The sequence below is a fragment of the Coturnix japonica genome, chromosome 8, assembly GCF_001577835.2.
Source record: "Coturnix japonica isolate 7356 chromosome 8, Coturnix japonica 2.1, whole genome shotgun sequence".
Lineage (NCBI taxonomy): Eukaryota > Metazoa > Chordata > Aves > Galliformes > Phasianidae > Coturnix > Coturnix japonica.
The window spans coordinates 8,773,439-8,845,527 of NC_029523.1; the positions used below are offsets into that span (position 1 = coordinate 8,773,439).

Sequence of the window (72,089 nt, forward strand, 5' to 3'; positions counted from 1 at the left end):
GATTACAAGGAAAGATTTCAAAACCTTATTTTGTAAAAATAAGCTTTTCTTTCTTTGATTATTGCTTTTATTCTGAATTTTTACAGACTACGGCAGAAATTGTTTTGCAGCCTGACAGATCAATACAGACCTTACCCCAAGTTCCAGACTTGTCTCAGGACTCTTTCCTCTGCTTCGTCCTGCAGAACTGGAGCTAATGAAGCATGCCCAAACAGGGCTGCAGATAGCAGAAAACAAAGTGGTTTTCTGCCAGATTATGAGATCCCACATACACATTTGTGAATTACCTTTCAGTCATTAAAGCAGTATTCACACATGTAGAGCACTTTAACATTAGAATTATTTAAAATATCACCTTAATCGCAAACATGCTTAAATCCTGTCTTTTTAAAAGCTGGTGTCTCAGATTTATTTTCCCTTCTTGATTATGTATTCTGTGTGAGAAGTATATACTGCTCTAAGCTCATCATTGTCAGTAAAAGTCTCATTCATGTAAACAAGAGCTGAACTTGCCTGTTATTTAAGAACAGAGCTCAAGTCTCTTTTTTGATCCAAGCACATGCTACTCTTAAATTCCTGAAGGTTACTACCAGCCTGCTCTTAAAAAATAATAATAAAAAAAAAAATTAAAGAAGTGACACAAAATCAAATTCTGATTGCAGCCTGGTCTCTAAATTGACAATTTAATTTAGCTGTTTTTCATAACTGTCCTGCTTATGCCATGATACACAGTAATGTCCTTGCATACCAACTAGGAGGTCATTTTAAAAGAAAAACATTAAAGTGAAGAAGAAAGTGACAAAAAAAATAGATAAACAACTGTGCTTGTTCTACTGCTGCTACCCCCTCCTTTAATTCAAGCTGAAACTCATCTGTGGTTCAGACAGAGCCTTAAACATTAAGACACAGTCAGTCATAGCAAGATGGTGATTAACAAAGAATGCAGAAAATCACAAATCCAGATGCACTCAAACCAGTCTGGTAGGCTCATTCATGCTACCTCAAACCTGGGGCTGCTCTTTCTAGAAGCAGTTCATGAGCATCTTTCATTTCCCCATTTCTAGAATTAGCCTGAAAGCAATTTCTACTGCTTAAGAGAAACTGAGTGCTCAATCAAATCACAGGTACAAAGAACTGAGGTTCTGCATTTATCTGTAGGCTTGCTATAGGCCAATAATTCACATCTCTATATCATGTCATACGCCTGAGCTGTGCTACAGTGGAGAAGCTACAGTGAGCCATAGCACTTCCACACTGCAATAAGAATTTACATTAGTCAAAGAATGCCTACTCCTTTACAGATAATTTTTTCTCCAGAGTCTTTGTACACTTAAATTTTCAGAACAGTCTTACAGAATAGGATTTTGTAGTTTTGGAGTTTGAAGATTTTGTGAATGTTTGAAAGTAGATGATGTCCACATCCTCTGCTCATCAGCACCACAGTACAAAGAAGGACAAACAGAAGACCAAAAGCAGAGAAAGCTCAGTTGCAGCATGGCCTCCTCCATCCTCATCATCAATGCTATGTGCAGACCAGCATTAAGAATCATAGCCCCAATTGTAAAAAATGGAAATTGAAAAATATTAAGCACCCCTTAGGGTATTTCACATGTAAGAGTGGAAGAAACTAGCCCCAAATTACTTGCACAAAATTACTGTGGTAGATGCAGAACAGCAACTGCACATTTCAGACTCTCAAAATGGCTCTAGCATGCTTTTCATTTAGGAGGATTTTTTTTTCACTGTCTCTTGGAAACTGTATCAAGCTCTGAAGATTCAAATGTGGCAATCTATATTCTCTCCATTCTTTCCAAATTCTATAACTAAGGCCAGTTGTATAGAAAACTTGAATTTCAGCTGTTTGTAAACAGTATTGTGCCAACAAAAGTGAATATACCCAAGTGCATTACTCAGGAATATAAAAAGAAATGTATTTTTAAAGACGCATGTTTCTAAACTGAAATTTTCTAATCTTCTTTAAAGGACAAAAGGTACCTTTGTGATACACAATTTAAATTAAAAATTGGATCCAAGAGAAAGTGATATTATTGTATTAATAAATATTTTACAATCTTCATGGCAGCTCGTCATCTTACTACTGTCTCAAACTTGCAGCACTGCTGAAATGGTTTTCCTACAAATATATTTACAGCGTAGAGATTGAAATAAGAAAGAAAAAGTCACCTACATCTTTTCAACATTAACTTATGACTAAGCTTTTGAGAATATTTTCTGTCATCAAGGTCAAAACATATGCATACAGCTGAACAGTGACTGAAAGCAAACATCCTGGCATAATATTAAGCATAGCAATCATGTAAACAGCCAATAAAAAGTAGATATTCTTTATCTCATTGTTCTTAAACATTTATATGTCATAATTGGAGGTCTGCACTGCTGTTGCTGAAGCAGAGACATTGCTCTGTCCTGAACAGAGCTACTGATAGTTGCCAGAGGGGCACTGAGATATCTTTTTTGTTCTGTCCTTCTTCAGCAACAAGCATAGTGCTCATTTGTGATTTGAGAGGAACTCAAGTGCTCCATTTCTCTAAAACACACAGAAATGTTTTCAGGAAATCCAAGACTGTGCATCTCCTGAACCAGTTTTTTATGATCTCCTCATACAGACAGTATTAAAAACCTAACATTCTAAATTCCAGCCTACTTAAAATGGTAGGTGCTTCAAGTATTTTTGTGATAGTGAAAAATCATTTATGTTGTATAACATCATGTTAGAAAGCTTATTTACAGATGTTGATGGCTATTTTAATAAGGCATGTAATTTAATGAGGCATTTACTCTCCTTCATGAAAGAGTAATTGAAATGTTAATTTAAATTGGATTGGACAGAACCAAAAACTGGCTAATTGAATGTAAACCAATGATAGTAGGGACTAGCATTATGCCAGGCTGACATTTTTTGCAATAACAAGGGAATCGTGATCATTTCTATTCTTCAATATTTTCCTAAATGAGCTGGAAGAATGAGAAATAACATATTAAGAAAGATGGCAAATGTTTCTATATTGGGAGGCAAAAAGAGAAGTGAAGCGAAACAAGGAGGAAAAACAAGGAAAAGAAAAAAAGGGAAGGGACGGGAAAAAGCAAAGCAAGGAAATTACCTTATTTGAACATGACTAAAAGACATAGTGAATAATAAAGTATGTATCCCCCAACTAAAGGAGGAAGTAGGGAAGAAGTAGTAAGGAAAAAAAGCATCTGTTAATAATGGCAACCTAGTTAGAGATGTCTGGAAATACAAAGTTGGACATAGGTATATGCATAGAATAAAAAGTGCACACAAGAATCACAGGCCCGCTTAGTGTAGGAATACCTGTTATCCAAGACACTGTCTAGAGCTGATGTCCATGAGCAGTGTGGAGGAATTACAACTGAAGAAAAACATGGGAGTACACTGACCAGCTGAGATGCTTGCACGTGTAAAGATAACAAGTCATATGCCCAGGTGATGTCTAAAAAGGAGCCTATGGGATCAAAATACATCCATCCAGTTAAGAGAACTAGTCTTCATGAGCCCACATATCATTTTTTTTCAGGTCAGTCAACAGCTGGTCCTTTATGCCAGTGGAAGGTGGGCGCTAATATAAAATACTACAATAATAGACTGAAGTTACTATTAAAAACACATGATCTGGGTCTGTGAAAGGAAAATGAGTCATTCAGCATGGTGAGCTGAACCGTATGATTACTGGAGAAAGAATAAAAAATGAGAAGAGATTAATGGGCTGAATATCTATAAAATCTGCGTGAAAGTCTTCTAAAGGAACACTGGAAACTTAAAGAAGGATTAAAGAGGCCCTAGAAAATGGGCGGTCCTTTCGATCAGAAATGGGCTAGCTTGCATAATAGATACACCTTCCATCTATAAATTATGATTTAATATTAAACAAGTTAAAAAAGAAAATTCAAACATCTTCCTCTATTTTCTGTTGCTGGCATCTCAACAAACAAATGAGTTTTATAAATTATATTCCTCTTTAACTGTAATTTTCAGCAAAAGCATTGCTTTATCCTCCTCGTTTTTGAAGCTGACATGTTATTAACATCATACTTTAAGTTTAATTGTCATTGGAGGAAATTGAATTGATAAAACAGAAATAGAAAGTGTCCAAAAATGAAAAAGTAAAATAATAGCATCAAAGCATATTAGCAATAAATTTTAATCAAGAGTATGTCGCTTCCCATTGAGCAAAAACAGACATGCTATGCTATTTGCAATTACTGACACAATATAGCCCAAGTTACAGAAAAACTGGTTATCATCAGTTGAACTTTCAACTAAAATCATTGGAAAGAAGCAGGATGAAATGAAATTGAAATGGGGGAAGTCAAGGCAAAGGAGTGCAGAGCAGTGTTCAAGTCCAAGAAACAAATTGTTAAAAGAAGGTATGCTGCAAAAGGTGTGTTAAAGGCCTGAAAAAAGTCTGTCTGCATCAAGTAAACTGATTTCTTTCCAGCAGCTTAAGGCACCTGGTCTGCCCTAAGACAGGCATACTAATTTGCCTTTGTGAGGCTTACTTCTAATGAGCACATCCAGTCAACCATGAGAAGTGGAATACCCTGAGACATATAATCCAGTCAGCAATGACCTTCCTACCTGGGGTACCAACCATCTAAATTTGTCCATAGCTTAAAAACCCATCACAAAAGAAGAGAGAGCTGCATAGAGAGCTCAGCTTTGCCACAACAATAGAATCTGTCATAGTATACTGACAACACACCTGAAAGCTGCTACTGACTCCTACTAGATCAGAATCTGTTTCCTTAGTCTGCACTTTATTATTCCAGTAACATGGGAAAGATACTCAAGGATATCTGGAGAATTCCAATTGCAGATTATTAATCAAGAGCCAGGCCTCTTGCCCACACAACACAGATGATTTGTGTCTAATAACTGTAACATGAAGAAACTACCAGAGATACTAGTATTAAATTGCAAACAAGGGTTACAAAAATAATCTCAGAATCTGTAAAATGCTGTTGGAATATATTAACAGTTTGCATGTTGAACTCCAACATTTGGAGAGAAGATGTGGCAAACACTAACGCAGCAAAGCAAAGGATGTTCTGCCCTTACCATCTAACAACCTAATGGTAAGATTTTAGGAATGGTGGAACAAAACACGTATTACCACTAAGGATTCCATGATCTCAGCAGAAATAAATCATATTTCACTGTGGAACTGAGGAATATTATTTTAACACTTCTCAAGTTTTGACACCTATAGCATCACTCTGACAGTCAAAGCTCTCCTGATGCATGAGAATTAAACCAACGAAAAATGTTCACTATCCCTCAAGACATCCTTCCTATAAAATCCTGTGCAGTAAAGCATGTTCTGACACCATCTAAGTTTATGTCTAGATACAGAGATTTTGAACAGCATCTATATAGTCAATCCAGACATCATATAACATCAAATTTTCATGTTCTTAATTATATTCTTTTGAATGACACATTTCTAGTATTTACTCAAAAATAATAACTCACACTTGTACTCAAAATCCTGTCACCTAAACTCACATGTGCTTACACACTGACAAGTACAAAACAATGAACATGGCCTACTATCTTAGTGTCATCTAACTGTTTTGCTCTGCTATCTGCTCTCTATGTGAAAAAGTTTTATCAATTAAAGGAAAGGAGCTGTCTGCACTGGATTACAGTAGAGTCCCAACATCAAACCTAAGAGATCTGATGGAGAACTGCATATTTTTCTTATTCTGAAAATGTTAGAACAATCTCTCCTTTGTCAGACTTCATCAAATACTCTTTGCATTCTTTCCTGTATCTATTCGCTATGCAGTTAAAATATCTAATTAATAAAATAAGTTTTAAAAAAAAGTTAATAATGGCATTCTAAAACTGCTGATTAAAAGCACAAATATCCCTTCTTAGGTTGAATGGCTCACTGTATTTCTCAAGGCAAATAAGAATACTGAGATCCAAAGCAATACATTCTCAGTGACTACCATTCCTTGTCTTGTGATTGCCTTGACACAGCAGATAAATTTAAAGGGCCTTCTGTCCAATTTGAGGCATATGAATGTGAAGAGCACAGTGATAATAAAACCAATTGACTCAAACTGACTCTGCTTCTGGAAGTGACTACAGGTGATATTCTTTCTTCTGCTTAATGCTTCTCTAATGAAGAAAAGCAGATTATGTCATAGTATCAAGGTCAGTAATTAAAAAAGAATTAAAAATAATCTACAGATACCTAGAAATAGAGCTTAAATATATGTGTCATAAACTGATTAGCTGTAAGTTGCTGTGAGGTAATGTAATTCAGCAACAATACATTCCGAGGTACAAGGGTTCATTCAAACACTGTACCAACGCATTAATTAAATAAGTTCATCCTAAACAAAATGATACAATTTATTCTTCTGCTGAAGAATACATCTAAAAATGACACTGAAATTAATGCAAACAAAACTAAGAGCAAATAGCAGATGACAAGACAGTACAGAAATTTGCAGCAAGAAAAAAAATAAAAAGAATAAAGCACAAAACCAATGCAAAACAAAAGCAAGAAAGATAGCTTATTAACAGAAACACCCCAAAATAAAGGCTAATGAACAGTGAAAAGCTTTTATCTTTACCCTACAGTGAAATCAACTTTAAAACACCTCTTGCAGAAGAAAGGACTGCAGCTGTGGCAATCCCACTTCACATTAAATTCTCTCTTTCAAAAATTCTTGACTCCCCAAGGCAACTCATCTCAAATTATGGCTAATGTAAAAGTCAATGAATTTGAAAGGGACGTTCTTTTTTCATCAGGATAAGTCAAAGACAAAGTCTCAAGGGAAAAAAATATTCTGACCCATTGCATATGAGAAGGTCTCATGCATATTCAAGCAAATGCTGTATCACAGCTTACACCTTCAGGAGATGTATTTGGAACAGACAACATTCTTACTGCGTTTCAGTCTTTCCATAATCCTATGACTGAAAGCTAAGTGAAGATCAAAAATTATCCATATAACTTCTCAGCTGAGGATGCTTTAACTTCAGTTAATGCATATCGTATCTGAATAAGACATTTACATCTTGGGGCCCCGTAGGAGTTTGTGGAGATAATGATTAAGAGAGCTCTGGAGATACCACACTGGAGTGTCAAATCTGTAAGAAAAAAAGGAGAAAATACTTCATTCTAGATCTGTAGTAGGGAAATTGCATGGAAATACTGGAGCACAAAAAGTGTTGAGCAAGTACACAAGAACTGCTAAGACGACAACAGCCGAAGCAGCTGAAGCAGAACCATGGAATGGGGATGTGATGAAGCGTCTTGCCGAGTGCCCCATGACAACATGATTTATGCAAGGGAGGACTCTGGGAGTGGGAAGGGTCATGGGGGCGTGGGGTTGCGCTATTGGGTGTACAAGATGACCCTGTGTGGAAGACATTGCTGGTATATAAACTGTGTGACACAGCAGTAAATTGAGAGCAAGCTCCGTGGCATCCGTGTATGTGTCTCTCTCCCCAGACAGGGTCTGGCCTAGGGTCATTTGTCGGAGTCGACACAAAGTCAGTATTACCTCTCTTTAATAAAACTTCAGTACTTTTAAAGGCTGCACTATTGGGATATTAGCTCTAAGTGTCTGGAATTCAGCTTGGATTTCAAAACATTTGTGAGGACTCATGGTTTTGACCTTCATACCCTAATGTAAATATTGTCTCAGATATGCCGGTTCCCATGTTCACATCCCTGAAGTTTTAGCAGAACACAAGGTTTTCATTCACTGTTGGTCACAATCTGCTGCAAGTCACTCTTTCCTGTAACAGTCCTTCTGCCCCTTCCTACTTTCAGAAGGCTGCAAATTGAGTTGAAACTAAAGCTCAATAAAATCCAGTATTGGTGTATAAATCCACAGCCTACTGAATAGAGAGCAGTTTGAAAACAATTAATCATCATTTTTAGAGTCTTCTGGAAGCAGGAAATGAGTTCATTTTACGTGTGGAATGTAAGATTTCCTATTTATTCTTGTTTAATTTTTCATCCCTCTAGCTGAGGTCCCCTGAGTCTAAAACAAAGTTTTTTACACTTTTTGATGCTCCAGTATATCACCATCTGGGGATGAAAATTTCTACCAAGTCTTCTAAATGATTTTGCTCTGTACTGCAACATTTTTACTACATGAGTTGAGTGCTGAAAGGAGTTTGGCCAGCTTGTACAATTATAGCAATGTAGCATAGTGCTCTTTACCATGCGGATATGAGAAAAATCAGATATCACAATAAAACTCTGCAGACCACTCCATCAGGCCAGCTTGAACTGCTGTCTTCATCTCCACAAACCTCTTTTAAAATCTCTTCTTATTTCTGTCATCAGCTGGAGCGAGTATTGAAAGCCAACACCTTCCTAGACACCACAAGCTGTGAGAGCTGTATTGGTCACCAGCTCTGGCAATGCCAGGTCTCCTCACTCAAGCAGAAAGGTGCCCATCTGAGTTAGCCCAGGGACACAAGATATTTCATTTACAAGGCAATTTTTCCATTTTTTTAGCCTGTTGGTTTGTTTGAATACTGCCATTGCTTGCGTAAAAACTGTATGCTTCACAGTCAGTGGGAATTTAATGAGCTCTCTCTAAGGACTGAATTTCCTTAACTTTCATGATGGGACATGTCTGTTCTTCCTTGGCCCATGTCTGTGTTCGCTGAAATCAATAGAAGCTGGCCCAAACTGTTTCAGTAAAACTTCAGAGGAATTATTGCAGGAGAGCTTGATTACTTGTGAAACTTTATTTCAGTCATTCATTAGTTCATATGCATTTTTCTTAAAAATCAGATAACCACATCCAGTATACAGAGATATGGAACAAATCCCAACAGTCTTAATAAAGAAAGAGAAAAAAAGAAAGGAAGAAAGAAGAAAAGAGAGGAAAAAACAAGGAAGAAAAAAAGAAAAAGAAAAATATTTTTAAAAAGGATGGAAAGAAAAGGTAAGAAATGAAAAGGAAAGAGAAAGAAAGGAATGAAAGGAGGATAACTTTAAAAACAAATGAGCTCTGCTTAATTAAGTTACCAGGGAAAAAAAGTACAGAAACCGGGGTGAACATCAGTTTTGTTCAGACACAGTATGAACAAATCACATAACTGCTAGTAATCATATAGATGCTAACTAGAAGGACACCATACACGAGAAAATCAATTTATTCTTTTACTCATCAGTTAGTGTTAGCTACTCTCCCCTTCTATCATTGCTTCTCAAAACTTTGTTGTCCAGTGTCAGCAGAGCACTGCCTATTTCCCTTTCAAACTCTCGCCTTTACCTGTGCACCTTATGCAACAGCTCCAAAAACCACTGTGATCAGTTTAATGATATTTCTGCACCTGCAGTGCAGTTCTTTCACAATTTTTTTCTATCTAACGATCCAAAAGTACTGACCTACAAATTCAGAATGAATCTTTATAGAAGGGACACAAGATGTCACAAACCACGATGGCACTGCATCCAAATCTATCCTTCTGTTTCCATAAGCCAACAAATGACAGCATTTTGACCATGTAGAAGTTAACCTGTCCATCTCTGGAGACCCCTGAAAAATTGCCTTACCCAGCTGACACAAAGAGTAGCATAATTTCAATTTTCTTTTCAAGAAACGAGCAAAAAATATTATGAAAACACATAAAGAGAGTATAACACCAAATTTAATGTATTGTCGCCATCACTTTGGAAATGAAATAGTCCAAGGGCAGAAAATGACAAGTTTAAACATTCCCAGTACGCCTTTACACAGTTTTTTTTCATAGGGGTTGAGGCCTGAAAAGTTGATTCAGATTGTCCAGATACAGTCCTGAAGGGGAAGGAAAAAGATATGTATTTATTCCTTGCAAGTACAAAAGAGTTTGGATTTCTTCCTCTGAACAGTTTTGATTCTTGTCTTCTCTAAAAGCATGAATGCTTTGGCATAGCCTCCGATGCATTTGTGTGCAGAGAGACTACTGCTACTTCCCCCAGTAGACAAGAAGAATTAGCATTTTGATGATACCTTTAGTATATCTTCAAGCTTTCAAAAGGGAGGATTTCAGTGTTTCGCAGTCATGAAGCTAGGATGATGCCACCTCCAGGATCATCAACTTGCCTCATCTCTGCTGAGAGCATAACTGGGTCTTCTTAACCTCATAGTGAGCCATGGGCAGGGATTTCATGAAGGTGACAAAGGTAATTAGGAAGTGTTAGTGCTCTCTGTGTTATCTTTGCAGATGACATGCATATATTAAATCATCTGTTACAGATTTGATTTACTTACAAAGGGAGATACCATCTTTTTGTCAGAAAATTTATACATTTTTGTAGAAGTCTGGTTTTCATTCAATTACAAATTTCCTGTCAACTTCCATGGGATCAGGAGTTTAGCTTTATGTAAAATGAAAGTGATTATTACCAAGCAGAACAGGATGGTATTCTGAATGGATTACAGTGAGCGCCACATTCATTTTTGTAGATGAAAAGTAATTATTGCTTTAGGAGTGAAACACTGATCTGTGCATAGTTTTAATATTAAAAAAACATAGATTTTAAGATAAATTCGATAGGAAAAAAAAATGTGGTAGGAAAAATGAGCTAATCCTAATATTACCACAGGGTTAATGTTCAGACATGTATCTGCATATACTGCAGCAGAACAGGCTGAGACGACTAAATACCTTAGGAGACAGCTCTGCAATATGCTGAAGTCAGATATGAGGCAGAGTCTGGAAATAATAAGAAGAAGTAATAGGTTTTATCTTTCAAATTACTTTAGGACTTGTAGCTTCCATAAAGAGTAAGTACTTATTTTATTTTTTCTAGGTAAGACCATTTAAAGCAATTGACCCTGGTAAGACTGTAGATTTCTGCTACGATCAACTTCCAGGGTCCAGACTCAAAGCAATTGAACTTCAAGATTCAGTTTCACCTATTACAAAGTTAAAGAGAATCTTCAAAGGAGAAATCACTGATCATGAGCAGGAGTGTGAAAACCACATTATTCCATGTCCTCTGATCAAGGTTTTGTGAGGCTCAGAGGTGAGCGTTTTTATTGGATGTATGATATGTCTGTGAAATGAAATCAAAGGAAATCAAGAACAATAAATATGCCTTATAGTAGTACTATAGGTGAAAATTACTCTACTCTTGGGGGTTTTTTAAGTTCACTAATTCAGGTTTATTCTTTAGGAGCACATTGCCTGAAGAAAAGCTATATCTATGCCTGTGCAATTTGCAGCTGAATTATGGTGCTCGAAATGGGCTCCAATATTTGCTTGCAGGAGAGATCACATACTGGCCAGAAGTTTGAAACCACTAAATTTATATTTTGGCAATCCATATCTTGGGCGTAGGAAGGATGCTGAGCCTGGGAGTAGCATTTACCTACTCTTCATACCAGCCAAGTGCCAAACATGGTGGTTTCTTCATGAGCTTACTTGGACCTGAATATACTTCGTTTTCAGTAGCTGAACTGAAGATATCAAGGGAAGAAAGTAAATAAAATATATTTTTAAAAGGAAAAATAATTGAAAATATGACAGTCAAGAAATATGCATTGAAAATTGGGAGCTGCAAATGTAGAAGTGCTGTATTTGTCACATTCTTATCCCTCTGAAACCTTTGTAGTCTTATGCTCAAAGAGTACAATTTTCTGATATAAAATATATATATATATTTTCATTTTTATATGAGTAAAGTACAAAAAATAAATAGAGGATTTGTTGTTTTTAAATTTAGGATTTAATTTAGGATTTTTTATTTTTTTTTTGGTCTTGATTTGTTTTTTCAGACTGGCCCACAAAAGGGAAGGGGAAAAAAAAAAAAAAGAAAAAAAAAACAAGGAGAACTTAGAATTTTATCTAAGACCAAAACAACATAAGTGGTACCATATTTCCTTCCTCATCTGAAGATGAAATTCTGCATTGTTTGTAACTCGCCCATTTTCACAAGAAATTCTTCACAAATTTTTAGTTGATTTTTCTCTTTCTTACTCTTCAAAATACCTTTCTTTATTCACCTTGTAGAATAAATGGAGTGTAGCTTGAAATTCAGGTCATACAATTGAAGCAGAAGGTTTTGTATGAAATCAAACTTTTTGAACCAAATTCCTCAGTATCTAGCTAGCTTCACACACACATATATATACATGAAAATAGAGATGGAAGTTCAGGGGAACCTCTCTAACTATTTTTTCCAACCCCTACAAGCCCCTCTCATACCAAAAGAGCAAAGCTTCAAACAATTTCTGTCCTTTTCCTGTAAGTCTTTCATTTCTTAGTATTTCACACAGTGATTAGAGAAGCTGCAGCAATTGATGCCCTTTGGTGGCCTGTGTCTTCTCTGCACATGTTAGATGGGCTCTCCTTCATGTCAGTGGGTTATGTCCTATTAGGAACTAATAAGACTATGACCACCAGGAATCCAGGCTCCCTGTCAGGAATGATGGCTCTCCATGTGTGTTGCTTTGATATGTGGCTGAAAAAGTGTCTGCCAGGCTCGACCTCATCTCTGTTTTGGCATTTTATTCTCTCTTCATAGCCTCTTGTATCACAAAAAATACATCATCCCCTGCCTTTCCACCCACAGTGGAGGGCCAGATGCTCTATTTCATTTTTTAAAAGGAGGTTATAAATACATTCTTGGAAGATTTTGCACATTTGGCTAGCAGAGTTTCATTTGGCTCTGCATCTTTCACTATCAATTGTTTGCCTTTTTTGGTCTGTTTGAGTCTTTCTTGCAAAATGACAGTGCTGGATGATTCCAGCACCTGGGGCGACCTCCCACTTTATTTGATTCATCTGTTGCTCAGTCCCTCTGTATTCCAATTATCACTTCAAATCTGCCTCCCTGTACTTCTCTCTAGCCACCTACTGCATCCACTTTTGCTTTTCAAATCCTTTTCTGGAACCCGTGATCCTCATCCCATTCCACCTCTTGCACTTCCACACCACAGTAGGGAAGCTTTCTTATTCAGGAAAGCACTGGAGCGTTTGATTTTACCACAAGGGTTTTTTTGAACCAGAGCCTCTATTTAATCCACTTAGTTTTGTTATTGATGAGCTCCACTGCCCAGAGGCTCAAGTCAGCAAAGCTTTTATGCATGTTTAGCTGATTCTGGTGGATTGCTTAGAGTTAAGCACATGCTTAGATGTTTCTCTGAATTGGAGCCAAGATGTTTTTCTTCCACAGCAACACAGCAGTAGAACTGTGAAACAGTTTATCATGCACAGCAAATCTTAAAAGGCCAGTGGCATCACAAACCAGTTTCACAAATAGAAAACCAGTATCACTGCTCAGTTCTGTGTTCTGCGTGTGAGAACAGGATATCATGCTAAAAAATAAGCCATTTGAGCTGGCCACAAAGCACAAATGTAGCACCATATGTGAATAGATCTTGGTCAGTAGACTTCATATTTCTGTTCTTAGTTAGAAGCATTTATGTTAAATATCTTTCTGAAATGGTATTATCTAAGTTAATATATTTAATAAGAATTGAGAATTTTGATTGATTATGAGATAGAACATGAACATATACATTGATTTTCCTTTGGTACTGCTCTAAAGTTAAATCCCCAGATAAGAGAGACGATCAGTGCTGACTCTGAATAATAACCTGACACGAAGGACCACCTTATCTGCAAAGTGGAAAGATTTATTTAATGTAGGAATTCCACATCTACATACAACTGCTTTGAATTAAATTCCGATCACTTTGCCAACATGGGTAAAGCCTGCACACTCTGATTGCAGAAAATAAGGCTCTTCAGGGAAACTCTAAAGCATACAATGAAAGCAAAGCAGAAGTGCCAACTGTGGCACTGTTATAGAAGTCCTCAGTTAACTGAAATATTCTTCAGCCCTTGTTGCACAGCCTGGAAAAATATACCTACGCACTTTGTCAGTGCTAAGCATCTCAGTAACTTCAGCAAAACACAGAGAAATTCATATGTTCTTCAAGATATTTCCATGACCAAAATCTTCATGTCTAAAATAGATTACAGAGATTACAGTAATCAGATCACATTTGAGCTGGTGTCTTAGAAATGTTATGGCTTGCAGTGCTTTGTGAACTGATTCCCTTACTCCACAACTGTTCTCTATTATTCTTCAATTCCTGTTGTATTGACTTACTGCCCAATTTCCTATAAAACTAATTGCATTTCAACACTATTAAAAGAACTTTGGAAATAATACTTTAGACTTTCTAAAATGTCTCCCAAAATGATCTGCAGTCACTGCACAGGTAGCTTGGGAAGGCTTTTCTGTCATTAGGGTCTAACATAACTACCTTAATAGGAGAGACAATGAAAGAAATAACTAACAAATAGAAACAGAAGTAGAAACAAGCAATTACACCTGAAGTAGGTATGCTAGCTTGGACTGCAGTGTGACCCAGCATGCAACATTTCCAACACCCAAGCATAAACGACAGATCAGATTTCTATAGGATGGCACTGATAGGTCTGCAGCAGGGATTATTTATGGTTCCTCATCCACAATGAAAAAGTCAGGAGCTGCCCTTTGTATTTCATCTCTCTCTCACTTTGCTGAAGACAGGTGAGAATGGGATCTGGCATGTGGTGGGGTTGCAGGAACAGCTCAGCCTCAGATGCAGCTGGTAGCTGTGTGGATTTGTCGCCTTTGGGTTCAAGGCTGTCCAAGCCATCAATAGAGAGAGAGGTTTTGTGTCAGCTGAGACCTCTAGTTGCTGGGTTTACCCCTAGCCCTCACATGTGATTTAACAGGGGGACTTCATAAGGACAATTTGACATAGCCAATTACTTTGATTCTCTAGATACCTACATTTAGATGTTTGAAACCTCCCCATAGCTCACACTTTGTTTCTGTCTCTGCTGTTTAAAAGTTGTCTTATCTGACCTCTTGAGTTGATAGAAAATAGTCATTGAGATTATTATTTTTTTCATTAATATCACCTATCACTCATGGGAATGAGTTTGGAAAATGGTGGTTGAAGTCATATCAGCCAGCATTCACTGAGGTGAATGTGATTTGCCATTTTAATTCCACTTCTCTAGATTGAGTGCAAAATTCCACTCTGAAGAAGGAGATTATAAAGATTACATAACGTACGTAACATAGAAAAATAATACTGATGCTAAAGAGAACATGCAGAAATAATTTCTATGAGGCTTTGCTATTCCGAATAAAATGATGTGATAAAATACAAGAAAAGAAACATGGCCAAAAGCAACTGAGCATTACATTTTGTGGAGCCTCAGTCCATCACCACTGCAGGATGCATGACAACGATACACCACTTATTCCTTACCAAAAATTATCTTTACTCAGCAGAACATCTGTTGTGCACAAAACTCACATTAATGCTCATGGAAGAGCCATGTATTTTGGCCTCCTAAGGCTGAGGCCCTTTTGTCACTCTCAACAATTTAGTGACATTATTAGGATATTTCATGCACTTGCTGGTGGCATTATGCCAGCATTACACTGATGTAACTCTTTACACACTGACCATTTTGATGCAGACTGATTTGCTGCAGAAAAAGCAGTGTGTTGTAAAATGAATTTATGGCATAGTGAGAACTCTTCATTTATATCACATACAGACTACCTTTGTGGGCATGTAAGTCCCAGATTCCAGCTATTGATCATTTAGCTGTCTATGTAATTTATTCCACTTTTAAAGAGAGACAACATGGGTTGAGTGGGATAGATTCCCATAATAACCTAATACATATTTTCTCATGTAGACAGGCCTTCAGGCAGACAGACTGGATGTGGAACAACAAATGTGAAACCCTGCGGGTGGATTTCATCTAGAATACAAAGCTACCAGGTCTTCTTTCATAGGAAAACAAACAAAACATAGAAACAAAAAACTTATCTTAGGAACAACTACTTGTCATTCTAACATTCCTAGAAACCGATACCAAGGCCAGTTAGACTTGTAGCAAAGCCTGTACTTGGCTTGAGATTGGGTAATTTGTTTTTCATTCAGTACTCAAGTCATGTATGCTAGAGAGTTTGCTAGAGAGTACATCCACGAAAAGTTGTACTGAGCAATTACAATTTCCCATTCAAGACCCCCAAGAACTATTTTATATTCTTTGCCAAATTATCAAAGCAGAAATAATAGAAAGTAGGTAGTTATTAGAATGTTCACCAGATATCTAATCTGCCCCCATCTCAAAGCAGAATGAGTTCAATTAAACTTTTGATGTCATATACAAAATAGGAACAAGTCATAGGAAGATGAAATCCCATGCAGGTTATCCCCCTGCCACTGTCTTTCTGCACCAAGTAGTTGCGCAACTGCAGAGCACAAAAATTGCTGTTTCAATGACCAATGTTATTAAAAACAGCAAGAATCTGGCTGCTTTGATTATTCTCTTGTTAAACATATATGAAAAGAAATCCAAATCAGAAAGCGGTATAGTGCAAAGGTCAAACTGTCTTTCTTCCACTAGATATTGCATGGAATATTAAACAATGGAAAATTTGATAATTTATGCTCACGACAAAGGTTGTAACAAAAATGAGAAACTGAAGCAACTAATTCTTCATATGGGAAACAGTAAAATTATAATTCATTGTAATTGCTGCCTTTAGATTATAATTTTCTGGTTCCCTTGGGTCCCACAGCAGGATAAATGGATGAAGGATGTAGAAGGACTTTAAAGAAATTTATATCAGTGGGAGAAATTAACTCATAAATAGTTATGGAATATATCATAAGTTCTTCAGCAGAGCTGCTATAACCAAAGCAGAAAGTCTTATCTAGTTAGTCAGATTTTTTTATACTTGGTCTTTTCAATTAAAAATTCAATAAATATATAAAAGGAAACATTTTCAGTAAACAAACTTGCAAGGTGCTGATGGAAAAAAATACGCCAACACTTCTTGCATCCTATCAGTTTTACTCTCCAATTTTACATAGCTTTGATCTCATCTTTATCTGAAACAAGGGAACAGAAATTGTCACCAGCCCACCATTAGGATGCACAGCATGTCATGTGAAGCCTGGCTTCCTGCCAGCACATATCAGGAACACTGCCCTGTCGACGTCCAGCTGAGACAGCACAGAAAGCTTATGTGTTCTGCCCTTTCTCTTCAAAATGTAGCTCGCAGTGATGGCAGGAGAGACCACAGAGCCAGGCAGGTTTTTGAACTTGCTATTAGGGTAGAATTTTGGCACTTGTGCACACATAAATCACACTTGGTCTGCAATCGGTGGCTGTAGACGAAGGAAAGGGAGTGAAAAGAAGTGAGTGGCACAACACCTTTGAATTCCTGACAGTGCAAAGTAACACCATTTTTCAACTTCAGCCTTTCTATCGTCTTCCCCACACTGAAAAATAAAGACTATTTGGCGAAGCTGCTTTGGTTGTTGAAGTCAATTTCCCAAGAACAATCTTCAGTTCTGAAGCCAAATGAATCATCACTCACCTCAGTGAGCATCCTTTTCACTCGTAGGCAAGATTGTTGTCTTTCCAAGCAGAATCCCCAAGAAATTCAGAGTAGACACTATGAAATTCAAAGTCTCGCTATGGGGGCAGAACTCACAAGTGCTCTGCCATGAAATTCTGCTTTGCTGCTTGCAGGGGGTCTGGTTTCATCAGAAGGCAGTGGGAAAGATGCTCTTGTTTTATTCATACACAGAGCAGGACGATTCACTAACATTTTTAGCAAAAAAAAAAAAAAAAGAAGGAGAGAGAGAGAGATTTTAGTGAAAATCAATGCAATTTCTCATTTATTACCAAAGCATGTTAATTAGGTATGTGTTCACTCCTGGAGAACAACATGAAAGTCATTTGGCATGAAAGGGCTGCAATCTCTAGGTAAAGCCATGCAAAGTCAGAACAAAGATGAGAGTGCTCAGAAGCATACTCTCCCAGAAGTCTCCTAATGCTTTGGACGTTTCTGTCTTCTCCACTTTTACCAAAATAGATTCATGAAAAAAAGAGAGAGTAGGTTTGCTTTGGGTACCATCAGTGTCTGAGCAGGATGGCTGCCCTCAGGAAAGAATGGAGCATTAAATACGTATATTGAAATGAGAGAGAGCAGCACCCAGCTTCTTCACTTTCTAATAAATAAAGTCAGATTTTCAGTTAAGAGTCTACATAACACATTTCTGTTCTTCCACCCAAAATGTTCCTAAGGACATCCATTCTGTCCTTAACATCTATGAAATGAAATATTTGAGCTTCTCCTGCAGTATGCTCTAATACCAGTTTACCAGCTACTCAGCCAGCAGAAAGGAGAAAGGCATCCTTATGCACTAGGTGGTCCGAAGCCTTCCTGTTCCATGTCTCCTTTTCATTGCAGCCCACCACAGACTGTCTGACAGACAGACACCTATTACAACAGCCAGTGCAGCTGATGAAAACAAAGCTATCCAGAAGCACTGGAGAGCTTGAGAGAATGTATAAAAGCATTCTTTTTGCTGAGCAAAGAGAATGATGATTGTTCTTGGGAGGGTAGATTTCTGGATTAAAAATGTGTTTTTCTCTCTCATGCTTGAGCTAGCAGGGAAAATGGAAAAAGAATCATTAAGCTCCATCTTTACTGGGTTTTTTTTGGTGTATGGGGGAGCTTCACTGACAATTGTTGATCATGCTTTGCTGAAACTGTGTTTTTTTTAGCATATCTGTCTAATAAGCCTGAGTAGTTTACATCATCTGTTTTTTGTGTGTGCACATTGGATAAAATCACACTTTACACAGTTTCAAACTACTCTACAAAACCAAACGCATCTTTCTGTACTTTTTCTTTATTGTGTAGCAACTCAGTGTAGGGTATAGCCAGCTGCCTTGGTGACTTAAAACCAGGTGGTTCTCCCTGACTCCATCCTGTTACTCCATGGCACAGCTGGGCTGAGCAGACCTCCATCGAATCGCAACATCACAGAATTTCCTGAGCTGGAGGGGGTCTACAAGCTTGGAGTCCAACTCCCATCCCCACACAAGACCACCAAAAACCCAAAGCCCATGTCTGATAGCAGTGACCCAATGCTCCATGATGGCTCAGAGCCATGACCACTGCCCTGGCAGCCTGGCCTGTGCTTTACCACCCCCTGGTGCAGACACTTTTTCTAATGCACACTGCCATGTGGCTCCATGTTATAGTTCAATGTAATTTTCTCTCTGTCTTCAAGAAGCTACAGAGCTTGGTTCCTTCCTGGTATAAATCACTGCAGTGAACCATAATTTACCTCAAGTCCAACTGAACAATATTGTTTATTCCACGATATGATTTCACTTTAAAGACGTACACATTTAATAATGAGTATCATAGCATTAAAAAGGCCATGAAAGTAAATTCATGCTCTTTTCTAAAATGTTGTGGCATGTTTATCACTGTCAAAACATTGCATCATTATGGTTGGTTCTTAACCTGCAGTGTTGTCTCTTCCCCAGCATGAGTGTTACCTGATAAGCTGTAGGCAAAAACCATTTATTTATTTTTATGTGTAGAGAAGATGGTTTGTATTCAGATGTGGTCTTCTAGACACTTCATCTCCCAGGCTAAATATTTGCACCAAGAAAAAAGGATGGAACCAATATACAAGACTATACACCTTCCTAAAAAATCATCCCAATTAGGTCATTATTTACAGCTACTTATAGGCAGATTGGAGTTATTTTCTGTAATACGTTACAGAGAAAAGAAGTTCTTTTTCATGTTTCAATTTGCACTGATATAAAGATACATCTTTGTTTTAAAAAAAAACCCACAACCTTATTTTCCTACTTCAAACAAATCCTTTTATCTAAGGGTGAGCCCAGGTTGTTACTTGAGATTGTTTGCATAAAATCTCATTAGCCTATTGATTCTACTTCTAACACCTAAGGTAATACTTCATTACCATGCAAATAAAGACAGACATTTTACTTGTAGCTTAATACGGGACTGATTGTTCTCTTTTACATAGTCCAACAACAAAGCACTGTTAATGAAAGTCATCAATAATTGTTCAACAGGTGGAAAAGATTAGAGTCAAACAGAACCTTTTTTTTTTTACCAGCAGGAACCTCCCTTTCCTATCTAAAATACAAATTCTGTTGATTACCACCCTTCAGGAACTGCATGACTCAAAGTTTCATCTTTTTTCTCCCCCATGCAGATATTCTGCTCAGCAGAGCAAGATATTCTAAAATTCACAAAGTGAAATCCTGACCCTTCACTGAAGACAGTGAGACAGTCAGCTCCTGCTTGCTCCTCAAAATCCCAGCTCTGTCTTTTGGTCTGGGTATGGCTCTGTATACTGCTTTTGCTTCTGATTTAGACGTTTTTGGTGTGGAAGGTCACTTCTTTAATGCAGCACACAATCTGTGAAAAAAAATTACATTGCCTGAGTACTCACAAAGTCTAATGATTTCGTCTATAAAAATAATAGCCAAATAGGCTGTTACAGAGATTTCAAGCCTTTACAAATAAAATTACCATGTGATTTGGGATGGACAGTATGTCCAGAGAAATGAGAAGAGGCTGAGGTTTTGGACAACCTGCTACAAATCTTATTTTATATAGGAAGTCTTCAGATACTCAGGGATAATGCCTTTAACAATGTTATCTATTTACTCCTTCTATTTATTTACTCTTTTTACACTATCTGGTAAATGCTAAGGAGAGAACAAAGCTATAACAGACCATTGCTTCTCTTCTGAGAGAAGACAGATAGACAGGGAGAGAGCTGCAAAATAGGGATGTTTTAACTGCTTAAAATTACGTGTTTGTGAAGCTAAACTGTTAAATGGTGACTGGTTTAAACAGCACAGACCTTCACAGGGAACTACCACTGATCTCATCCTATAAAAAGGTATTTCTTTTCCAAAGCTATATTAAACTTAAGCATAACTGCCCTCCAGGAGGTAATAAAAATGTCACTGTGGCACCCCTTGGGACACATATTGTGAGTGCACAAGCTGAAAAGGAGAACAGATGAGGGCAAAAGTATCCTTTCAGATCTCATGAGCAAAGGTGTTCCTGCAAGCAGGCTTGCCAAGGGTAAACCAGCTTGTCTTCAGAAAGCCCTCAACACAGATCCTGCAGGTAGTAGGAAAGAAACCAGGCAAGGCAGAAAATAATTCCCTGAAGGACACTGGAATGGCAGTAAAATACAGCTGGGTTCATGGGAGAAAAAATGTCTGGAGAGGAAACCCTGAACAAAGAGTGTAAACTGCTAGATCTGCTCAAAAGCTAATTTTATTGCTTTCTCTTTGAGCTGAATAGACACAGGAAAACAAGATTAATAGGGATGGACACTGTTAATGAGATAAAATGTGAGTAAAGCCTTGCTGAAGTCTAAAATCTCTTCAATTCTCCATCTACGTAAGGAAACAAAGGTAGCTGGCAACAACAACAAAAAATAATAATAATAATAATAAATAAATTGGACCCACAATGCTAAGCTTACATGTGAATTCAGGTCATGTAGAAGCAGAGGTACATGGAAAACCAAAATAGATGGGCCACAAACATCCTAGAAGTACCTTCGGGCAAGTTTTCAGTATCCTGTACAAATGCATAAAATAACAGAATCACTCATGTTGGAAAAAACCTTAAAGATCATCAAGTCCAACCACAAACTGACCATACTACACTAACTAACATGCTCAACCATGTCCCTGAGTACCACATCCAAATTGTTTTTAAACACATCCAGGGATGGTGACACAACCACCTCTCTGCGGAGCCTATTCCATCATTAAACAACCCTTTCTGTAAATAAGTTTTTCCTGATATCCAACCTAAACCTACCATGGTGTAACTTGAGGCCACTTCCCCTTGTCCTGACACCCATCACCAGTGAGAAGAGACCAACCCCACTCTCACTGTAAGCTGTAAATCCAGTCTATCCAAATCCCTCTGTAGCACCTTTCTCCCCTGAGGCAGATCAACATTCCCTCCCAGCTTGGTGTCATCTGTAAACTTACTGAGGGTGCACTCAATCCCCTCATCAAAATTATCAATGAAGATGTTAAACAGAAGCGGCCCCAGCACTGAACCCTGGGGACGCTGCTCGTGACTGGCTGCCAACTGGATTCAACTCCATTGATCACAACTGTTTGGGTCCAGCCATCCAGCCAGTGTTTCACCCAGCAGAGCATATGCCCATCCAAATTGTGGACAACCAGCTTCTCCACGAGGATGCTGTGTGTGACAGTGTCAAAGGCCTTTCTGAAGTCCAGGCAGACCACATCGACAGCCTTCTCCTCATCCACTAAGTGGGTCACCTTGTCATAGAATGAAATCAGGTTTGTCAGACAGGATCTACCATTTGTAAACCTATGCTGACCTAGGGCCTGATCCCCTGGTTGACATTTAATTGGTGCATGATGGCTCCCAACACTATCCGTTCCATAAGCACTCCTGGCACTGAGATGAGACTCATAGGTCTGTAGCTACCAGGATTGTCTTTCAGGCCCTTTTGTAGATGGGCGTCACATCTGCCTGTCTCTAGTCTGTCAGGACATCCCCAGTTTGCCAGGACTGCCAAAGGATGATGGAAAGTGGATTGGCAACCACATCCACTAACTCTCTCAGCACAATGAGGGGCAATCCATCTGGCCCCATGGACTTGTGAGTGTCCAGCTTTCAGAGCAGGTCCAAAACCATCTCATCATGGATTATGCAGGGCCTATTCTGTTCTCCATCCCCATCTTCCAGTGCAAGGGGCTGTGTGCCCAGGGAGCAACTAGTCTTACTATTAAAGACTGAGGCAAAGAAGGCATTAAGTACCTCAGCCTTATCCTGATCCTGGGTCACCATGCTCCCCTCTACGTCCAACAAGGGATGGAGATTCTCTTGCTGTTGATGTATTTATAGAAATATTTATTATTGTCCTTTACCTTAATGTCCAGGCTCACTTCTAGCTGGGCTTTGGCCTTCCATTCTCCCTGTACAGCTTCACTATGTATTTGTAATCCTCATAAGTTACTTGCCCCTTCTTCCAAAGACCATAAACTTTCCTTTTATTCCTGAGGTCCAGCCAAAGTTCCCTGTTCAGCCAGACCTGTCTCCTTCCCCATCAACTTGCCTTCTGTCACCTGGGGATCGGCAGCTCCTGCACCTTTAAAATTACTACCTTAAATTATTCCTGGGCTCCCATCACAGAATCACAGAATCACAGAATTGTAGGGGTTGGAAAGGACCTCTAGAGATCATCGAGTCCAACCCCCCTGCCAAAGCAGGCTCCCTACACCATGTCACACAGGTAGGCGTCCAGGCGGGTCTTAAATATCTCCAGAGAAGGAGACTCCACCACCTCCCTGGGCAGGGATGCCCTCCCATGCCCTTCCAGTACTACCTCCCAAGGGAACTTTTCAACCATGGTCCTAAAGAGGTTAAGGTCTGCCCTCCAGAAGTCCAAGGTGGGAGTTCTGTCTCCTCTCCATGATTCAACAAGTATCAAGAAATCTGGCATTTCATGATCACTATGCCCCAGACAGCCTCCAGCCTTTACATCCCGCCCCCCACAAGACCTCTGTTAACAAACAGCAGGTCCTGGATTTTGCTTCCCCTCCTTGGCTCCCTCACCAGCTGTGTCAGGAAGTTATCTCCCATGCACTCTAGGAACCTCCAGGACTGTTTCACTTCTGCTGTATTATAAATCCAGTGGATGTCTGGGAAGCTGAAGTCCCCCACCAGAACAAGAGGGTGAGAGCAAGAGATCTCATGCAACTCTATATAAGGTATTTCATCCACTTCATCATCCTGGTTGTGTGGCCTGTAGCAGACTCCCATGATAATGTCAGTCTTATTGGCCTTCTCTTTTAGTCTTACCCACGAGCTCTCAACCCACCACCATCATTAATTTCCATACATTCGCATTCTTACTTAACATAGAGGGCTACACCACCAGCTTCCCTTCCTTGTGTATCTCGTTTGAAAAGTCTTTTCATTTTACATGCACAAAGCAGCAGACTGCAGCATTACCAGCATGGCAAATATGGTTGTAAGAGATAGTAAGAGGGACCTTTTTTTTAGCAGAAAGCTAACTGGGAAAAGAAGAATTTAAAAAATGGAAGAAGAAAAACAGAAAAAAGAAAAAAGCACTCTAGCTGGCTTTTTTTTTTTTTGTGAAGTTAATGGCAACCACACCTCCTGTGGAAGCACACAGTATCTGGATATTAATTTCTCTTGTAAAAGCATGTTCAAAATAGAAAACATCAAACAACTGGACAAATCAAAAAGAGAAAACAAATTTGGACTCATACTTAAAAGTATATCCACTGTATTTTTTTTGTTGGTGTGTTTTTTGTTGTTTTGGGTTTTTTTTCTAACAGTTGCAATATGTTGTTCATTATATCTACTTCTTATTAGCCCTGAAAATATAATCTAAGGTAAAGCAAGATGCAGGCACTTATTGTATTTGTTGGTGCTGCCTCTATCCCATCTAGTTCTTCAACAATCTCCTGCAGCTCAGCAGAAATTCTGGTAATTACCTGATGAGCTTCTTCTTTAATTAAGGATACGAGATACATGGTATTTTGGGATTAAGTTTATGAAAAGAAAAAAAGAAAAAAAAAGAAAGAAAAAAAAAAAGAAAAGAAAAAAGGAAATTTCAATTACAAGTACATACAGTATATAATGAGTTGAGCTCAATTTCTGTAGCAATTGCTAGCTGAAAGCCAAGGCTTTATTATAATTCAGGTTGATTACTATTGTTGATTTCTTTTTCATTACGTTTTCCAAAAGAGACAGTTTCTATTTAGAAGCAGTAGCAAAAGCTAAGAACTGATTATCAAGAAGTAAAGCAAAGGGGAAGGATTGAATCCATAAAATAACAAAAAAGTTAGGTCTTTTGAGCAGAATCTCCTGCTTGAAAGTAAAGGATTTTACTGTGCAGGCAAATGGTGCTTAATTGGCTAGAAATAACAAGCAAAAGGGTAAAAAAGAAATATGAAAGAAAGGCTGTTCTGCGCAGTTAAAAGTAAACCCAATCAATTGTGTAAGTATTTATAAAATACTGGTATTATACAGCTCAAGCAAAACCTGCTAATGAATGCCACTGACTACAAATGCCTAGTTCAGCCATTAGCATTCCAGTCACAGCCACCACTACTTCCACTTACACAGTCAGAAAACAGAGAAAGCATTAAAAAAATCCACATTAGTAATGCATGTATCACATTTACTAATCACCAAAATTCATAAGGATTTAAGGATTCATATGCCTTGCAATATCAAATATTGTCTGCAAGGTTTTAATATGCTTGAAGACCCTCACTGTCCTTTGCCTTGCAAATTTTATAGGCAGGATTATGTTCTTCTGTTGGGATTGTTTTGCACAAAAAAACTATACTGACTGCAAGAAAAAATACTGGATGATTAACACCGATCGGAGATGAGCAATAACATCAGTAGTGCAAAATCAGTATGTGATTCCTATGTAAGAAAGGAAATAATTGTTGTGTTCCTTTTATTATTGACTGGCTGCAGCTTATGTATTCAATCTGTCAGACAATACATCTGATTGACAGACATCACAGCACATGTACCAATCTCTTTAGCAGAAGAGATACTAATGCTTTTATCATTAAGAAGTCCTGTCCCCAAAACATTCAAACATAAATCTGCTCTGCTACCAATTCAAGCAGGTGTTGATCTCAGCTAGCCTTCTCCATACTCACCTCTTTGATGCACATTAGCAAACAAAAAAATTAGCAAGCAGATGAAAAATTCAGTTCCAGAGGTTACTGCAAAAGGTGAGGAGGTTTTTGTTGTTTTAATTTGCTTTCTATCTTTTTCAGAGCAGTTACATATGTATTTTTATTTGATTGGTCAAAATCCAACACATATTTTTGAATATTGTTAGCACAGGGTCACAGAATCCCAGAACTGCAGGTGTTGGAAGGGACCTCAAGAGGTCATTTAGTCCAACCTCCTTGCTAATGCAGGTTCTTATTGTAAGTCACATTTACATGCCCAGGTGGGTCTTGAATATTTCCACAGAAGACTCCATCACCTCTCTGGACAGCCTGTTCCAGTGCTCTGTCACTCTGATTGTAATGAAGTTTGCCTGAATGTTTGTATGGAACTTTCTGTGCTCAAGGTTTAGGCCATTACTCCTTGTCCTATCACTACACACCACTGAGAAGAGCTTGGCCTTATCCTTTTGCCTTCCACCTCCCTTTAGATATCAACATTAATCAAATCCTCTCTCAGTCTTCTCTTCTTACGGCTGAATAGACCCAGGTTACTTGGCCTTTCCTCACACAGGAGATGCTCCAGGCCCTTCATCATCTTTGTGGCCCTCCACTGGACTCCTTCTAGGAGATCCATGTCTATTTTGAACAGGGGAGCCAAGAACTGGACACAGCATTCTAAATTTGGCCTCACCAGGACAGAGCAGACTGGGAGGATCACCTCCCTCAACCTACTGGCCGAGCTCTTTTTAATGCACTGCAGGATACCATCGGCCTACCTGGCCAACAGGGCACACTGTTGGCTCATGGGCCAACCTTTTGTCCACCAGAACACCCAGGCCCTTCTCCACAGAGCTCCTCTCCAGCAGGTCAGCCCCCAGGCTGTACTGATCTATGTGGTTATTCTTCCCCAGGTACAGGACTCTACACTTGCTCTTGTTAAACATCATCTGGTTCCTCCCTGCCCAGCACTCCAGTCTGCTCAGTCTTTTTGAATGATAGCTCAGCCTCTTTCTGATGGGAAGAAAGGAAAAAGAAGCCCACAGATTCTGATAGCTGAAGGTAGTTCCTTGTCCTTGTAAGTGTTACAGTTCTCCCTCGATGCAACTACTTGCATGGTAATCTTAGTTGTTTCTTTTACATGTCACCTTTGAAGCTATTAGGCTAAACTGAACCACTACAAATTGTGAGACAATTTGCATTCCTGTTTAAAAAAATCTATAGTCTGAGTAAATCACCCTCTCAGTTAAACTAAAATATAAGACAACAGTAAAGAGCAAAACTTATCTGTTGACAGCAGTGATAGACCATCTTTGCTTAAAACACATTGTTTAATTAAAAACAAATGGAGTTAACATGAATTAAACCTACCAGCGCAAGTACAATCAACAGTCAAGTCAATCTAAGAATGGTCTGACCTTTAAAAGGGAATGTTTTCACTCGTTAAACACATTGCTGACTTTTTGGAAAGAAATAAAGTGGGGGGGAAAAAGGAGAGGAGAGAATGTTAATAGGCTGTTAGAAAAGAATCTAAAGAAATGTAATCTTACATTCTGTGTTTCAGAGTTAAGGCAAAGTCCTATATTTTTAATGAATATTTTGTGTATGCTTTTACTTGTCTTTTCTCTAGGTGAAGAAAAAACAAGAAGAGCTTAACAACAATGCAGGTGAAGTACTATTATCCGCAGGGATGGCATAGCTGCTAAGAAAAAAAGAAAAGTGAGAAACATTAATAAGAAAATTAGATCCAACCAAGCTAGAAAGTCTCACTTTCCTGTGTAAAATGGGATTGTTCCTGCTCTGGACTCTCGGAGGCATTTAGTGATACCAATGATGGAGAAAGTTAGGAAGGTTCAACTAGAAAGTAATTTTCCACACTGCAAGGCAGCGTCAGAAGAATTAGCAAATGAAATTCACTCCTCTGCACCAACACCTACCAACAACTCGGAGCTGAGCTGCAGGGTTGGGGGTACAGTAGGTGAGCATTCCTGGAGCAGAGTGAGCAAAGGTGTCCTACAGACTAGCTCTGACTCCCCACAGACACCATCACCTGATGAAGCAGAGCGACAAGTGTTAGTCCACTCTGGATGTACAGGCATGCTTTATTTCTGCTATTTTATTTTGTTTTGTGGAAGAGAAAGTAGTGTCCCTATAAGGCATTTTTCCTATACTTATTTCACTCCCCAAGCTCTTTTTTTATTTAAATCTCTCTTTCTCCCCATGACCTGCTGAGGAGTGGGGATTGAGAGGGTAGGTCAGTGGGCACCTTGCCACACCACATGCTGTTTACCCTCAATAATTCCAAAATGCCTGGAAGAAGGATATTTCCCTCCTTTCTATGAACTGCTAATAAAAGAGCCAAACAGAGCCACGGTCCTGCCCATTTGGGAACTCTTGATAGGACTGAGACATAAGTCTTTTAGAATCTTCCCATGCAGTGAATACAATTATAATATTGATCTCTGCAGAAAAGTTATCTTTTGTTTTAGAACTGTCTTGACTGCTTTTCCCTCTCACTATTAGAAAGCTATTCCCGAACCTCATTTCCTCTATCTGTTAGCAAGCTTCCAAAGTCCAGCTTGAATTTATGAGTAGACTGTTTGAAACCATTCTTTCTTATGCTAACATTTTCCTATAACTTTCTCCATTTATTACATTTTTCTCTCAAGTACTTATAAAGAGAAAGTATATCACCTGTCAACCTTAATTTCACAAGGTATCATCATATAAAATAGATCTCTATTTCTTTGGTCAATCTAATCACTTTAGAAAAATATGAGGTATTCTGCAAGATAAATGTTGGAGAGTTGGGATTTAATGTGAGTAACAGGGCTTTTAGTTAGAGAGCCTCGAGGCAGGAGGCGTTTTTTGTCCTCTCTCTGCCTTCTTAAAGTGACATCTCCACATGATGCTTTAATGAGCCCAAAATATGCAGCAGCACTGTACATGTCACCTACAAATAAAATAAACCGGGAGATGTCCTCACTAACCCCTGAATTTTCATGAGGCTGATGCGTATAATTCTTTCATCATAGTTTCAATAGCTTCTGCCCCTACTTTTTACTTTTTTTTTCCACTCTTCCTACATTTGAACTTGCTCTCAAATATATTTGAGCATGGGCAAACAGTGTCATCCAGCTCTCTTGAAGAAGCTCTGCTCTCCAGAGTACCCTTGCTACCTTTAACAAGTTCATCTTAGTTGCAGACTGAAAGTAATTTTTCCCAGAAAGTACATGAGCTACCCCAAGTGCAGCAGCCAAAACATGGGTGTATGTGCATCTTTCCTTTCTCCATTAAAGAACAACTCAAGATGGTTTTCCAAGGAATACAAAAGGCTGCAAGAGTCATACAGACTAGTAATTCATTTTCTCTAAAATATTAACATAATTGTCAGCAACATGGACAGTGAGACTGAATGCACTCTCAGCAAGTTTACAGACAACACCAGGCTGTGTGGTGTGGTAGACATGCTGAAGGGAAATGGTTGCCATCCAGAGAAAACTAGACAGGCACAAGATGGGTCTTCTAAATTCTCCCTGATGCCAGGAGCTAGAATTCATCCGCTGTCTTGCCAAGTGTAAACTAAGTAAAAGCAACAGTGTTTGCTGTGATCTGAGATGTGCTACTTTCCCTTCCATCTTTCTTTTTTCAGGCATGTTTTATATGTTTCAGAGAAATAAAACTGAGGAAGAAAGCAGAATAACTTACTCAACCAGAGGGATTCAGATCCCCCTTGATTTTAACACAACAACAGTAGCTTTCACTGCCTGTAAAAAGAAAACCGGGGAGCTCAGCACTCTACAATGGCCAAGTTTAAGCTTCTGTTGATTCTTGCAGATTCTTTGAAGAGAACACATGAAAACAAGCAACTACACTGAGTCAGGACAAGGAGACAGAGATTGAACAGAAACTACCAAAAGGAATAAATAAGCACCAAATACTCCTGTGTGGAGTCAGAGTTGAAATAAGGAGTTTAAAAGAAGCACTTGCTGCTGACAGTTTCAACAAATCTGACAGGACAGCTCTTCTGAACCTGGGGCTCAGGTGGACTTTGGGGAACCAGGAGGAAAGTCCAGGCTCCTAAAACCAGGCTGCCTACCTCCACCTTGCTGCTTTGAAAATGTTTTGAAGTGCTTACTTCACTGAGGTGCTTGGCTCTGAACTGCTACTTCAACAAGCATCTCCCACAGCTTTGGGAGAGCTTCTGCCCTTTGCGAGTATTCCTGTGGTTAGCAGTGGTGCTCGTTAACCTTCTCTCTGCCAGGAGAGGAGGAAAACAAACATCTGGGTGTGTTGGTCAGCACAGTTGTCTTGTTTGGCAGATATCCAGCAAGATGGGAGAGGAGATCTCACACAGTGAGAGCTGAGGAAGATCATCCTTTGAATTGAATACAGGCCTGTTTTGCAAAGTCAGATGTACACTGGGATTCCCTCTACAGACCAGCAGCCTGCTGTCTCCCACAACTGTCTCATAACAATGAAGATGGCATGTGATTTACTGGTATTGCTATTTTTGCCCTAAGCACTGATAAAAAGTTAGCCAGGAAATAGTATCAGTAAAGGAAACAGAAATAAAATACTATGGGTATTTTTATTATCATCACTGCCCTTATTTCAAAGGAAGTCAGAAGAGAGATCTTCCACAAAACACTGGTTTTCTTAAAGACCTACTGATATCACATCAGAACTATATCAAATATCCACCACTATGAGACTACAAAGAAAGTAACGGGTATAAGGAAATTGTGGACGCTTCAGTTTTATCATTATAACCTTCTCATCAGGTAGGAAGGAAATGCTTGGTTTTCTGGTCATTGCTCTCACAGAGCTAATACAGCAAACACTTGCCGGAACACTCAATGTCTATGGTATTACTGGGACAAAAAGTGCTTTCAGGATGGTCTTGTATATAGTGTGGGGTAACATATTTCCCTTTGGCAAGTTTGAAGTCTACTAAATTGGTGGAAGAATATGTGCCTGACATGTTGTCATTACTAATCTTCACTTTAGTGAGCCAGCTTAGTCTATAGGTAATACACAAGGAGTGGAAACAGAGCACAAATGCTCACGCTTTCCTGCTACTCAGTAACAGAATTAATGAAGTCTTTTACAGGGGCAAAGAAGACAATTGAACAGCAAAATCTTAATTTATTACTCCAAGACGTCTTGAAGCCCTAACACAAACCTTTTCCAAAGAATATCTTACACCAGAGAAAAATAAAGTAGAATTTCAAATAAGATGGGGAAAACACTGAGTTTAAAGCCTATTTAATGCATTGGTAACAGGGTTTTGTGATGGAGTAGCCATAGCAACATAATGTACTAGTGCTGCTGTAAGGAAAACAACACAAAATATCACGTAAGACTGGATAACGGCTGGCACTCTTTCACAGGACTGTGATGTCAGGGGGCTCCGAAGCCACTCACTGAGTATATTCCATTTGAAAACACGTGTCTATCTGAATGCACATGTTAACTTTTAGTATCTTAAATAATAAAAAAATAGTTTGATTGCAAGTATGAATATTCCAAATTAATACATGTAAATGAATTAACATTGAACTTGTCTACATGTACATAGAGTGAGCATTATCTATGTTACATATGAGACAACTACTTAGCAAACTGCTTTTTCTCTGTGAGTAGTAATTTTTATTACTGTAGTTCCCAGATCCATGGTAGGAACCTGCAGCCAAATTAGAAGCTCTCCAAATCATAAATTTATGACTCAGGATATAATTAATATTAGTTCATATCAAATCAATATTAGCTTGCCCAGAATGCAGACATAAACATGCTGAAATAGAGTGATCTGTTGTAGGGATGTATTTTGTAACACTGTGAAGATGTAACCAGGCACAAAACATAGGAATGTGAGCAATGTGACCGTGAAAAGTATAAAGAGATGTGTGCAGCTGCAAACTTTGTTGGGAAAAGGACAAGATATGCACAGGGGGTATTCAAACTGCTAAATAAAAAACAAGGATTACTGGCAAGATGGCCGAAAACAAGATAAGGTGCATCAGCAGCACATTCTCCTTTGCAGGAGGAAAAATATAGCATAAACATATCTGTGTAAGCAAGGAAAAGGGGAGAACAAAGACTGGTTTGGCCTTTTCACTTGAATGAGCTCTCTGGACTGTTGGCCTAAATCTCAGCCACCAGCACTAACAGGCACCAAGGCCACCAGCACAAGAGAGCACTGCCTTCCTGCTCCTTTGTAATCACAGCCAGATTAGAGAATAATTGTGAAGACAGTGGCTTTGTGTGCATAGCACTAACAGTTAATGTTGTGCAAAAAAAATGTTTACTATCCAGGAATATGCTTTTACCGTGCTGTTAATGAACAAATTTAGTAAGATCCTGATTTGTCACTGTTTGAAGCAGCCCATGACTGTAACCCTTTATTGCCTAATTTAAACCTGTGCACAACAAAAGCTGTTGATCTCTTACCAAAACACTGTACTTAGGAAATGTTTTGCACTCAGTCCCTCCCTTCCTCTTTCCTCTTCTCCAAAATGAGGAGTAAAGAATCTTCATTTTCCTACCACTCGTACATCTCATCCATTTTTATTTGAACTGTTCCTTACAAAGTGTGTGCTAGCCACAGTTCTTTTGAGTTGAATATGCAAAATCATCATGCTGAAGTAGCAACCCGGTGTAATTTCAATATGCCACTGAAATTAGAGTTAATAGACAGTAGGAGTCCTTCTGAGGCAGCTTAGAAACTCCATCTAAGAAATGACAATGGGATATTATCATATCTTGGTAAAGATAAAAGCTGGGCTCATGCTGTGGCCATCATAAAATCTTTCTCTCTTTTGGTTTCTGATGTTATTCCACACATTTCTAAAGAAATTTTCTAACAGTTCTTCATCTCTCAGTTTCCTCTTGGTTCCCTCTCCAACTTTTATTTGTCTAAATTTTATCACAGAGGGACATGAATGACATTTCTAGCTGAGTAGCAATCTTTCTGGATATGTGCTGCCAGATAAATGAGCACATAAATGTGCTCTCTGAGGCTGCTGAAAATCCAGGTGAATTCCTCATGGGCAATTTGCACATGCATCACAGAGTGACATGTTGGAGGTGCATCTAAAGCAATATTTAAGAGTAAGAAAGGAGCTGGTAGACCACCTGCAGAAACAGCAGCAAGAAATCTAAATGCCAGTGCCTGCAGTTTGTTGAGGAAACTTTAGATTAAAACAGTTGTAATAAAATGATGTTCTTTACTTTAAGACTAAATAAAACATCATACTAAGACTTACAAAATCAGCTGAAGAATGTAGGTGTATATATAGGTTTCTATCAGTGGAAAAGTTATTTCTGTATTTGGTAGTATGGTCTGAAAACCTGTAGTAGAGTGACATCAGCTTGTGCAGGAATGAGCATCTAGATGCACACTCATGGTCTGGAAAATTGCCCATGAAAGGGACACTACTGGCAAACAGTATGTAAACACCATCATAGACAAAAAGGGGTATCATGTTTGAAAGCCACCACGTTTCTCACAGCAACATTCTGACATCCTTTACAATGACATTTATTTGACCATAGTGCCATACTCTCCAGTTCTGTCTGTATAACTTGGTAGGAAACATTTTTCCCATGCAAGCAAGAGAAGGGTCAAATCAACTACTGCATATGAAGTTATATTCATAATTGTAGCATTTTTGAAGGAGCTGGATATCTGGGAACTTGTCAAAGAGAAACCTGCCTGACAAAAGCAGGTGATTTGTATAGTGAAAATTGTCACCTGTTTAATTGTAATTATGGTTCACTAAAGAGAGTCTGCAAAGTCAAACCACTGTCCAGTGGGGTAAACTGGAGTTATTAAAACACATTTATTGCCTATTTATACTGACAAAGAATCTGACTCCAGCACTAGCTGTCAAAAAAATAAAATAAAAGCAGAGGTAGTGGAATGATGTAATTTCACAAAAAGCAGTTCATTAATAGTGATGTGCTGAGAGTGAAATATCTAATTATCCAGTGCTGTAGTTATCTCCTCACTCACAGAGGTCAAAGTGTGAAAGGGGAGAGGCACATCCAGCACAGTGAGATGTTCCCTGAGCCCTCATCAATGTGGAATGTTATCAGCTGCCTCCAGCAGACAACATTTTAGTTTGCTGTGAAGGTTCTGCTCTGTAAAAAACCCTGAAATGTTAACTGGAGGTTTCTGCAACAAAAATATGTAAAGGCAGAAATATTTTAGAGCAAGGGAAAAACAGAAAGAGCTTCAGCTGCTTGAGAACAAGTTAGGATAACATGAAACCCAAGGTACCCCAGACCTCTGAGGTGAGGAAACTCTAACTCAGATCACCTCTCCTGTGTCCAGACTCTGATACACTGAATCTTAAGTGCTCTTTCTCTTCCTATATTTCCCGGGGGGAAAGAATTATGATTGAGTGCTAAAACATTCACAAGAACCCAGGATTACTTTAACTGGTAAAGACCTTGTCAATTTTTTAACTATAGCAACATTTCTAAAATTCTGATATTTTATTGAGATTTGAGGGACAGAACTTGTTGTTTTGATTTTATTTTTTTTTTGGGTGGGGGGGGGGAGGGTGTTGTTGTTTTTTAATTAAACAAGCAGACAATGTGCCCTTATTCTGTAATTTCTGCCTATGGCTTTGTATTACAATTGCTTCTTACAGTTCTCTCCAATTTGCCTGTGAACTCAAAGCTGACTTTCCTTCATTACTAACAAAGTGAACTTGAGCAGTGGGAAGCCAGTAAATCTCTTACAGCAGTGACGCTTTATGTACCTTAAGTACTGCAAGATTAAAAATGTAGTTTTATCACAGTATGATACCAATGTTAATAACTAGTCCAGAGAAAAAATTCAAGAATTCAAAGCTTTCAATAGTCTGTAATTGAAAGTAACCTGGTTGCAGATGGATTCTAGCATTGAAACTGCTCGGATCTTAGCCAGTATTTCATGTAATCACCAAACCTGTGTAGGGCAGTGAAGCCTCCCATCCCTCAGCTGTGCGTTATCAGCACCGACACGCTAAACTTGGCTTTCGCGTTTGCCAGTGAAGCTACATGCAAGTAACAGCCTGACACCGTCTAATTACAAAGAAGGTCAGGCATGCAGAAAGAATCACTCACGGCACTTAGTGAAAGCAGAGCGAGCACTAAAATTCTAGAGTTCCAGCCCTCTAACCTTAGATTTTACCTAGAGGTACATCATCAATTGTCATATTAGTAAGCAATTCTTTTTCTTTTCAGCTCCTTTATTGTTTCTCCTTTCCAATACCTTTTTGTTAAAGACAATAATTTCATAAATGTTAATTGTTTTTTCATTTTAAATCTTGACTGAAATCAAGAGCTAATAACTACACCATGTTATGGATTGCCTGTCCCTCACAAGCACAGAAATGGATGCTGCGTATTGCACAACAGAGCTGGCCTGCAGCTGAAATACTTGCATGCCTAATGCAATGTGATAAGAGGAACAGGAGCAAGGGAGACCTTGAAGAACCATACAGGAGGGCAAAGGGCCACCTGGCCCATGTGTACCCACAGCCAGGGAAGCATGAGGAGGAAATACAGCCCTGTGTGTAAGCATGAAACTGCAGCACCAGCAGAACAGGGGCAGGCTGGAATACTGTGAGAAGTCGAGCAACTCATCAGTGAAAGGGTGATGAGTAAGGAAAGGAGTTCTGTCTCCACCACACTGTACAACATCCATCAATGGTATTGTTGCATCTCTTTTTAAGAAGCTGCTGTTACTAAATTCAGTACAAAAGACAACATCTGAAATGATTTCCACAAAAACAATACTTTGGTTTCTGTCCTCTAATTCCATTAAATTGTAGCCACTTTCAGTGATGGGGACTTCAAGTTAATTTTTTTGTTTTCTTTTGCTTAATTCCCTAACAGGTTACATCTGGAAAACAAGCTGTGCTCCGCATGCCTTGTGCACTGTGCTCAGCGGCGTGCAATGCAGCATGCAATGCAGTCCTCTGCTCACACTATTGTTCCAAAAACACTCTCAGCCTGGCACATGTTTCTTCCTCAGACTTTTCTGGAACTCATACTGCTATTACATCTTTTGTTTCTTCCTCACTCTCTAGTCCTTGTGCTATAGGAGAAGTGCATCTACTTCTGCGTTGAAAGATTAACTAAAACAACTGGGAGCCTAAACACTGTTATTTCACAGCTGCAACAATCTGGAAGCTGTTGACTCTTTAAAAAGTCTCCTGTTGCAAACTATCACCATTTTTACTTTGTAAATCATAGATGCATGTAAGCCCATGTAAATGTCTCTCTGCACTCTTCACTCCCCATGTTTTGTCTGGTATTCCATTGCATTTGGGCAGAGAAGATAAGTTTCATAGTTTCGTGTGGGTTGGAAGGGACCTTAGAGATCATCGAGTCCAGCTCCCGGGATTCGAGCCTCTGTGTAGCAGAGTGGCACTTCTACCATTTGCGCCATAGGGGGGATTCGAACTACGGGCCCCAGTGTTGCAAGGCGGCGTCTTTAACCACTGCGCCACCGGGGCACTGTGTCTGTGTTCTTGTTGCACATCAGTTTACAGTGGAACAGGGTGCAGACAAGAGGGCTTCAGCACAGAGGGGAAAAGCATTTCAATCCACCCTCATACACTGTGATGAAATGGGATTGTTATAATGCAAAATAAACTAAGACAAATTCCAGTATTTCTGGTGAAAAAAGCCTAAGGGCATCATTCAAAAATTTTTCAGAGATCCACAGTAATAAGAAATAAAAATAAAAGTCAACTTATGCACACAATTATACGTTTTTTTAAATTCTGTAAAATTGCTTAAATGAAGTGGGCAAAAAAAGTCCTAAAGTGGAATTACAGGAATATTACCATTCAGCTATAATTTGAATAAAAAGTCTCTCTGTTTTCATTTTACAACTTCTAAACACACCTTCAAACCAAACTACTACACTACATGCCATTTCTAGCTGTATGTGTTTATGTTTTATAGTTACCTTATCCCAAGGCATTACCAGAGATATAAAAAAAGCACTACTTTCAATTTCAAAACTGTCTAAGAATTTATGCTCATTTTCTGTTAGAAGCGTTTGACTTGGTCTATGAAAAGCCAGATGGAAAAATTTCAATCCTTTATGAGCAGGAAAATATCTTTCTGAGTAGTTTTAGACCATGAGATAGATAAGATTCAAATACCTCTTCCATACAGAAGGAACTGACTTGCAGGTGCACGTGCAGTTCTAATGAACTGTTTTACATGCAGCCTGCAGCAGCCTCACCCTTAGGGCAGCTTGGGTTAGGAGAAATGAGCTGTCCTGGCCAGGAGAATCCTTTCCTGCATGAACATCTCTTAGGAAGCTCTCTAAGTTCTCAGCTTTTGTCAGCTTCCACAGGAGTGCTCTGCCCTCAGCCTCTGGCAGACTCCTCCCCAAAGTCACATTTTCTTTTCCAATGGTTAAGATCTCTTCTATTGTCCATTTGCAACAAGAATTCCCATCAGGGATCATGAGAAAAGGTAAACGTGTTCCAGACAAAATATTTCCTCTTTAGTAACGCTGATGATTGTATAAATACTGAATGCAGTTTCTGTACATTCAACAACAACAACAACAAAGAAAAACTGATGTGAAACCTTAGAAACATTTTCATGTATATTTACTACTGTACCTTACATTTATGGATCAACATCTTTTCAAAGTAGGTAAAGAAATAACAGCCATGGTCACTCCTGCCAAAAGAAAGTGAGAAGGATGGTGAAAAGCTCTTGCCTGCTGGTCTAAAAGGGAAAGAATTTAGTCAGCATGGCAGAAACACACAGATTTGTATAAAAGTGTGGGTACAGGATATGAACTTGAATTTAGGTCAAGTTTAGCAGTTAGCTCTTTTGCTAAATCCATAGCACGCCTGCTGTTAGTGAAGGTCAGGAGTCTGGAAAAGTTGCAAGGTATTGTCACAAAACAGTTCATTCCATGTTATTTGCCCATTTTACAGCCTTAAAAGTTAAAAGAATTCAAAGCTATTTTACTTCCCTTTGCTCTTTCCTTTCACAAGTGAAACAATTAATTAAAGCTTTGAGCGAGTGGAAGTAAGAAAGAACAAAATCTCTTCTGACCATCAATAAAACAGAGTCATACTGCCAAAATGTTCAAAAATGGATCCTAATTCCTTATTCTAGTTTGTCTGTGACCAAGTTCAGGGGTTAGCTACCTGCTGAGAGTGACAGGCCAGGAGTGCCTGGAACTGTCCATATAAAGCCTATTCTCCCTCTTTTTAGATGAAAGTACAGTGACCAAATCAAAGAAGCTGCTATTTAGCAAGCACTGTGATATTATATACATACATATATATATATATATATATATATATATATATATATATATATATATACACACACACATATATATAATAAAATTAAACAACAACAACGACAACAACAAAAAAAAACAGCTGGATTTTCTATATTTTCCCTACAAAAGAAATAGACTATCAAAATTAAACATCAGTCTTATAAAAAAAAATATTTAAAAATCCATCCCAGCTGCAAGGAGTTTTCTCTCTCAACTCAGCCTTGCATGGAAAAAAATAAAACAACACATCCCAATCTCAACACATCCTTAAAAACTTAGCCCCTGCCAGACTCAGCTGTGCCAGTGAGGTTACCACCTTTTGCTCTCCCCATCACAACATCATGCAGGTGGAGAACAATATCTTCAACACAGAGACTTCTCACGATGGAGAGCTGCACTACAGATGCCACATTGAGAACAAGGTCAAAAAGTCACCTCCTCCTGTTTAAGCCATTAACTTGAAAATCAACATCAAAATCAAATGACGTATGGCACAATTTGTGATAGTCTACAGGTATGGAAGGTACTGCCCATGCAGTCAGGAAGAAGGACTGCCCCCAAAAATGCTGGTAGGTGAAAGAATCTGGAAAAGTATTTGTAGATGATCTGCCTTTTTGTTTGCTTGTTTTTGTAAGCACTTAGATTCTACCCTACATTCTGATCATCTAAAAGACTGGGGAGAGAAATAAGGAACTTCACTGCAAAGGGGGAGAGTATTTTTCTAAGATTATTCTTTAAATTGCTTTACTTTTAATGCACTGGGCTGAAATTAAAAAGCCAAATGTATGGTTCGAGAAGTATTTCATGAGCTTGAGTGATCTGCTCTTTCACAGGTATAGCTCAGCTATTTGGAGAGGGGAGATGAAAAACCGCTGAAGTGAAAAAGTTATTCCGACACTTTCTTCACTTGTTTTTGACAGTAGAATTCTTAGAGGACACAGGAAAAACTCAAATCCACACCTAAAGCCAAGGGCAAAGTGAGATACCCATGGGCTATAGCATTTTCACAAGGAATCCTCCTTTGTTAGAAAGTGCAGCCCTTCCTCTCCCTTTCCTTGGGCACAACACTCAACACACATATTCCCACCTCACTGATTTTGCACACTCAAATATTATGGCATAAATATGCTGACAAAGGAAACAAGGAAATAACCCCACCACTGAATGGCCTGGAGAAATATAGTTACTTTACCCGCAGAAATAATTCATTTGGATTTCTTTATTAATAAACTAGAAACCCTCATGTTTTCATTACCTGTTTTCTGTTGCTGTCATTGCCTGGCCAAACTTTCATGGCTATCACCAACAAAACACATCTGCCAACTTTTAATCATAGACAGTTAACTGACAAAATTCAAGACTTTTGAGACTAAATCTAATATAAAATAAATTGAAGTAAATTTCCAAATATGTTTGGGCAAAGTTACTGTTTGTCTCTTTATCCTACTTACATGTTTCTGGCATTTTCTGTGCTGTTTCAATTACTGTTTTATGAGACGAGAAGGCAGCCATCGTTTAAAGGTTACCATGCAAGTGTATTTTCATTTATCCAGTTGAACTTTGAAGGATACCACAAAGCTGCTAATAATCCATTTATAGAAGCTGAATGTTGTCTGTAAAAATTAAATTGTTTGCAGTCACTATGTCATAAAGTAAATATAAATATTCATTATTTAAAATGTACGTCTCTTCACAGCGTATTTACATCACTGCAAATTTTATGTTTTCCCTACTCAGCTTTGCCTAACCAGTGCTGTAGATACATCAGCACCATCTTTTGGTCAAACTGTATCCAGGCCTACATTTATATCTTTTTATTATAAAATGTCTTACAATTAGGGTTTTTCTATGGGGAAGGAGTAGGAGTCTGCATACAAATTCATGTTGCTGCCACAAGCATTTAGCAAGAGTTAGGGAAAACTTTGGTAGCAAAGTTCCGTATTATCTCCCCAAATGGAAAATTTAACCTGGGCCACGAAACAAGGACTGACATATGAGCAGCTATTCACCATACCTCCATCTCTGATATTTCCACAGAGATCATCTTTTGAACAGGGAAAAGAGACAAAATGAATGGTGAAGCTGCTCTCTGTGGCACTGACCATCACAGAACACTCCACCAAACTTCACTGGGGAGCAATCTAGAATTGTGTAAAGGAGAACTTTTGTATAAATGGAAATCAAGTCTGCTTAATCAGATACAGATCCTTCCTTGTATGTATCACATAATTTTCATAAACCACATAATTTTCATAAACCACATAACTCTTGTGATTTGCTGTTAATTTGCCATTCATTTGTACTTTGCATTTTTTATTAACTAGTAGGAATATCTCTAAATTCACACCAAAGCTGACTCAGAAAAACTAGTTTTCCTTCCCTATTTTTTTTCTGCTGTTAAGAAAAAGTGTTTATTGAAATCAGTTAGAAAGGGAAATGAAAACATTTCAATGGAAAACTCCATTCTTATATCAATATCATCCTTTTCTCAACTGATATCACATTATGAAAATGACCTGTAGTGTGTCATAACTCACTGATGGATCTTTCAACTGCATCACACAGCAGAATGGATGCCTACTTGATAATGCATGATTTCAGGACTCTGAGACACTGTACATGTGGAACTGATTGAATTTGCTAGATTTTTTGAGAATATTCTGAAAGAGATAAAATAAATTACTGTTTTAAAAACAGTTTTTCCTCTTCCATACCTGGGGTGATTCTGAACAACTTGTATTTTCCCAGCTCTAAAAATTAGTACTTATGTAAGAAGGCTGAAAAGCACAAAAAAACCATCATAAAATGCAAAATCTCCTTGCTGTCATGAAGGCAGAGAGCCATCCCAGTGCAATCCTAGTATATCATCAAAGTGAGATGTAGCTTCTGATTCTGATGTGTTAACTGGAGTTTCCTCAGCATGAAAAAGTGTGGGCTAATCTGAACCTGCAAAACACAAGTATAATTAAGGTCCTTAACTGCTTGATTAGGCTTAAGGATTCTATTCTCTGTATACAAATGGAAAGATATACTCAACTGAATGTACAGGTTTTTGTATGGAAGGAAGTGCAATTTTAGAACAAGGCAAAGGCTATAAACTGCAAACAGTTGATTTCTGGATAGACAAGGACAGAATTTGGCTTAGTGTTCTGCTGAGTTCATATCATCTGCAGAGCCACTCATGCCATCAGAATCCCTTTTACCTCACTTGCTAAAACAATATTCTCCCAGGGCAAAACAACATTAAGTGTTATGACTTTTTACTATGATGATTTTTATTCCAACTACTGCAATATGTAATCAGTTTGGCATTCTGCTTTGCAAAGCAGTCATCATTCATTGCCATACTGATCTGTAAGCGTAGATACATCACAATTTGCCCATGGCATCGAGTATTGCAGCTTTGTTAATTTATAGCAGAAAGACAATTTAGTGCATGACAGTAGAAATACCAGTGCAAAACTTAAAACAGGAGTAATAGCACTCTGAGAGAAAAACATGCTACTTATATATTTAGTATGGCCCTTTTAAGTATATATATTTACCAGCATCTATCACTGGCACAAGTTCAGATTCTGGCAGCAGTACTACTTTGGATTAGCGCCTTAACACACAACTAAGGTAGACTAAACAAGACTGAATGATTGCAGTGAAATTGTTCTTTGTACATTACTCACTGCAAGTCACAACACAGTCTGATTGCCTGGGCAGCTTTGCCCCAGTCTGCAACATGGCTATGTTCACAGTGAAGAGCCATTTTACATAAAACTGTCTGAAGGTGTCCAATCTAATGGCACTTTACCTTCTTCAAGTTCTTCCTTTAGAGTTATTTAGAGAAAATACTACAAGAAAAACTGTAACTAATTTGGGAAATTATAAAGCCAGCGTAAATCCATGCAATTTGATAATCTCCTTTATTCCTTTTGTAGTTCTATACTTGTGCTTGGAGACAGCTATTGTAACCAAGCACAACAAAATAGCCAGAAAGCCTAGACAAGGGTTCTGTACTCCAAAGGAAGTCAAATGAATTTCAGAAAGGAGATTTAATAACTACTGATAATGTTGCCACCACCAGCTGTCTGCTAATGTATGGATAACAAGTACTTAGAAAGGTATTCTATGTATAATAACTCTATGTGGTACACTATGTGGTATACTATAAAGTATAACGTATTTATATCAGAAGACAATCTTTATCTTTTATTTCTTTTTCAGGGGCTAGGAAGTCTGGGAGACCTGAAATAAGAACATACCCATGAACTAGACCTTCTTGCATGGTCTGGTTGCCTGACCATTAGATGAGTCCATTAGATCTGGGTGCTACAAGAAACTTTTCAGTTCCTTGGGAATTGTAAAATACCATTACTGGAAATTAAGAGGTCTAAAAGAGTTTAGCTTGAAATCATGAAGGTGGAGGAGTTTTGATCTCCCATTATTCACTAAATAACGGTGAGGAGTGGTTACACTGTACATATGCTTATATTGCTTTTGTTTTCAATTAAAGGAAAAAAACCTTCAACGAACAAGTAGCTTTCTGCTTGCCCATTAAAGAATCAGCATACTGTAACTCTGCATCATTGACTCAAAATAAAATGGTTATCAGGGGACCCAAATTAGCTGAATCTCATTCTGGTTTCTTCTAACCACATCTAACAGAAAAGCTGCCCTGAAAACATACACAAACAGTAAAGCCCACTACTGCAAAATTTTATGTTAGAGAAGAACAAAAGGGAAGAAAAACGTTTATCGCTATATGGTCAACATAGAGGCAAGACTTGAAATCACTTAAGGTGACATAAAGCTGCTAAAAGTGAAAAATCAGGTTTTTCTGTGAATTTTGCAAGCCTGTAAATCCTTCACGATACAGTGGTGAAACCACTTGGAAGGTCTCCTTAAAATTGAGTGGAGTGGCATCTGGCAGTTGAGAGGTAAAGCAGCATAGTGTAAAGCAAAGGCTTATTTACACTGAAATGTTCAAGGAGAGATTTTGGGAGATAAAAAGAGATATTAAAACATACATGTTTAAAGGTATTGCAAGTTGTCATAAATAAACAGCTTTACTACATTAAAAAAAAAAAGGTTCTAAATAGAAATACACTGGAACAAAGAGGAGAAATACTTTGAAATTACAAGAGTGATTTCTCTTCTGTGTTACACTGACTTTACTGGTTATTTCTGAAGACTGCTGTGAGGCTATCTATAGCTCATCCCTGTTAATTTTTTGTGTGAAAGCTTTGAAGGTACAAAACAGAACCCTTTTTCCCCTTCCTAGTTAATATTTGATAATTGGCTATGAAAACACATATTTGAACAGAATCCAGACAATCTCAAGTACTTTGAGTATTGGGGAAAAAAAAAAAAAAAGCAGCAGCATTGTTTTGCAACTTAGAAATGGCAATTTTCCAATGCCAAAAGCAAACTATTTTTAACAGCCATTTGGCACAGTGTGTCAGCTGTATCATTATCATGGTAAATGTTTTGTTTATTGAAAACCCACTCTCTGAGAACAAGTAAACCAACTAATATTAGGAATTAAATAGCACTCTTTACATTGGTCCCTCAGCATTTGCTATTGCACTAATGTATTCAACTAGATAATTGCAAGCAGCAGAATATTTGCTAGTGCCAAACAGTTAAGTATTCTTAAACCAGCTATGAGTATCTTGCAGGAGCTGTCCCATCTGAAAAATTCAATGTCACTATTACTGTTGAGATGATTTGTCATTGCCACTGTCTTCTTTGCATGGAGAGTCACAGCCTAGGGAGACACAAAGCAAAGTCTGTGACTTGAGATGCTGCAGTTCTCAACGAGTACACAGCCTTCAGCTGAGGGGGGCACTGATACAGAGAACTGACTTCATCCTCTGCTCGCCATCATCCTTCCCAGATTAATTCAGCAAGAGAGAAAGGTGGGAGAGGGAGCTTATCTTTCTGGACAAGACAGAGAGAATTATCGCATTTTTCATGAGATGGAAGAAGGGCTTGTCCTTCTACTACATCCTCTGTAATTAATGTAATTAAAAAAATAAAATAAAATAAAAGGAAAGGAGAGGACTGGAAAACCTTAAAAAAAAATCAACTCACAGAAATCACTACTTCCCCTTCAGACAAAAAAATAAATAAATAAAAAGGATCCTTACAGACATCCCTAGCAGATATGTCTCACTGCTCAACACAGGTGTTCCTACCGCATAAAAGCATCTAACACAGTTCAGTGAAGACCAAGGAAAAGATGAAATAGTAAGTGGGATGAGCTGATGAGCTCTCCCCTGCTTTTAAAAATCAAACTAAACACGAAGAAAGGCATCAAACTGCTCCCAACTCTGCATTTCACATGCTTAAACGATAAATGTATTCAACCAAGTCAGTCTTTGGAACTTTTCATTTAGCTCTGTGAAGATAAAGAGCAGATCAGCATTTCCATTAAAAAAAAATTTAAAAAAATGTCATGGCTCATTCCTCTCTGTTATTGAAGAGGAGGCAGCAACATCTTTCAAAACTCAAGAGAGAAACATGTGTTTGTAATAAAAATATATATAAAAATGTGATTGTTGTTCCATTAAATGTTTCAGTCTGTGATTCTAATTACTTCCTCATTGGGAAGAATTCTTTGGTGAAGTGACTGATTCAAATGGAGGGCTGATAGAGAAAATGAAGAAGATGAAGGACAAACCCCCCAGCAGCACCCAGCAACCCCCCAGCAGTCTAGTTTTTATCATGACTCCAAACTATAAGACATATGAAACATGAAAAGCAGGAAATGTAGCACTCTGCCTTACAGATGACACACAACTGCTCCTCCAGCATCCAAGGCAGGATGGCCTAAAAGATAACATGGACAGATGGCTTCAGCTACCCTCTTGCAGCTCTCCAAAATGTAACCCCATGGGATTTAGCAGCAGCAAATCTCTGTGCCTGTTGTCCAACACAGCCCAGGGCTGAAAATCCAGCACTTAAGCTGCTGGATATCAAGATGGACACTTTTAGTTCTCTTATTCAGAGTGAAACACAGGGTCAAACAGCCAGGACTAATGGTCCACCTGGAAGCTATACAGGAGCTTCTAGTTGTGTGCTGTGTCACTAGAACAAGTCGGAAGGTAGTGAAAGGAAACAGAAGCTGCATCTGTAGATCACTGGGAGAGAGAGAAGCAGTAGGACTGTGGCAGGTGTTAGACAGAAGACTGAAAATAAACTCTCTGCTTGTTAAATCTTGCTTTTCAGAAAGTGGGACTCCTGGGAATTTGGGAATTCAGAACACACAGAAAATGTCTCAGCTTTTCTATCATTGAATGGATGCTCCCTGCTGAAACAAAGGCATCCAAATTCCTGCTCTTGAGAAGAAGTAAAACAAACCCTGGTTACTGATCAAGCATTGCAAAACTGGGATCATTCAGAGCAATCTCAGTCCAGAAGGAAGTTTTTGTAGTATAGTATATTTGCATTAAAAAGCAGAAAATACTTGTAATATTCAGAAAGCCTTTGTTTGCAGGAGTCAGAGCCCACATTTGCAAAGAGAAGGCAAAAACGAGTTTGGAATGTTTACAAAGGATTGTCCTCCAACAAGTTAGTACAATAATGTAGCATATTAGTAATTTAACATAAATATACAAATGTAAATAAGAGGTATCTACAGTGACACTTAAAAAGCATTCAATAAAATTAAAGACAAGGTATTGGAAATCTCTGGTGTCGATCATGACTACTTTCTTTGTGTTAGCTTTAAAATAGTAATGACTTCCTTTTATCTTAAATACATGAACAATGAAATAAAACAATGTCAAGTCAGATGAGAAAACCTGTCACTTCAAACAACTGAGATCTGATGCATGCTGTAGAGCACTGTTCTGCTTTCAACAGATTAGACTTTAAAGGACTCTCAGATCTATTTTTTGTCCTACTCAAAGGAAGACACGTTGCATAAAACATCAGGGGGCTTTCTTTGATCAGATACATATCTTTACATTTCTTGTTAAACAGTTATAAAAAAAAATAAAGAAAAAATTAAAGGTGTAAACTCAGTGGATACTTATACTTTCAGAATGGCATATCAGTCATGCTCCGGAATTTAGTGCCACTCTCAATATGTGTAAACATTTATTTGTACAGTAAGTTTGGAGCTGCACCTCTAGAGGAGATAAAGAAATAACATACCACTCTGTGCAAAACAAGGTCCACTTGGAGAGGGTCATTACCTTCATTGAAATAAACCTCTCAGTATCACTGGATTAGAATAGTGAGAGTTTCTGAGCATTAACAGGGCCTTTTTGTGCCACTCTAGAAGTTCACAGGAATGATAAAACTGTCTTAATTAAGTCTAAAGATTTCCTCGGCATAAGGGATTATCCCTCTGAGAGACAGTCAAATAGTTCTTTGTCTTGTACAATTAGATCAGATCTTAGCTATGAACTGCAAAGCCCAGAACAGGAGCTTCTAAAAATAAAGCATTACAAGGATGGGATGGATTTCAGCCTTATCCGATAGCCTCATTTATCATCTTTTTAAGATTTTACAAAACTAAGATTGAATTTGAGCCTTCAGGTTTTCTTCAACTGATTCTCTGCAATATGTATGTGCCCTGGTGGCACAGTGGTAGGAATGCCGCCTTGCAGCACTGGGGCCCGGAGTTCCCCAGTGGTGCAAGTGGTAGAAGTGCCGTTCTGCTACACAGAGGCTTGAATCCCCGGGGTTGGACTCGATGATCTCTAAGGTCCCTTCCAACTCGCACAAGACTATGATACTATGATACTATGAATATATTATATTTAAAGATTAAAAAATAAATAAATAAAAAAAAATTAAACAACTGTTGAGCAATTGGAAAGAGATTAACTGTAGAAAAGTACTTATAATGGCTGTTGTCATGGAGTTATCTAGATCAGCCTGTGTCCATGATAGGGGGGCAGTAGGCCCGTGGGGCCCCCAGCCCCTGAAAATGGGAAGGGAAAAGCAGAAGGGGGAGGGAGATGGGAGCTGGGCTCAAGGAAACAAAGAGTGCAGCGGCAGTGATCTAAGGAGGAAAACTTATTTTACTAACTATGGTATCAGAATGCAAGATAACACACAATACTAATTGAAACTGAGGCTAATAAATCAAGTAAAATAAGAGAGAGAATATTCTGAAGACCAAGAAACCTACTTTGAAATTGAAGGCGCCACGGCTTGGAAGCACACCCACACCCGCTGCCAGGCAGTGAGAGAGCGAGCCAGCATCACTTCCATGACGTATTTCCCTCTCTGACTGTGAGGTCCTCTGGGACGTGTAGTTCTTCTCTGTGCTCCATGTGATGTTATAATGTGGAATACCAATAGCAAAAATTACAAAACCATGACAGCTGTAAAGACCATGATGCCTACACTGAGTTAAAGTATCTTGCTGCTTCATAGGCCTCAGCACCCAGAAAATAAATCTAACCACACAATAGAAGACTATCTTTCCTTGAAACATATTTGTTTGTCAGAGCACTGTTACATGGAGCACCACAAATGCATCATAACAGTTTTCTTGTTCTGTGTTACCTAGGCAACTTGCTTTTAACAGCCAGTGGAAAGTGGAAAGAATCTTCTTAAAACATCAATCAAATAACATTCTAATAGATTAAAGAACTTTTATCCTCATTTGTCTAAACTACTTGTCAGAGTACTTAAAGATGATGTAGGTCAGCATGATTTTCTGTCCTTTATTGAGTTATATCTGAAACCATGACAGTGCAGTCTCTTTGAATGTCTTCCCCGTGTCTGCTTGCCAGTCCCACCCCTCATACTAGGAATTACAGCTTTTAGCATTTGAGACACTCACAGATTTTTCAGGAGGGCCCTGCTTTTGTTTTTGAAAGTGTGTTTCTGTCTTTCAATAGCAAGATGCTGACCACCAGATAAAGGCTCGATTTTTCAAGAGAATGCTACTCCCTATGCAGCTCAAAAACATATGTTTTGGGTTAACAAAAACAGAGAAATATATATGAATAAGAAATTTGTTCAGACTGCAGAAAGCAAGAACATCATGATTTGAAAGACCACAAGTAAGAGCTATGTAGCTTCATTACATTTGTCCACTCTGCATAATTTCTGTATTTGTTTTAACATGTGTGAAGACATGGTATTAGACCTATATGTTAGAATTCCAAATATACATGTAGAAAAACTGCATGCATTGACCACATACATGTAATACAGCTCAAGCAATGCTAGAATTTTCAATTTTTCTCGAATTGCCTGCAACTTCTGCACCTCAGGCAAGAAGTGAGAAATAATTATTCCAAGTTGCCTGTATGTGGCCATTATTCTCCATATCACTATAGCACTCGAATTTGTATGGTCTACTAAAATTCATAGAGATATTGAAAAGCCATAGGAAGATATTTTTTCTGTGCAGGTGATGCTTTGAACCCACAACCAAGACTGTGGATGAAATGGTCAATTCATAGCATATATTGCTGTATGTTCGTGTGTGTTATGAAGTGAACATTTCATAAGTGCCCACTGATACTTTTGACTCATCATTCAATGGCACTTCAAGCATTTAATGATAAACAAACACCTTCAGAAGCACAGGCTGAGAAAAAAAAAGCTTCATCATGACTACTTCCAATATTAGACAGTCTTCTCCACCTTTGTCCAAAATAATTTGCAGATACCAGGTACAAGGAATAGAGAGGTAAATGATGAGGAAAACTCTTTTATACATTCATAGGCTTCAATGTATTCTTTTCAAGTAGTTCAACATGGCTATGTGTTAAAATGCTAATGCCAACCATTTGCATGTTCTTCTCTGAATAATAAATAACAGAGACTCACCTAGTAAGAATCAAAGAGTAAATTCCTTGTCTGCACAGACACACCATTGGTACTACAGTTTCCTATGCCAATTTCAGGATATTTTCTTGATTCTTCTCCTTCAGAAACCTTGATTGATATTTTGCTTCTAATTTAATGCTTATATATAATGATTTATTCCTTTCTGATCCCCACTACTTGTGTTTGTCTTGGAAAATGTCCTTCCATTCTCTGTGCCTTGGTTTTCACACTGGGTTTGACAGTTCTTTTACAAATGTCCAATACAGTTCCATTTCGAAGCAGCAATAAATGCCCAAAGAAGAAATTCTATCCAACTTAGCCAGTGACCTCTGGAGGACACAAGGAAGAGATGCCATCCATCTGATGAGAATGCATGCGTCCAGAGTGTGAAATGAGAGCATTCTGGCAAATCAATTCATATTTGGAAACAATAACTGTTTAGCCAATTCTCATTTTTGCCAGTTGGCTTTTTGGGACAGCTTTTTGACTATTTACATCAAGGAAGTAATCTATTCAGTCCTTCAATTAAGAAAAAAAAGAAAAATCTTCACAGAAAAGTGATTTTCCCTCTGGCTCCAATTTTGATGTCAGAGAAAAATAGTAAGAAACCATGGCAGAGACAGAAAACCTAACTTTATTTTGGAGGGAAAAGAACTGCCTTTAGGATAATTAACATTTTATAGTTGCCTCTCTTCCAAACTAGTTGCCTTTGAGGCAATGCAAAATAAGAATGCAAGAAAAGCAAATTGCACAGCTCTTTAGTTGCAGCTTCAGTTCATTCCCAGCCTCCAGTCCTGCACAATGCACATGGACACTTCTTGTACAAGAGAAGCTTGCCTGATCTCTGCAGGGCTTGTGGGATGTGCTCCCTAATAGCACACTGCCAGAGGACATGCTGTTTTGCAATGTTGGGCTGATATCATGGAGAATCAGATTTCAGGAACACATTTCAGGTCAGATACAGATTTGCGTCTCAACAGATAGAACCTCGCAGCTGCAGCCACATAACATAACCCAGAGGCAATTTAACTGTACTAATTACAGCTAATGAAGCAACGCAGATAAAAATCACTTAGACAACTGTTGCACATACACACCCTCCAGTAGATCTTTTCATAAAGACTGAAACACAGTCTTAAGTCTATAGCACATCCTTCATAGATGCGAGTAAGCCAGGACAGGGTATCATCCTGAATCTCTTGTCTTCACATCAAAAATTTCATTGCAAAGTAAATCTTGTGTCATGCCTCAAAACTATAGGAAGTATTGTTGCTCTGAAGGTTCTGGGGGGTGGGGCACTCCTTGTTTTCTAAAGACCGTTTTTGTGTATGTCCACCAGGTTAGAGGAAGGTGTGGTCACTAATCCAGGATGATCAGCTCTTATTCCACTAATTATATATCAGAGAGTATGGAAGCACAGACACAGGATCTAAAGTAAAGCAGAAGAAGAAGGAAAACAAAGAATGGAAATAGTGAACTGTCAGGGTATTAAGTAGGAAGATTTTATTTTTTTTTCCTACCTGCGCACGGATTTCCGTGCTCTCAGACATTATCTTCAGCTTCCTCTTATCTGAGTCTCAGCTGGCAATATTTATGCACTCCATAGGAGTGCTGGAAGATGCAGTTGTAACTGAAGTATCCGCATATTGTCAGAAAGTTTTGATTAAGTACCACGTATGGCTTTATAAAGTAACTTGTACTACACAAAAATCACCATGGCAGCTGCTACATCACTACCTGGCAGCCCTGGAAATGTGCCTTTAAAGGGGGAAGGACACAGAATTGAGTAGGAATGTATTCAGAGGAATCCCACAAGGATGAATTCTCACTGTTCATGTTTTTTAATAATGGTGGTGATTAGATTCAGCAGTAGTATGATGAGAAGCCCTTACATCAAACCACTACAAGCATTTTCAGAAGAAATAGAGAACAGGAATGGGAGAAATCACTGAAGTACAGTTACAGACAAAGAATGACTTTACAAGGTGGAACTCATAAGAAATGCCATTCTTTCCTATAAAAAATGTGGCATAACCAACCTGAAGGTTGCAAATCTACTACTGTCACCATCTAAAGTATTTTAAATATAAATATAATCAAATTTTCCCTATAAAATATGAGAAGGAATAGCAAGCTATATGAGAGAGACCATCAAGATACTTCAAAGGAGTTCTAAATACAGAACCAAGAGTTGCTGAAGTTTGCAGTCAGGTTTTAACTACTTAGGATGATCTTAAGTAGAGGTGTCAGTACAGCCTAAAGTTCTCATTTCAGGCAGAAAGTGAGTCGTTATAAAAGGAAGGAGAAAGAAAATAAAATAACACCTTGACTGACATTCAGATTGAACTCTGGTTAATTTATACACAGAGATATTACCTTTCAGAGGATATAGAAGTTATTTCTGACACTGACACATTAAAGCCAAATGTACACAAATCCCAAAACTGGTAGCATGCTCAATATTGCCTGAATGAGGGAACAGAAATTACAAATGGCCAGCACCTGCTTTATCACTGATTTGGATTCTCCTCTAAGCCTGTGGGAATCATTCGAAATTTCAGTTCCATTTATTCTAGAACAAAATTTTCTGTCAAGGCACCATCTGCAGAGATGAAAGTTTCGTCCAATTTCAACTCCTAACACAAACCAAACCAAAGGAAAATCATATTTGTAAAACAGCTCGATGACAGCACACTACTCCAAAATGTCAAAGTCCTTTCTCATAAACAAGAATATTATTCATCAGATCTTCTATTTACTGTGAATACAATGCCCTCTGGGATGGTTTGGAACAACCACTTGCAGTAAAATCCTCCACTAAAGCAGAAGAAAAACAGTGTCCCCGTTCTGCATTCCCAAGGCACTGTCTCTAAAGTATTTCTTTTTTACCTTTGGGAGCAATTCTGAATCTGTTGGTCACTTTGGCAACTGTGAGACAAATAGTTGGAGGACAAGACCAAAAAAAAAAATTCTCATATAAAAGAGCATTTCTGAATTGTTCTCCTCCATTTTTTCCATGCTTTTCTGGAGAAAGTACATGACTGCTGATGATGAGAATGAGATCCAGAAGCTTTGCATATATTTTTCCTGGGAGCATTCAGAAAGGAACTGAGTTCTCAGCCAGCTGGCAAAACAGGAATGATTGTCTTAGGAAAGAAGAAATTGAAGGGCTTTCAACACTTTTCTTATTTTAACAAGGCATACCACTGGGTTTAAACATAAAGTATAAGCAAAGAAACTTGTTCATATTCTTGGTTCTTTCTTATAGACTTGTGGTAGTGAACAGTGAAACAAGAAGCAGAGGCTCTGCTGGAATTTAGAATAAAGGGGGGCTAAAGGGGGATAGTTAAATGTAGTTTGTAGGTGGGAAAAGGAATGATCTAGTTAGAATAACAAGGAATGGAGACAATGGCTCTGGGAGAGCAGGAAGGATGCAGATAAGAAGTGAGATCTCCCTGAGACACCTGGGGAGGAGAGGATTAGAAGTTTAAATATCAGAAGAGGAGTTGCATCTCCCTGATAAGATGGGTGATAACAAGAGAGGGGTCTGCATGCTAAACAACTATTGAATATGGATCAGAATTCCAGGAAATCATTGACTGTGTATTAGGTTTACCCATATCTGTGTCATGACTTTACAAGTTGGGGTGCATGTTTGGTGGAGCTATCCCCCTTGCACCCGGCACTGCGCAACACTGGAATAAACATACCTGCTTTATAACCAACCTCTGGATTATAGAGTTTGATTCTGCAAGTCAGTAGTGTGGAAGTAAAGATGTTACAACATGAATCTGAGTTCCTGCATGTTGTTCAATGTTTCTCTATGGGGCTGAAATCAAGAAGGTCTCTAACCAGCAAGGTCACACTCAGTGCTTCTCTCATCCAAGTAAATATAAAATAATATTTAGGGCTGGTAAGCCACATGCATGTGCATTTTTTCTGATGCATTAAAAAGAATTTAAGAACTTAGATGTCTATGAAATAGGCTGTAGTGGTGAGCATTAGGTAATATTCTTTTTCAGCTTCCATTAAAAGATAGAGACAATGTACCTGTGTAGGTACTTTTCTTGGAAGCATGAGATAAAATCATTCAGACAGAAAGTGATGCTCTACACTCTGCAGACCAGAGGAGCATGAATCCTGACACATTTTTATACTGGATGAGTTTTACAGGAAAGAGATCCCACAGGCCCCTCATATCCAAAGACAGTTTAAGTTTATGGTGCTGCTGTGACCCTTCTCTGCCCAGCACAGCCTAAGTGTTCCCCAGATGCTCTACTTGCCTTCTACCAAGACCAACCTGCCAAACTATCTGCCAGTGACCCTGCTCCAATGTTACCAGATGCTCTGTAGTTTCTGGTGAAGATACAGTTGACTCGGTGAAGGCAATTAATTGGACTGTTAGTACAGACAGTGAAAACTTATGAACAGCTTTGGAGTAATTACACTATTTATAGACATCTTAAAATAAGGCACAAAGAAAAAAATAACTAGGAATGGGAGCAAAAGCCTCTAGGATTTCTTGTGAGAGATAAACAGTTTTCTGCACAAAGTATATATGAGGGACCCCAGGCTTTGTGCCACATAGATGTCATGGCTACTCAGGGAGGTTTTGTGGCTTTTGTTCTAAGTTGTTCTGAAGCAGTTCTGAAACACCCACCATTCCCTGAGGACCTGAATGAAGGGTTTGTTTTACATATGCCTTTTCTGGCCTTTGAAAAGAACATTCAAATTTGTTCAGAACCAGCTTCAGCACAGCACAGGTTGTCTATCAATAATTAACGTTGGTACCGTGCTCAGTTGAACACACAAGACCGTTTCCCCGGTGATAATGACAGGGACAGGCTGGCACGGTGATTAACAAGTGAGTTTGGGTAAGCCTGAGGTCACCTATCAGGTCACTGATCGACATAGGAGTGCAATGCAGGCGGTAAGCAGTCAGACTGAGGCCAGTATCTCCCTGCACATCAAGTCCTGGAACAAGCTGAGAAAGCCCCTGCTGTGCCTTAGTTCTTTGGTTACTGAGCAAACCACGGCTTTGTGATGCAAATACGGGCAGCGCAAGGTCACTTTCCTGAGTTTGCAGAGAGCCAGAACCCACCTCTGGGCCATTAAACAGGCAAGATGGAGAGACAATCCTTCCTAACACCCAACTGCATAGCAAGAATGTGTCAGCATGTTTTACCGAGTACCTCCTGACCAAATAACTTAGGTAGAAGTAAAGTTTGTGATATAAGACTCAGGAATTAAGGTGAGATGGCTGAGCTGTCAGTACAGGAAGCTACTGCTTCCACCTTGCTCCTGTAGCTCCTTCCTGCTGTTCCCAAGCACTGGCATTCCTCAAAGGCCAGGGGAGGACAAAATCCCACAGGAGGTAGGAGATGGGATTATGTCCCCCCACCTCTGAGTGTTTGTCTCACAACCAATTTCACTTCTTCAACAGAAAGATTGGATTTTTGCTTTATTTTATTTTATTTTTTTTAGATCTGCTGTGTATTTTTTTATCAGGGTTGTTTTTGTTGTTTGTTTTTCTTTTATTATTTTTATTATTAACAACAGCATGAGTGAAGTATTGAATCTGATGGAGCGTTGAAGCATGTCTGCACTGCAGTAAGTGGATAAGCTTGCACTAGCCCTACTCATGTGGTCATATTCTTACATGAGGAGAGAAAAGGAGAATAAACACTGAAGAAGAGATAAAATGGCACAATATTTTTTCTAAAATCATTTTTCCTAAGTGCTAATACAGCAAAATAAAACCAATTAAAAAACAAAACAAAACAAAAACAAAGTTGAAATGTTGACAACCAAAGTCAAAAATGCTGACAAATTTTGCAATTTATTCCCCTAAACCTTGTACTGACAACAGAAAGTTTAGTGATTTTTAGTAATCCTTTGTAGGACTGAAGCCACAGAAGAGTTAAAAAAGATATACTTAGTTTCTGTTGTTTTGCTTCTTAAAGTGTTGCCATGTACTAGATGCATTTAATGTGCTTAGAAAAAGGGCAAAAAGGGTCTCCACAACTAGGAGATTTAGAAGGAAATTGTCACTTTCTACTCTTAAGTGACAATTTCATAAATTCTAGATGTGACAGTAACAATTGGAAAAGTAAATTATGGATGGGGAAGAGGTTGTAGGTGATGGGTAAAGGTTTGGTACAGAAAAAGCTACTCACATACAGTTACAGAGGTTGTTCAGGAATTCAGTAACTTATGTAATGTGCTTCCACAGAGCAACAGTAGCATCTAGTGGATGCAGGGGAAAATTCCCCAGCAGAAAATTGCAGCTCTGCTCTCACCATTAGGAATGGAAAAAGACTTAAGAAGAAACTCAGGCAGTGCCCTTTCCCAAGTTTCCTTTTTCTTCTCCTTTTTCTATTCTTTTTTCTTTTCTTTTTCCTTTATTTTCCTGCAAACACCACAACACCTGGAGAATGGACTGTGTCATCCTCATATACTGTATGAAAAATGAGCAACGTGACAGATCCTGTGACAAGCCTCTGCATTTGCTCTAATCCCTGCAGCAGGCCCTGTGGATGCCCCAAGCCCTGTGAATGGGCCCCGCAGGTGCTCCAATCCTTTTGATGGACATCTGCTGTTGTGACGGAAATAAATTACCTACATGCACCCCAAAACAAAATGCAAACCCTATAGCATCTGGGGAGATGACTGTATGCTGCAGGACAAGAGAGCTCAAAGGAGATGCTAAAATTAGTTCATTTACTACTGTACTAAGCATTGCAAAACAAGATCATAGCTGCCACAACATGCAGCAAGGTGAGCAGAATCACTCAGCTTTGCTCTCAGTTGCTCTAACCCTACAGTGAGAGAGAAAGCCTGCCCTCTTAAAAAAGGCAATAAGCACACTGGTTGGAGCAGGGAGGGCCTGTACAACTCAAATCAGGTCTGAAGGCATTAGAATCTTTTCAAGCCTTTCAGTATTCTTACCCATGTCCCAGAGATGCCCACTCATTACAGCTGTCTGACATCCTGAATTTTCACAAAATTTGTTGATGTTTTTCTTCTGTCTTCCAGTTGTTCTTTACAACAAAGTAGTTTCAAAGTTGTTTCCTGTTTGCTGGCCTGCACAACAAGTGTTACTATATTCTTTTAGAAGCTTTGCCCTGGCTAGCCTTAGGATCTTCCTGTTTTAGAGGAATGGGTCACAAATATTAGCATTTTCAAGAATAACTATTTCATTAGTAGTGACATATCTATCCAGCTTTAATAACCTCTTTTTATCACCACCTGTTTATTCTGAAAGATCGCAGAAAGACCCTTTATACAATCACAGAATCACAAGGTTGGAAAGGACATACAAGATCATCTAATCCAACCATCCTCTTATCAGCATCACCACCACTAAGCTTCTAAAGCATATCTAGCATATAAAGCATATACTAGCATCCAGAAGCTTCTTGAACACTGCCTCCCTGGGCAGCCATTCCAGTGCCTGACCATTCTTTGAGAGAAAAAGTTTTTCCTTATGTCTAACTTGTGGCCATTTCCTCAGATCCTCTTTGTGCCTGTTCTCAATCGTACATTTTGCTGTATCCAGAATTTACAACAGTTTTTAAGAAAACAGCTGAACACTTCACTTGTGTGAGCCAAAGGAATGCGCTTGATAGGCAGAGTCAAGAATTTATTGATAATCTAATTAAAGTCTTGACAGTCTAATCTAAGATTAATTATTAGCACAATTACAAGGATATGAACCTTTATAGTCAAAAAAATCCAATTATAATGGCTCTTTTACAATAATGATATGATTAAAACTGATACACACAAAGCTTTCAGATAGCCATTGCCTTCCCTGATGCTATGCCTACCGAATGTTGTTAAATTTGCATGAAGATTCCATGCTCCTCTCACCAGTACAATTAGAAAGCAGATAGTGACATTTCTTCCTCTTCACTCTTGGATCTGCATCATTTATTTTTATGTCATGCCTAGCGTGGTTTTCTCAAGAGGAATCACATAAAGCACATAAATCCCATGGCACATAAATCCCATGTTATAACAAGAGATGGCAGAGATACCTTATGTGGGAAACTTGTTCTTCACTATACCTAAAATCAGCTTTACCCAGTATTCATGGTTACAACACTTAAGGAACAGTTATGACCTCTTATGGCATGTTTATAACTGGCAACATATGATGAAAACATGTTTATAACTAGTTATCATCCTGTGCTCCTCACTCTCAAGGCTTTTGTAGTATCTTCTGCTTGCATTTTTTGGGTCCTCTGCTGTAGCCTCCTTCTTTTTGCTACATACATATATAGCCTTGCTCACCTCATTTTTCACCCAGAGGGTGGTGACGCACTGGAACAGGTTGCCCAAGGAGGCTGTGGATTCCCCATCCCTGCAGGCATTCAAGGCCAGGATGGATGTGGTTCTGAGCAGACTGGTCTGGTGGTTGGTGACCCTGCACATAGCAGGGGGTTGGAACCAAATGATCATTGTGGCCCTTTTCAACCCAGGTTATTCTATGATTCTATGATTAAAATAGTGATCTATTGGAAAGGCCCCAGGACGCCACAAATCTTAGAGCAAATATTACATTTCTCTCATTTTCAAATTAAATCCAACATCTCTAAATTACCACAAACACACCCTACAATTGGGATCTTCAGTCTTCTGGCAAATTAAGACTTCATTTCTACTTAATCCAGATCATTCCCCAGATCTTTCAACCAACCCTTGTTTATGGCTACTGGCAATCTTAAAGATCTAAAGAAACAAATCTGAATAACTTAAGTTGCTTTCTTCAAGAAAGCTTCTGCAGGATCTTTAGATTTAGGTTCATATGTTCATCTTCCAGCATATTCATTATTGCCTAATTTAAGTTTTGCTCTAAATTCCAAAGTTTCTGACACTGCTCAAGGAAGCATCCAGAAGGATTTGCATTTGTTCCATACATTTTAACAAGGTTACCAACTTCTAAGCCTTTCTCTTGAAAACTAGATCCCATTTATACTTGCTTGTTCCAGTTCTTAAATATAGCTACAATTGTCAGCCGATTTTGTCAGGGGTCAGTTTGTAGTTGGGATGCATTACTTATTGGTAGTTTTTTATTGGAGAGGTTAGACCTCCGCAGTCTAGTTTCCCCTACAAGCCTTCTAAGCAAGTGGACTGTCTAGAAAGCCAACAAAGGACATGCCACCATATCCTTAACTTGTTTTCTTCTTACAATAGCAGTCTGAGGTCCGATGAGCTATTTTGGCTGGTTTTAAAGAGTTGTTAGTTTTCTCTCTTCCATTTTGCTTCAATTGAAAGCAGTGAAATGGAAGACCAAAGGCACTCCCCCCATTTACCTGGCCTGTAAACAATCAAGCTTAACAATCCCAGAATCTGATTTTTCTTTTGGATTAGGGAAATTTCATCAGTTTTTTTGTTGCTGTTATTTTTTGGTTTGTTTGTTTGTTTGTTTTTTGCCTCTACCTTTCCTTTCTGTGACATAGTGAACCCATTATCAACATTTTAGATAGTTTTTCATATCTTCACTCTGATGTTTTCTACATAAATAACATGTTAGGTACCATCCTCTCCCTGCCCTTCATGCAAATATATTAAACAGGAAGAAAAACCTCATTAAGTTGGCCACATGCATTTTACCATTGGGATAAACATGAAGTGGCAATCAGAAATAGTAATCATCTTTGTCAGCAAGCAGTCCTTTAGGGAAAATCCTGCTGTCATCCCATTGTAATATATTTGGTCCCCATGTGTTTAGGAACACGGATGTTCCAGGCCTGGCAAGCTCCTGAGGAGCTACCAAAAAAGGGATCCAGAACAGCACTAAGGCTACCTGCAGCGAGAGGCACCCAGAAGAGTCAGCACAGTCTTAGTTTCCACAGAAAAATCGTGTGCTGCAGCATGTTAGCCAAGGACACTGCAACTAAATAAGTTCCTACTGGGAATTTCTCTACAGCTCCATCAACTGGGAAAGTCATAAAGCTTTATCTGATCTTGGAGGCAGCCCCAGGTACTTAGGCCTGACTGATAGTACAGCTGTGAAAGTAAAATTCACTAACACTCTATTTGAGGACCATCCACCTTAATATTCAGGATTCTTCAGCTAAAATGCTTTAAAGCCCCGAAGGATAACAGTGTGTCACATTTTACTCCTTTAGCTTTAGAGATCAATGCACTGTCTAGGCTAGGCTAAATTTTCATGCAATGTAGCAACCTGAAGGGCTCTGTGCGAGTAAGAACTCCAATGGCATCAATATCCCAGTATTCAGGGCAGTCTTGAGAGGCCCCAGAGAGACATATTAACATCATTCCCATACTAATCCCTCTGCCTCTGCCTCCCTTTAAGAAATAAAAACTTTAAACAAGATGTTATGAATTGATATTACTGATAAAAGAAAAGGTTTCTAAAAACAATTCCATTTGTTACTTATTTCTTACTTGGCCAACAAATTGCTTGTTTCAGTGCTAATTCGTTTTTTTTCATTTATCCGTTTTATTACAATACTGACCTATGGCCAAAACAGAGGTCAAAATTAAGAAGGAACTTTCATAGCATTTTCATTGTGTTTAGGTCATTTGCAGAGCTGCTGGTGGACCAATGACGGGTTCTACCACTGCACTGAAGTGTCCGAGAGGCTTTACTTTATAATAGAGACCTGTGCAATGCCTACACAAGACTGTAGTGTCACGGAGTTCTCTCTAGAGCTCACTCCGGGACAGTGAGAACAAACCCAGGGGAGCAGGAACAAAAGTGCCCCCCTTTCTCTAGCGGCACGGCACGGCGCGGCACGGCCACGTGCGTTTCGGGAGAGGGGAAGGGAAGGGAGATTGCGATTGGGTCTAACAAAAAATGAAGGAGAAAAAAAGGTGATCTGAGAACGAACGGCAGTTTAATAACCTAATAACGCTAAACAACAACAAGAGAGTTTCAACAAAGAGAATACCAAGTCCCCAATCTCACCAATGGAACTGTGGAAGGCAGGAAGCTCCGACTGCGTGGTCTCCTCGCAGGGAGCCGTCCCGTGCCCCACTTCCTCTCCGGTGCCCCTCCCCACATGCCCATTTAAGGCAGTCCACAGAAAAAAACTTGTCCCCTTTACTCCCATTATTAGGCATGGTGTTCTGATGTGGAATACCAACACCAACCAAATTGCAAAACCATAACATGTAGGCTTGCCATGCTGGTGGCTGGCCATCACCAAAAAGCCAGAGCTGAAAAAATAAAAACATCCAGCTTCTTGCCTTGGGATATTTCTAATAGCATCCCATCATATCTCAGATGTGTGAGATTGTATCAGAGCACTAATCAATACAGCCATTTTCTTTTTCCCTGAAATATTACAGAATAAGTTAGTGGAAGTTTCATTTTGCACTGGGCCCAGCATACATATCCAAACTTTCAAAATCCTGTCTTACCTAATTTACTCAGTCTGGGCTTTGACTTACACTTCTTCCTCCCCCCTGCCCCCAACCCTCTCCCTCTGCCTCCACTACATCCCCAGAAGGAAAAAACCAAAAAAACCAAACAAACAAAAAAAAAAAAAAAACCAACAAACAAACAAAAAAAACTGTTAGGAGAAAAGAAAAAATACAGAAGAGGAGATGAGATGGAATAATTCCAGTTTTAGTGCCTCACCATAAAGGAACTAAAGGAGGATAAGCCAAATATTAAAAAAAAAATAAATACTATGGCAGCAGAAGCTTTGTGAGTAGGTGGGTAGACAGAAAGAAAGATCCCAGCAAACCTAACAACTTTTGCAGTTATCAGCAAGACAATGAGAATATACTTCCTTGAGATACTATATGTAAAATGGGCAATTCCATGTCCCCTAATAGAGGAGGAAGCAGGAGTGGTTGAGTGGTTCTCTAAGACAACACTGCAGAACACATCCTGATATTTGTTCCTCATAAATATTTTGTAACTATATAAATTCCCTGCACTGCTCAAGAACATGTCAATATATATCATCAATATGTGCATCAGTATTCAACAACAAAAAAATTAAATTCATCAGGGTATACTGTGTTCCCTTCAAACATGTCTGTGATGGTGAAAACCAGTCTGCAGTCCAATGCAACACCAAACATTACCCATTCTCAACAATTTCACTTTTTACACTGGGACATTGAACAAATTTGGTTGCTGAAATTATGAGTGAACTACAACAAAATGAATAAGACAATTATAGAGGTCTTCTGACTGAGAACTTGAAATAATCCCTGTGCATGTTTGCAGAAGGAACAGGGACAAAGGTCAATCCTTTTCATTTCTTAAAGAAAAAAAATAGGATGAAAAAAATCAAATCTTTTCACTTCATCCCCCAGTGTTTTGATCTTACCATGCTGGTGCTGCTGTTCTACTTAATTCAGGTTGTAATGAGAATAAACGATCAATAGTCAGACAAGTACTGATTTCTGATTTCTTTCCTTTTTAATGACTGTGCTCTCTGGGCATACATTGAGCTGAGATCTGCTAAGTGCATTCTGAAAGAGAAATACCCCAAAAAGGAATTGCTGCCACTGCAAACTATGTATGTAAATGGTGGGCTTTTGCTGTGACATCCTGTCCCATTCTCTTGGAGGCTCAGGCCAAACCTCTGAGGAGAATTACAACTATATGGGGACAGGGAACCTTTAAACTAGTATTTCACTGGTGAATACTGCTTAATCCTGTGGTTTTTTTTGCTTGGACTTCATTGGCTGTACATTCCAATCTACCCTTCAAAAATGTGTAGGTCTTGCTCCAGGTGTTTAGAGGTTACTCTTGCTTCTTTTGAAGTTTGGTTAAAAAAGTCTGATGTGAAGGCATGTCTGCATGCTTCTCCAAACCAACCCACTGTCCTACAGACTTGTGTAGTTAATAGTCAAGCTGTTCTCTCTCTACTTCCTGGCAATTAATATTGTCCCCCACAGCTAGAGCCAAACTGCAAATAAAGAGGAGTATTAAAATGTCAAAGTCCTATTTGTAACAAAATGCAATGTTGGCACCCCTTGTTACTGCAATTTATGTTCTGCTTTTTATTTTTATCATTTTATCTTCTTTTAATGGCAAAATCAGTTATTCCTGGGTGGCATCGTAAAACTTGCAAACAGAGGCAGCACAAATCCCTGCTGTAAAAAGCAGCAACAGTTAACTCCTTCAATTTCTGTTGCTCTTGCAAGGCTGCAAAACTGTTATTTACCTAATTAGCACCACCGACAGTGCTGCAGCTCCTGCTGCTGCACCCTTCAGTGGAGGAAAATGGTCTAAAGCCACAGGTCCCTTAATTAGTAAGGAAAGTGTGTTTCTTTTTAGAATGTGGAGGTGAAACTGTTTGATGAGAAACTGAATGTCTCGGATCCTGTGACAGCTTGGATGCAGGGTTCTTATAAAACTAAAATAATTTTATGGCACATCTTCCACCCTGCTGTAATTGTGGAGAATCCCTTCATTTGCAGTGCCTCATGTAATGCCACAAGAACCACTCAAACACTCCGCAATAAGGAACTAACAAATGTGATTTTCATCCAAATGTCATCATGGGACCCCATGGGAAAGACACCTCCATCTGCTTTGCATTCTCTCCACATGCCACCAGAGGCTCACAGGCTGTCATAGAAACATTCAAACTTGCACCACGATGGTGTGTTTCTGTTTTCACAGTTCTGATTCTTCCACAGGTGCTCGTATCAGAGATTTTCTGAGCACAGATGAAGGACGCAGCAATATTAACCCCAATTAGCAGCACAGAAAACATCCTGTAAACCCACCCCGTGATTTCATCAAGGGAGAGGAGCTTAGTCTGAAGCAATTTTTAATAACTTTATTAAGCTGTTTCTGTCCAAATTCATAGCAGTCTTTCTGATTGCTGTCTCATGCTGAAATAAATGAGCAAATGGGGGGTTCCCTGTATTTAAATATGCTTCTGAGCTAATCTCCAAAATTTCACCCTGTATGGAGCCCAGTGGACCATCTTCTCTTGAAGAAAGAAAAAGAGCCCTGGAGGTTTCACAGTATATAGACCTGCTTTAAAGCTGTGTTCCATCTGGAGTGCTGCAAGGGCTTTAATTAAGCGTTTTTCATGGTATAATAGTAAGACAACGGAGCAGCGAAGCCAAATACCGCTTCACTGTCTTCTTGCTTTTCAGATAATTCATATAATGTCTATAGTTTCTTTACAACCCTAGCATAGTCTTTTTCTCTGTCAACATGACACACATTTTCTTCCTTCCTTTTCCCCTTCTTTTACTCTCTACTTAACAGCAGAATGGCAAAAGAGTCAAAAGCCATTAGCAAAGCAGGCAGTGTTCTTGTGACTATGGTAAAAACCAACACAGATATAAGTAGCTGCTTTACCAGCTAGGTGCTGATTTAACTAGAAACTCCACAGGCTGAAGAATGCATTCATTCTTCCCATTTAGCTGAAAAATACAGTTAAATTATTTATCTTAAAAAAAAGAGTCTTCAAAGTGTCTATTAATACAGTTAAAACTTTTCTATTCTTCCATTATTTATAGCATACTTTTTGGCTTATTTCTAAAGTCACCTCAAGCTGCTTTTGTAACTTGCTTGATCTTCTTACTGATAAGCAAGTAAGAGTGGAAAACTCTGTTGTTTTTTGTGCCATGTTTTACTCCTAAGCATAAATTACTTCAGAAGAGCACTTTCCATCTTCACTATGAGATTTCAAGCACAGGAAAATTAGCCTCTCATACAACATAGTGCATGTTCTGTATTTATTTACACCATTTATTGTGAGTGCCAAGCAGTGCAGCAGATAAACAAATTTCTTCAAAGTACTTGCAAAAATGACATTTGAATTTAGATGCTTCACATACCTTGATAAAGAGTCTTTAGAGAGGCTTGACTGCTGGGGCTTCACCCTATACAACTGCCCCCTTCTGTATTTCAGGGTTTGCCTTGTTTTTCATATTACAGTGATTTAGATGACAACATACAGTGGAGAGCAGAACACTTGTGGAAAGGTCAACAGGATGGATTTTGGAGCTAAATAGTATGACTGAATTGTTTTGTTTAAGAGGAAAAGAAGCAAAATGGACAAATTGCTGCAAACAGGATCTGACAGAGCTTACAAAGAAAAGAGTAAAAAAGTTGGATGTCTGGATAGATCTTTATTTCCACGGTGATGAAGTACTTGAAGTGGAGCTACAAATGGCATGAGTAGTTGTTGGAATAGCACCAGTTTCCCCCATGCAGACCAAAGGAGGGAAAAGATCTGGGGCTCCACTTGGTGACACAGCAGCAGTTCTTGTCTAATGAGACATAGGGCACGGCCCCAGATTCACCATGCATATAACCCCTCTGATCTCTTGTTCTATCCTCAACAAAAATGATAAACAACACTTACAGGAGCAAGCTGATTTCTTTGCTAGCCACAGGATCACAGAATGGTAGGGGCTGGAAGGTATCTCCAGAGGTCATTGAGTCCAAATTTCCTTCAGACTCCCAACAGTCAGTTGTGCAGGAAAGTACCCAGATCAGCCCCAGATATCTCCACAGAAGGAGACTCCACAACTTCCCTGGGCAGCCTGTTCCAATGCTCTGTCACTCAGACAATGAAGAAGTTCTTCCTCATTCACCAGTTCCCTCAAAACCTGTGGATGGATCGCACTGGGTCCCATGGACCTGTTCACCTTCAAGTTCTTTAGATGATCTCATTCAGTGTATTCCAAAACAAATCAAGCTATTAACGAGAGACAAACTGTTTTGCATACAAATATAGATCCCATTATGACTATCCTTAAACAGAAATCCAGATGAAAATGAGCTACGGTTTGATAGATATTTTATTGTCGTGCAGACTCAGGATTTTGTAATTCATTGTCAAGAAGAGAAAATATAAACAGAATACTATTACAAGACACACTGGGAAATAATCAATGACTTATTTGCACAGGTAAATATTAACTAAGAAGGAACTGAAAGTTTGTTTGGTTCTGGGTTGGAGACTCAAAACAATGCTATACACACCTGGAAATAACTTGATGGCAAATTAGTATTTCTGCTTGGCTGAGGAGTAGGGGATATTGTAAGTGTTACTAGGTAGCAACCAGAAAAATATAGCAGGATTAATTTCTTTAGTCTTCTGGTGGATGTCCAGATACTGTAGATACTGAGGCAGGTACACAGATCAGTGAATATCCAAACACATACCTGTACGCATACATGCACTCAATGAAGTGTGCACATAGGGTTTGAACAGCGCTGAGTTAGGTCTGCTGCTGAAGATACCTCTGCCTTGTAAAGGGAGTTAAGGAGAGCCACAGCAGCCAAATCCAGTCTGAAACTAAGCAGAAATCGGCTCTGATTGAAGGCAATGTTTTCTAAGTTCATTTACTGTTGTTTATGTCAGTGTGTTCCATATCCCTCTCCTGATGCGCCAACAGGCTTACAGCAAAGCCTTGGTCATTTAGCCAACAATTTTTCCTACACCTATGAATTTTCTTTTTTCTTTCTTTTTCCTTTTTTTTTTTTCTTTTCTCTTTTTCCTTTTTTCCTTTTTCTTTTTTCTTTTTCCTTTTTTCTTTTTTCTTTCTTTTTTCTTTTTTCGTTTTTTCTTTTTCTTTTTTCTTTTTTTCTTTTTTATTTCTTTTTTACCCTATGAATTTTATGTATGTAAATATGGCATATCAATGACTGCAGTTGAAGATGTCAAAAGCTGCAGTAAGATCATGCCCAGAGTGCACAAAGAGCTGAGGATCTTTCCACCGTCCGATATTTAAAGTGACACATCTTGAATAGCGTTGGATCTATACTTTCTAAAGAACATCTGTTATATTCATATGAGTTTGCATGTACATATGTGTATATATATGTATAAACTTATAAAATTGTCATAGGTAAAAATTAGCAATTTCAGCTACCACCTCATTGTCTTTTTTGCCCACTCAAAAAAGAGTGATACATAATAACGTATTTGCAACCTGATAGCTCTTCACAGATGAAAGACCTAAAAGCAAGAAAAGTGATAGGATACAAAGCAGAACAGTAGCATGCCTGTGAAGGAAATCCTATTCTGCATGGACTTGTCTCCCACTCATAATTATTAAGATCAAATCCTCATCGGGGTCTGATCATAGTAGTTGATTTATTTGATGTATGGATGCCCTACATTTTCTTTATTTTGTTGCTTATGTCTTAAGTTCACTCCAAACTACTATAAGATAACAGTGGCAGTGGCCTAAGAGTTTAATAGACCTAAAACACAAGCACAAACCCCACATGATACAGCTGTCCTTCAATAGCCTACGTACAGATATGGCAAAACCTCAGACACGTGTACAGTGACTGTCCCTGGGGAAAAAACATGCGGCTGCCACAGGCTGCAGTTATCAACAGCACAGCCAAGGCCACACTCTCACGTGGATACCAACTCATCCTAGAGAAGAAAAACAGCTCACATTTCTCCTTGATTTGTCAGTGCTGTAAAATTGTTGCTGTAAAAAAATTTGAATTTTTCTATGTTTGTAGGCAGAGGCTTATTAGGGTTTTTGCTTCTTTTTTTCTTTACATGCAGTTTTCTGTAAGTTGTAGGATGACATTTTTTTATAGCTACTGACAACTAATGAAGCAAGTGGACTGAAGTGTAAAGTACTTGGCTAATAACTATAAATAACTGACTAAACTAACTGTCTCCAGAAGTTTTACAGGCAGTAGAACATGGCTAAGGTCAGAGTCTCAGCTCATGGAGGCACTGCGAGTATCTCCTCCTTAAGCACAATTAGAATTAAAGAAAAACCCAAACACTCTTCAATAATTTATTCATGAATGTCTTAACCATATCATAATCAGCCATTCAAATAACTGAACTTACAATTATTGTGATACCACCAAGAAGCACAATATTTGAGGGGATAAGATTCCTGTAAAGGATTTTGAGACAAACTGGCAGACTTGCCCTGCCATAGAAAGATGGAAAGCTGTTCACTCTTTCCTCTGAAATAATTTCTATTCTTAGAGTAACTTTTCCTAGCTTCATGGATTGGCTGTGTGGGGCCACTTTGGTACAGCAGGTTATATCCCTCATACCTGAAATGAACAGATCACTTGGAGGCAGTCAGCACTGATATCCTGCAAAAGTCTGTGCATCAAGGAGAAATTAAATCTCCATTTACTGAGCTAATAAATGACAACACCTAATTCTGCTCGTGGCTCCCTGCCTAGGGAAGGGTTCGCCACCTCTATGGGAGGCATGAGCCTTGCCTTTGCCCAGGCCTGCTAGGGAGTAGTGTGTCATTGCTGGGATGTCCTCACTGTGTCGCTTCCAGGATGGCCTCATTGCTCTGCTAAAACCTCCAGCCCACAGCTATGAGGAGAAGACACTGTAGCAGTACAGACACTGAGGGACTCAAAGGTGGACTTGCAAAGGCACTCGAGCACTGTTCCCTCCTGCTGGGAGCTGAAGGCTAGATTTCTATTACTTTATTTTTCCTAAACAACATTATCTATCAAGCCATCATTTGGGCATTAACTGTGGCCTTTTGAGACAAAGGTTTGTATTTCACAAGAACTTTCCTCACTGTCCTGGCACACAGAGAACATGGAAATTATTAGCAAGGGATATTTTTCACTGTGGTTTGCCATCAGAAAGTGGTGATTCAATTGCATCCATCAAGTCAACACATTTTGCTAAGCGCATCTTACAACATCACAACATACAGAACATTTCAGTGAAGCTGAATTTTTCACTTTGACATCTATTTAATTACACAGCATAGTGGAAAAGCTGGCCTTCATCATACTGTGTAACACACCAATGTTGAAATTTCACATTTGAGTGCAATGTTAAAACTTTACCAAAGGGAATGATTTAGTAGTTCAGCTCCTGGAATCTGAATTCTTGTTCTGATCTGAGAGAAAACCAAATCTAAAACAGCAAATTCCCTTTTAGCTCTATGTGCAAGGATCAAGTGAGCAGCTTTTTGTGCACAGTTATCATATTTTTCCTACTTAGCAGTCACACATTTTTGCATTAACAATTTCCCTTCTTTCCACACATGGAAGGAACTGATACGTTTTAATCTTGTTCTTGTTGCTTGTTTTGTTTTATTCTCTTCTGTGTGTTTTTTTGTTTTGGTTTTGGGTGTTTTTTGTTTGTTATTTTGTTTTGTTTTGTTTTTTGTTCCTCTGTTTGTTTTTGCATTCACTTCTTTGTGTTAACACTTGTTTGAGGAAATAAAATAATGCCTGCCAAAAATTTAGGTGACATACATTCTCTGATGACCAAATTGCGCTGATTGGTTGATTAAAGGTATGGGCCTTTCCACCATTCATTACATGCTCTTATCCACCTGTCAGAACCCAGGCTGAAGATCCACAGACTAAATCCTGTGCTTTTGAGTTGTCATTCAAATTGAATGAAATTTGGATAGGCAGCCATTTACTGTTGCCCATAAGGAAAACAGCTAAGTTACAGCGTATGCTGTATGAAGCAGCTGAGGTTGCAGACTCAGAGATGCTTTCTGCCCATTTTCCTGCATGAAATCAACATAAGGAAAATCAGTCTTTCCGTTTACCTGTTTTTTACATCATTGCAGTTTTACTCACTTTATTCACACTAAAGCACAATAGTCATGCTTTGCTGCTCTTTTCACTACTGGTGATACACAAGCAAAAAGCCAGAGCTTGACCTCATCACTGCTGCCTGCGTGAATGCACCAATGGAGCAATGATCATTTTTATTTTTAATGTTACTTTTAGATGAAACGTGCTGTGCTCCATATGAATGAGAAGTGAGCTTTGTTTGCTTCTGATCAAAAGCAGTTCATTAAGTTGGATATAAATTCTAAACCTGTATGTTTATCTGTACAAATATGCTTTTGCTTTCTTCATCTAGAAGACTGCATTTCTTGACCAGACGGTGGAAGCCTGTTTGGAATATCTTCTTGCTTCATTGCAGCTGGGTATAAAGGAATATTTTCTATTATTCTGACATTGCTTAAAAGAAAAAAGCAGGTTGGGAAGAAGTAGGATTTTAAAAAAATCCAGTTGTCTTGCCCTCAGTTATTTACTCTCTTTTATATATACAAGCTGATACAAATCACAGTTTCTGCTTTTTATTTTACACCTGGATGAAACTGTTGTCCATTGGTGAGTTAACAAATCCTACTAATTACACAAATCTCACCAATCAAGGTGTCACTTCTGTATCTAATCTCAAAAGCGCCTACAAGAGCAGTGAGGTAGAAAGAGTACAAATTTTACCCTTGGGGAACCAAGACCACCCAATGCTCTGGAGCATCCTCTGTGTCTTGCTGAGCATAGACCTGGCAAGCAAAATGTGTCTGAGACCCATCCAACCCCGTGGAGCAAGGAGCCAGCAGTGCCTGTGCATCTCACACTGGCAGGTCTTAAGCAGGTTTCAATAACCACTGCATCAGAGACTGCTTTCACTTACTTATTTTGTGCCCATTCTGCGGTTTCTTCATTCAGGTGATGAGGGGCTGCCAAATGCCTCGCAGATTATAGTTTGATGGCTCTTGTTTTGAGCACACCTGTATCAGCCATTTCCTTCTCTTCTTTTACTTTGGCACCAGAGCTCTGTGCTCTTTTTCTGAGTGTACTCTGCATAACGCTCTGCATTACTGCTCCTCTGGAGCTTGACCTGTGTTTCACATGCTAAGTCCAGCACATGCTGCTCAGCAGAAGGCAGGCGGTGACTCTGGCATGCTGGCATGCTGGTGGCAGGGGTTGGATGGGGCTCAGACACATTTTGCTTGCTCCCCTGGGGCTGCCAGCGACAGCATGTTGCCAAAAAGCTGGACATCCATGTCTGTATCAGCCAACACAGAGGTACTATCTTAGCCATTCAGGCTTAATCTAACATCAGTTACTTAGTGTCATAAACCGTGTTTGTCCATAAGTCATAAATGTCCTGCAGTAAATCCCTGGGATCTGGCAAAACCGGATCAGAAGGAAGCACTTGTATTAAATCTGAGCAACTGCAAAGCATCCATGTTTCTAGTTCCCAGCCACACTGGTAGAATACTTGCCTCAATTTCTTTTAATGTCATCATGTTAATTCCTTCTCATGCTTTCCATAGCACACCCTAAACAATGCATTAGCAGACAAATGTTTGAATGTGTGATGGGGAACATGCCTCTGATGTTACCTCCTCCTCCCTAATGCTTACCAACCTGCTGTGCTCCAGGGACAACTGCTTGCATTCCTGTGGAGCAACTGATCCCAGCAGACATCAGGTTAGCAACAGATATAGTGATAAAGTAGAAAATGGGAAGAAGGAAACTGCATAAATTTTGTATTCTGCAACAGCAGAAATTATTGTTTCATTCTGAATAAAAACATTACCTCCTATTTTTCACTGGTCAATCACCTTATAGGTAGGTAGATGGATAAATAGATACACACTCTGTATATATATATACATTATATATAGGGAATGAGAGGAACAGAAAGGCCAAAAGTCACCCCAAAGCACTTGTGTTTCTGTTTCTAGCTCAGCCACAAGCTTCAAGGACAAGGCACCAGAAGAGAACTGCTCTGACCTAGAGTGGCAGGCTTTTAAACAGCATGTTGTGTCAGCCACCCATTCCCCAAGAAAGTGGAAGAAAAACAAAGGCATAACAGCTTGATGCAGCTCTTTCCATCTCCTCTTCTGTTCCAACATCTCTTCTAACGAGCCCTAGAGGAAGCGGGAGTCTTTTGGCACAGGTTTCCATCCCTAATTTCCACATGCAAATTTGCAGCACGGCACTCAGGAATTAAACAATCACATGAGAAATTGCTAATTCTATTGTATTGAAAACTGGCATTATTTTGCTTAGCCAGAAGGCGAATGGGTCACTCTTCCAACTGTATCTTTTCACTGCCTTTTCTTTGCATGCAAGCAGTCATGTGTTTTTGTTGTCATGGGGAATTCTTTGCTATGATGACCTTTTACCTAGCGTGAGAAGGACCCATGTATAACAACTTAATTGGGTGAGTCAGATTAATACACAAATCTAACCTGCATGTGAAGTGAAAAGCACTAAGAGTGATGGGTGAATTTACAGCTTCAGGAAATGTCTACATGCTTTTGGTTTGAGTGAGTATCAGCAAACACGTGGCATGTAAGTGGCTGGTTGCACAACCTGCTTCTCCATGCTGTTAAAATCATATCCATTTGCTTGTGCAGAACAGTTGAACCTCAGAAACAAGCCTGCTGCTGCTCCAAAAGCTGAGATCTGTGGGTGATCCAGTCTGTTAGAGAATCCCTGAGCCTGTTTACTCTTCTCAAGTTGTAGCCTATCGACAAAATAGGCTGGGTCAAAACAGAAAGCACATTTTCTGTGACCCGGTTCCCTACCAAAACTAATTTTCCCTTTGCTGATGCAAACAATCTTGAGGTCAACATCTTTGCCCCCTCATGCTTTCCAGGTTAACAGGATTTTTTCTGAGGATTCACTTCCAGTGCTGAAAGATAATTAAAAAACAAGTTTCCAGTGCCATCCCTCAAAATCAGAGAACCACAGAATGGTTTGTGTTGGAAGGGACCTTAGAGATCATCCAGTTCCAACCCCCTGCTATAGGCAGGGACACATTGCACCAGACCAGGCTACTCACAGTCCCATCCAGCCTGGCCTTTAGTGCTTCCTGGGAGGGTGCATCCACAATCTCACTGAGAAACCTGTGCCAACGTCTCAACATCCTCACAGTAAGGAATATCTTACTAACTTCTAGTCTAAATCTACCCTCTTCCTGTTTAAAGCCATTTCCCCTTGTCCTGTCACTGCCTATCCTTATAAGAAGTCCCTCTCCATCCTTCCATCAGGTACTGGTAGGCCACTAAAATGTCCCCCTGGGGCCTTCTCTTCTCCAGGATGAACAACACCAACTCTCTCAGCCTGTGAAAAGTTCTTTTTCCTCTTTCCACAATTCAACATCTATAGTCTTCTCACTAGATATTGAGAGAATCTGCCTCCAAACATACATACATTTGAGAAGAACCTCATCCAAACATATGGTAATGATAAATAAGGAGAAGGCTGAGGTACTCAACGACTTTTTTGCCTCAGTCTTCTCTAGTAACTGCTCATTGCACAGCCCTCAAAAGATTGGTTTGGAAGGAAGCGACTGAGGAAGCCACATCCCTCTTATTGTGAGCAAGATCAGGTTCGTGACCACCAGAGGAATCTGAACACACACCAGTCTATGGGTCCTGATGAGACACATCCCAGAGTCCTGAGAGAATTGGCTGATGTAGTCACCAAGCCACTCTCAATGATATTTGAAAAGTCATGGCAATCAGGTGAAGTCCCTGGTGACTGGAAAAAAGGCAACATCACACCCATTTTTAAGAAGGGTAAAAAGGATGACCCTGGGAACTACTAACCTGTCAGTCTCACCTCTGTGCCAGGGAAGACCATGG

General features: G+C 38.9%; 1 long non-coding RNA gene across 3 annotated transcripts; it reads right to left on the reverse strand.

The window, feature by feature from the left end:
* Nucleotides 1-2,244: 2,244 nt before the first annotated feature.
* On the reverse strand, nucleotides 2,245-37,327 carry LOC107317316. Of its 3 annotated transcripts, none has more exons than XR_004308212.1 (4): nucleotides 21,394-21,492; nucleotides 20,155-20,306; nucleotides 17,424-17,650; nucleotides 2,245-7,147 (listed from the first exon to the last, which is right to left on the reverse strand). It is a non-coding gene; the product is annotated as an uncharacterized LOC107317316 (long non-coding RNA). The 3 variants fall into 3 exon arrangements; XR_004308211.1 differs by lacking the exons at nucleotides 2,245-7,147; nucleotides 21,394-21,492 and adding exons at nucleotides 13,577-17,211; nucleotides 37,270-37,327; XR_001556819.2 differs by lacking the exon at nucleotides 2,245-7,147 and adding an exon at nucleotides 13,577-17,211.
* Nucleotides 37,328-72,089: the final 34,762 nt, after the last annotated feature.